This window comes from Gossypium arboreum, chromosome 12, assembly GCF_025698485.1.
Source record: "Gossypium arboreum isolate Shixiya-1 chromosome 12, ASM2569848v2, whole genome shotgun sequence".
In the NCBI taxonomy this organism is placed as follows: Eukaryota; Viridiplantae; Streptophyta; class Magnoliopsida; order Malvales; family Malvaceae; genus Gossypium; species Gossypium arboreum.
In genome coordinates, this window is record NC_069081.1 from 12,674,311 (window position 1) to 12,746,399 (window position 72,089).

Here is a 72,089-nt window from a genome sequence, read left to right on the forward strand (position 1 = left end):
GAATAATGAGTTACACGGCTAGACACATGGTTGTGCGATTCACATGACCTACCATACGGCCGTGTGGCGTCAATAACCATGTTTTCTAGCGTTCGAAATTCACAAAAAGTCAAGTTTTCGGTACGCACTTGCTAACGAGTCGATGTAGAAGCAACAGATTTTGATCCTGAATCCTAAAAGCGACAAATAGAAGTTCAAAACATAACCATTACGAACCAATTCGCAACAACTATCATCGACCAACTAAGTCAAAATCTCGACAAAAACCCCAAACATGAAAACAACCATTACCTTCGCACGATGCAACAATTCCCGAATCTAAAGCATTTTTGGAACGACTTCCTCATGACCTTCTCCTAATGTGCAGTAATTAAACATTTAGACGGAGAATCGAGAAATGTAATAAAAAATAAGTTTTTGACCAAAACATAAAACAACGAATATAAATAAAAATTGAACACCAAAACTTACGAAATTAACGGAAACGAACTTACCCAACAACAACAGCAAGATGAGAACGAGAATTTAAGCAAGGATAAAAAGGAAAAAGAGAAAGAGGAGCAAACAGTGTAAAGCAAAAGGAAAAGGAAAGAAAACGAAAGAGGGAGGAGAGAGAAAGAACGTTTAATTTCTATTTTAAAACTACCTTTCAAAATTCTAACAATTAGCAAAAAAAAAAAATCCTTTAACGCATGCACCGAGACTTGAACACAAGACTAAGTAGAATAGATAAGCTTAACTAGTAAACCAACAGGCTCATTTTTTATATAGATTCGCACAGAATTAAACTTAAGTCGACAATTCAAGGATAGAGGTTAATTTAGAACAAAATAGCAAAACTTTCTAAAGTCCTGAATCAAACCCCCAACCTTAAACATATAAACAGAGCACATAACCATATATACAAAAATTTAATTACTATCGAGTTCCACAATCAAACATTTAGATTTTTGGGGTGTTATACATTCAACTAAAGAAACCCCTACTTTTAATTTAGTTTATTCATATAAGCCATTATATGTATACAGAATTTATATGCATGAGAACGAGAGGCCATTTTCTCATAGGGAAACCATTTTTACAAAAAAAAAAAAAAGAATTTTGGTTAACCATTACAAAGCTAATGGAAGCACCAAATTTGATTGCTTTTAATTCAATAAAATACCTAAGCATGTTTAGGTCTTAGGATTGATTATGAAGAAACATACTATAGGCTATCAAAGTTTATTGTTTGGCCATTGCTTGCAGCTCTTTGCTAGTAAATAACTACCATATCTCTAGCTCTAATCCTTAGTTCCAACTAGGTATGGTCATTTTCATTTTAATGTTCTGCTACATATGGTTTAAAGAAAGAGTCATAACAAGAGTGATCAAAATGAATGAATTATGTAATGTGGGTGGCTAAATTGTAAACCTTTTATTTTGGGTGTCTAAAATGAAATTTTTTTATAGTTATGTCACAGTTTGTATAGTTACCCTATTTATTAAAACTATATTATTGTAAACTCAAAATGTGGTTGAAAAATAGAATTATTAATAAATATATCAATAAAAAATAATATAAATAACAAAGAATTTGGTTGAACGGTAAAAAACAAATGTTGGAAGTTGTAAATACTTGGGTTTAAGTCTTATAATGTGTTTATTTTTTCTATTTTCTATGTGAAAGATATAAAATGATAAAATATTCTCAAAATGATATAATTTACTTTATAAAATAAGAATACTTTTTTCATAACTCAAAAGAGTTAGTGCTTAATTAACCGACATCAACGTGTCATGCTTTATATAGAGTATAAATTGTTTTTTTTACATAATGCCTAATTTTACCTATAATCCCTTCTAAACTAATGCACAAATGTCATGTCTGCAGAACAATATAAAAAAAAAGAAAAAGAAAAGAGAAAGACAAACTAATAGTAACTACAACATTGTAATAATTCATAAAGAAATTAGGATGCATCAACTTGATCAAATCGGTGAAATTTGCACTCTAACCCCCACCATCATCAAATTAACTTGACGATGAATACCTATTAACCAAAAATCAACTACCAAAATCTCTAAGAGACCCACCGTATTAATAATGCACAAAAGGCCAAGTCTTAGTTAGTTTATCCTTCTCATCATCTCAAATCTATTACAATCACTATAATTTATCGTTATGAAACTCATTGAGAATTGTTACTAATAAATCTGATGGCATTTTTATATTATAAAATAACATATATATGCTAAAATATACTAGAAACTAAAAACTAAAAATAAAATTACATCAACTTTTAAAGAAAACAAAGTAGAAAAACAAAAATCATTAAACATAGATTTGAGATAAATGTAGATTAAAATTAAAAACAAAATAAAAATACTAAAAATAACTAACAATCAACCCAAAAGCTGACAATGATATCAAAGAAAAGATTTAGTTTTACAAATTCTTAAAAGACTCATAATTATTTTTTTATTATAGTAATTTTTATTTGACATTATTCTTAATCTATATAATTGCATCGATATCTTTAAGCTATGATATCAAGGTCTTGTTTTGACCAGAAATATATATAAAAACTCAGGAGAACTATATTAGTATAAATAGAGATATAGATCCTAATAAATTTGCAAATCGAAAACAAGTTTCCTCAAAAGATTTCCTTCATAAATTGCCGACCTACTCTCATCTCTCTACAGACAACCCCGCCGCAAGAGATACCTCTCACAAGCCCTCTGTCCCACCCTCCTAAGCGCTCTCTTGCATTCAAGTTTCCGACAGGAAAGCAAAGTAAGCTAATTTTTTTATTTTCTGTTTCCGACCTTACTGATTGTTAGTCTCTCTTTGTTACATTGTCAGTAAATTATAAAGCTTTATTTATATATGTATCTGTGTGCAATTCAGTTTATCATATCAGAACAGATGGGCAAACGTAGGACGGAGATGAAGCTGATAGAGAATGAGAAGGCTCGTAAGAGAGTTTTCGAAAAGAGAAGGACTAATTTGTTAAAGAAGGCCAAGGAGTTATCAATTCTTTGTGATATCAAGCTACTGCTCATCATCTATGAACATGGTAAAGTAAAAGCTGAGATTTGGCCCCATAATAATGTGGAAGCTGAACAAATCATCGAGTGGTTCAAGCAGCGGCGTATTGACAAAACAGCTTGTGATTCTTCCGCAAGTAAGAGGAGAAGATTTGGTGACAAATTTGATATATTGGATCACAAGAATATGGTCAATCACTACTCCGAGAATCAACTTCGAAACTTGATTTTCGAATTGGATGCAAAGATTGCTGCTGTTATGAACGTAATTCAATCAAAACTGGTTCTTAAGGGAGGAGCTGGATCACCAAAGAACAAGGGGAAGGGAAAGGAAGCTGTTATCTACCAAGAACCGATTAAAACCCCACAACACCAGAGTTTTCAGACATATTGGCCAAAGAAAAATTTTATTAGCTATCCTGAGTTTGAAAATAGTAGTAGTATTCCGTATGTTCCATTGCCGGTTCATTATGTTGATCCATCTTCGATACAATCACCTTACAAGGATGCTAATTCCTCGATGGGTTACTACGACCCTAACGTTCACCCTGTTCTTCCATGCATTTATTATCCAAAGATGCCTGGTTTTCCCCCTCAGATGAATGCTTCAGACTTGGGTTTCTTTCCTCCTTTCAATTGATTTTTTTTTCCTTCCCTTTTTTAGGATTTCTGGAAATACATTATAGTATTGATATTCTTGGATAAGTGCTGTTTTGTTTTCATTGGTTATGACTATTATAGGGTCTAGTTGCTTCTGTTTGAAAGTATTATATAGATGAAAAACATATTATGAAACTCAGTGACATTGGCTCTGACATTATTTTATTTTAAAGGAGTAAACTCTGTTATGTTGACAATATATCAAACACCTGGTCTGCATGCAACTCTCACAAAAAAGAAGAAGAAAAGAACACGAGAACACTTGTTGAAAACCAGTACAAATCCATTCAGTACTCAACACAATTGAAACATAGCAACATTGTTCGGCTTCCTAAGAAATCAAAAATTTTCTGTTGGAATCGGAACTATCTTTAGACAAGTTGGACTCCAAAGATTCTAAACTAAAACCATAACCAATACCCTGTCCAAATCCGAACCCAAACCCAATACCACAACCAGCTCCAACCCCAAACGCAAGCCTCAAATGGTTCCAAGGCCACCCACCATACCCAATTCCCCCAACCAAGCCGAAACCAACTCCAACGCCACAACCGATCCCAGCACCGCCGCCTGGGCCTAGTACGTTCTCCTCCACTTTCTGGCGGCTTTCACGGAGGAATTCTGACACTGGAAATTGCTTGTCTTTCTTTTTCCTCTTCATGTTTCCTTTCCATTTCCACAAGGAATTTGCGTCTTTGGATCTGGTTTTCATGTGATTGAGCCAAGGGAAGTTAGTGTATAGTGAAAAGGGGATTGGGTTGGGACGTGGGCGACTTGAAATTGAGAACTTTATCAATCGTGGTGTTGGATAATATGAAGGGAAATTATCCTATTTATTACAACTACAGCCTTTTAGGTTACGGACTACAAGTTAACAGAATGACATAAGTAATTATCAAATTTCGTAGTTTTTTTTTTTTTTCAATTTGAATTTCGTCTAAAATTTATTATTTTTTAATATAGCCAATTTGGGTGGCAAATGAGTGGGATTGGGTCCCGCTTTTTTTCTATTTGTTTTGTTTGAGCTTGAATTATTTTGAATTTAGATTTTTTCAAATTCAGGTTTTTCAAGGGTTGGATTTGATAGAAAAATAGAATTTGACATATTTCATTTATAATTTCAATGATATATATACACATTTGAAGCCCAAAACTAACTCTTATATAGCAGCAGTACATCAAAACAGAAAACAAGAGCAAAGAAATTTGAAATCTCCTAAATACCAGGCATGTAGAAGGTTGAAGACCAAGATCATTTAACAGAGAGCAAACCCGATTCATTTCAGCAGAAGTGTTAGCAATAGATCAATATTCAGCCTCTATGGAGGAATGATCAACGGTTCGTTGCTTTTTGGAGCTCTATGAGATGGGATTGCAACCTAAATAGATGATGCAAGCACTAGAGGATGAGAAGTCATTGAAGTTTCTAGCCTAATCAAGATTAGAGAATGCATGCAAGGAAGTAAGATAGTCACGATAGAGCTGGAGACCATGATGAGGAGTGCCACAAAGATATCTAAGTAATCATTTAACAAGGGCCTAGTGTTCAGTGGTTGGTTTGTGCATAAACTGAGACAACTTATAAATCACAAAGGCAATATCAAGGCGCGTAAGTAATAGATATTTAATTAAGTAAAAACGATTAAATTAAAAAAAAATATAAAATTTAATAAATCTTGAATTTTATTGATTTGATAGTCTAATTATTAAATGAAAGGGACTTAAGCAATAATTAGTCCATAAGGTTATTGATGCACGATTATAGGCTTTTAAATTGTTGAGTTATAAGGTTATAATTAAGGTACATTTGTAATTTAGTAAATTCACTAAAAATTAATAAAATAAAAAGAAATTAGCCATCATCTTTTCATGCTCTTCCACCGAAAATCAAAAGAGGAATTCACCATTTTTGGAGCTTCAAATTCGGCCAAACATAAAGCTTTGCATGTAAGTGATTTTGAGTCCGTTTCTTATAATTTTATGTTTTTGAGATCGTTACAACTAGGTCCAGCTGGCCTGTACCTTCGTTTTTGAATCTATTAAAAATTTTGAAAGTTGCCATTGATGAATTTTGGTTGTTTGTGATGATAACTATATGTTTGAAGCTTTGGTTATGATTTTTGATGGTTTTATAAAGTGATTTTAGTTAGTTTTTTATTTAAGGACTTAATTGTTAAAATGTTAAAGTTTTAGGGATTAAAGGTGAATATGAGGTATTTTATGGACTGTTTAGAAGTCTTAGCCATTCAGCTGTAATGTTGGCTTGAGTAAAATGGTTAATTTGATGATTTTCGGGTTAAGGGACTAAATTGTAAAAGTTGTAAAAGTTAGGGGTAATTATGTAATTTAAAAAAGGGTATAAAATGTAAAGTGAATTAGAAGGTGAAAAGTAATAATTGAGAAATTTTACATTCTAGATCAAGACTTTGTTGATATACTTGAAAAAGGAAAAATCATAGATTAGTCCCTAAACTTCTACAACTACTACAATTCAGTCCATGTAAGTTTGTACAGTTTATAACTTAACACTTATATGAAATGTTTGATGATATAATGTGATATAATAGATATATTTGATTATAAATAACACAAAGTTATTGAAATTCAATACTTGGATCGGATTGAACGTGAAATAGAGTACAATCAAGATATAACATGTTATGGGGGATTGGAGTAGAGGTTGTTGTGGAGTGATATATATATTTCCCGAGTAGGCAGAGGTTCAGCATTTGTTGCGAACTCTCATGTTATACTCTCTGTTTTGGCGTGTTTTCGGTTGGACTAGCTATTCGAAGCAATTGGCATGTTATCGGGTGGATTGGCTCTTATGAGCATTTGGCATGTTATCGGGTGGATTAGCTCTTATGATTGTCTGACGTGTTTTCGGTTGGAATATTGATGTACTCATATTTGTATGTAGTTCATCAGATTTATCTGTAATGTAACTTGTTTAGAAATTTTGATGGTTATGATATGTATTTAGGCTTTGAATTAAATTTTGAAATTCACTTAGTTGAGATTGTGGATGATAGGGAACACATATGGTTGTATTATTATTGAATGATTTGTTGTACTTACTTCGGTAAGATTTGTTTTTTTAGTACATTGAACTTACTAAGCTTCAATGACCTTACTTGTGTTAATTTTACTCTTGTAGATACTTTAAAGGTAGGACAGTCAGATCGACACCCAAGTCACACTATGCACTCATTTTCAGTAGTTTTTAGAACGTTCATTTCGGGTTTTATGGCAAGTAATAGGCTTGTGTGTCATTACTATTGTTTTGATATGTAAAATGTTAAAGTATGATCTTAAGCGCAAGTAGTTAACTTAATATGAAAAGTGAACTAAGGAAGATGTGTTAGTGCAAATATATGGTATGTGTTAATGGAATGTTGTGATTGAGGTGCCTTTGTTAGGCATATTGGTTGAGTGTTAGATGATGTGATTTATCATACTTTGAATGATAGTTCTTTTTGTTGTAAAATTGTATATACTTGTGGTATCAATGAGGATACATTAGTTAGACACTTAGGATGATTGATTTAGCATGTTTTTAGCTTGTTTATGTAAGAGCCCAAATTTGACCGGGCTGAAAGCAGAATATAAATAAATAAATATTTATTTAAAATGTCCATTAAAGTCTATTTACAAATAAACAGGCCTCAAAGCCTGATAAGCCCAAAGCTCGTTACACTTGTAACCCAATCAGCCTAAAACCATTTACCCGGTAACTACCCAACAGGCCTAAACTACCCAGCAGACCCACAAACACCCGTGACCCAATTAAACTAGCTAGCCCAAATTCAAAAAGCCCAATCGGCCCAGCTTGTTACACCAAGGCAGGAAACCCTAGGGTTTCGCTTTCTCCTCGCCGCAAAATGAAGCTTCCGTATAGTTTCAACGACGCGCTCGCTGTCTCTCATCAGCGCCGTGATTCGACCTCCGTGATCAGCGCGCAGCAAGGTCATTGCCGGATCCCTCGCTCGATTGCCTGCAAAAAAAGGAAACAAACAGCAGATACGCGAAAAAGCAGAGCAGAAAATGGCAAAAAAATCACAGCACATCAGTCAAAGATACAGAAGACACAAAATAGAAAGAAATCTTAGATTTCTTTCCCCGAATATGTAAGGGACCAAGGCTATAAAGCCTTTCTTTTCACTTGTAAAAAGGACTTACGTTCTGAAAATACAGAGAGAATCAATAAAACTAGAGATTCAGCAGAAAGATTTGTTCTCGCACATATATACACAGCAAGCATCTCAATCGATTAAGTATACAAATGTGAAATTTTTAATACATATACATACATGTAAACTGTAAATAATGAAAAAGTAAAACGTCGAACTTTTATTTGCGTTAAAAATCGAGGTTTGGACCTCCAACCACCGTACGGGGAGGAGTTGGTGACGGCGCGTGGGCGCGTAAGGCCGAGGACCAAGGCTCGGCTTGACGGAGGCCGGAGCTAAGCACTCTCTCTCTCTCTTCTCATTTCAGAGAGAATTTTAAGTTTTTTTTTTTAAAAAACCCGGTGTAAAATGATTTTCGGGCTAAAGCTTTGGTTTATATAGCCCCTATGAAACGTCGACGTTTTAGACCCCCAGGATCCGCGCGTTGACCCGATTACCCGGGGAGGATCCGCGCATTTTTAAGAATTGGGTTAATTACCCAACTGATCCTTCTGCCCTTTTTTGTATTTACAATCAAACTTTATTTTATTTATGATTTGGCCCAATATTTTATTTTAGTTTTAATTTAGTCCTGATGGCTATTAAATTATATTCTGGAAAGCGTTGCCGTTTTGGGATAGGGCAATTTGCCCAGTGAGCCCTTTTGATTTTGCGCGCGTTTTAAATAGGGCCTCAATTCAATTTTAGTTCTTTTAAATTCGCCCCGTAATTTGGCTGGACTTTAAATTTAGTCCTATATTTTTTTTTATTCTATATATATATATTTATATATTGTTATTTGTTTTATTTTAACTTTACTTTTATATTACACATTAAAATTATTTTATTACAAGTATTATTATATGTATTATTATTATTTGTTATTTTCCTCAAATTATTATTATTTTACATCAATTTTTATATTATTATTATATTTTCACATATATTATATATTTACTAATTATTTATACATGTCATTTTTACATATAAACTTTCATTGTTTTATGTTATATTTCTTATTTCCTATATATTTTATTATATAACATTTATTATGATTTATTTTTTATTCTATATTACTTTTTTATATATGTTATGTATCTCATATATTACCAATTATATTATTTATGTTTATATCATATATATTATTTAAAATTTGTAAATTATCATTATTAAAATATATTTTTAACACATATTATATACATATCTAACTATTAATTATTTGTTTATGTATTATTTCATTTTAAACTGATATTTTGAATCCTTTACATACTTTTAAACCAATATATTTTATATGCATAATTATTATTCTATTTTTGTTATTATATATTACATATTATATTAAATACTATTTTAGAATTATTAATATCACATTTTAATTATGTGTATATTTTGTTAACAATTATTAATTTTATTTTTATTAGATCATTATATATTTTTATATTGTATGTGTCATGGGTGTGTTAAATATTATTTTATAATTATTATTATATGTTATATTTTGTAAACATGTACATTGATATTATATTTTTATTTGCATGTCATATATTTTTAATTATTGCTTTCTTATATATCATGCATTATTTAATTATTACCTTGTATGTTTGTATATTTTGTTTATTCATTCTCAATACATGCTATATATATCTTTGTATGCATATTATTAATATTTGCTATTTTATATGTATGAATCTAATACGTTCTTTATATCATTGCCATCATTTTGTTTAAATGCACGTATTATTTACCTACTACAATAATATGTTACTATGTATGATTTATAATGCAATACAATTCCCCACGCATCATCTTTAAAAAGACAAGGCTCCAAATTTTCAAAAAATATAAAGGCAATGCTTGGTGTTTGGAAATTTCGAAAAAGTAGTGCCCTAACTTATTGGATTGCGACTTTTCTCGTTAAGTTTGAATAGTCAAGTACCCTTCTAAGTTTTTAAAGGTTTTCAAAACGTAAGCGACTGTCTTGGAGCTGCAAAGCGATATGTCCTAACTTACTGGATGTAGCATTTTTTCGTTTCAAGATAGGGATTTCTAAAAAGGCAAACTTAGTGTGAATACTTTGATACAAGTGAACCCAAATTTTCAAAAATCAAAATATTTTAAAGAGGATTACATCTTAAAATCTTTAAAATTTTCGACATTTAAAGACACTTGATAATCAATTAGGTACCAATTTTTAGGCGTTACGAGGGTGCTAATCCTTCCTCGTACGTAACTGACTCCCGAACTCGTTCTTTTGATTTCGTAGACCAGAACCGATGATTTTAAAACAAAATGTTTTAAAGGTGATCCAATCACACCTAAAAAGATTGGTGGCGACTCCCATTTTCGTTTTTTTAAAGTCGATTCCCATTTTCCAAAACTCGATTTAAAAATGGTCTCAACAGCTTGGCGACTCTATTGGGGACTAATAAGAGAGTCAAGCCGTGTAATTGATTATCTCTTGTCTTAATGTCGAAAATTAAAAATTTTAAAATTTAATCCTCTTTACATTACATGCGTTTGTATTATTGCATGTGTTGCTATATTTTGATACGCATAGCATTTGCATGACCGTTGTGGTCACACCCTTAAGTAGGAGTGAGAAACTACGCCTTCGTGAGGTTTTCGCCTCATTGTCGGATAGTGGATCACTTTCGAGATACATCTGTACCTATGGTTTCGTGAGATTTTCATCTCTGTGCAGCCATAGGGAAATGTATTCCCCCGTACTGAACTCGTTTCAAATAAGCCTATAATTGGTGAGAATCGAGGAATCTGCTAGTTCGGTTACCTCAAACTTTAGAACCGGCCTCATATAGAAAACCGTAAGAACCCAATTTAGTTAGATATTACACTTTAGGTATTACCTTATAAGTTACGTAAGAACCCAATTTAGTTAGATATTACACTTTAGGTATTACCTTATAAGTTACTATTAAGATTTATTGATATCATGTGGTACTGACTTTTCTTTTTCTTTTGTTTGCATGTCATTTTGCATTACAAAGGTATCGATTCACAGTCAGTTTCTAAGATAGAGAGTTTTATTATGGAGAACGGACTTCTTGATAGAGTGGAGGGCAACGCCAATGTCCATAGATGGTCTGAGCAAACTCAACTAGAAAAGGGAGATAGTGTAGCTGTTGGATACGTGTTGGAGCTGCCAGATTACACTCGCATCAGTGTCACGCAGAATAATCTCCAAGAGCTTAAGGAGATTTGAGATCTGTGGGAAAACGAGACCATACATTTATTCTACGGTAATTACGGAGACTTACCTTACTTGCTTGATGTTCAGGTAGACGAGCATTTGTTCCGAGCCCTTGCACAGTTTTGGAACCCAGCGTACAGTTGTTTCACTTTTGGGGAAGTAGACTTGGTACCTACCGTGGAGGAGTACACGGCTTTACTTCATTGACCTAAGTTTCAGAGTGATAGGATCTATTCTCGAGCTGCTTGTGTCCCTACCATTTGGAAGAAATTAATGACTATTACGGGGATGAGCGAGTAGTGGATCATGGCCAGAATCAAAGAAAAGGGTGAGTACAAATGCATTTCATGGGACGCTTTGAAAGGTCTGATTTTGTCACACCCTGATGAGACGAAGAAGGTAGATGTTTTTGCTTTAAGTTTGTATGGATTGATGATTTTCCCTAAGGCTTTGGGATATGTGGATGAGACAACCACAGATCTTTTTCATCGACTCGGTAAGAGAGTTACTTTCGTTCCTGTGATTCTAGCAGAGACATTCAGGTCTTTAGGTGCATGTAGGAGGGCTAGTGCAGGCAGGTTTGTTGGTTGTGCTCAGTTGCTTTTAGTTTGGTTCTACAGTCATTTCAGATTGATAGATAAGGTTGTCTGTCGGGTTTTCTTTGAGGATTACTCCCCCTTGAAGGACATAGTAGCTTCAACAAAGAGAGTTGAGGTTCCAGAGGAGAATTGGATGGCGCTGCTTCAGAATCTTCAGTCAAAGGATGTTGAGTGGAGGGCTCCGTGGATGATTCCAGGTGAGATTCTTTACCGATGCGGCAGTTTCGATTGGGTCCCTCTATTAGGAGTTTGGGGAGCTATTGGTTATGCCCCTTTGCTTGTGTTGAGGTAATTCGGTTTGAGGCAGTTTGTGCCAGCAACCCATGGGTTGGCTCAAAGTGAGTTCATGTATAGAGGAGCCGACTACAAGAAGAAAGTCAGTGAGATCTCTAGTGCTTGGAACAAGACTTGTCGGTTGAAGGGAGTAGCTATTAGCCCTGCTACGACTCCAGAATATATTAAATGGAGAAGCAGAAGGATTGACGATAACATCCCCAAGCCAAGTGGAGAAGAAGTTCGACTGATGGAGGAATATTTGCAAGTGATGCCCTCGGAGTTGGAAATTGTGAAACAAGAGTTCGAGAGAAAGAATTTGGAGCTCGAGAAGAGGATAGCGAAGCTCGAAGAGGAAAAGATGTATTTGAGCCTAGATGTTGATGTTCAAAAGATGGAGATCGAGAAAGAGAGAAAAGAAAAGAGGAAGATCGAGATGATTTGAAGGAGCATTACAAAAAGGTACAAATATCCTTGAAGAGAGAAAGAGTAAGAAGGGCTTCAGACCAGCTGCAGAAAGAGATCCAAGAAGAAAAAGTTAGAGCCCAGTATTGGGAAAGGAAGTTTCAGGAGATGCAGTCGCAGAATTTGGCATTAGAGGAAGAAAATAAGGGGTTGAAGTCCAAGGTAGCTGAGCTTGGAAGATCTCTTCGTTGGCGTCAAAACCATGATTCTACGGTCGAGTTACGGGAACTAAAAAATAAGGTGGAAGATTTGGAAGTGGCGTTACATGATGGTGAACTTCGGATCGAGCAGCTCGAGGCATAAGAGGATTATCTAAAGGAAGAGCTTCATCAGTCTAGAGGGCAGGTCAAAGAGAGGGATTACGTCATTGTTGAAGCCATAGCCCAGATTCGAGAGGTTGCTGAATATGTAAGAGACTTAGCAATACGAGCTGATGTATTGAGTCTGATGTATGAATCGTCGTCAGGCATAGGACGAGAGTTAGCCCTTTTGTTAGATAGAGTTAAAACTTTGGGCATTAGGGCAAAAGTGTATTTGTAATCCTCTTATATGTAAAGACATTCTTTTTCTAAATAAAGCTTTCTAAACGAAGTTGAACCAGAATCGATATTCTTATTGCATTCATGCATTTGCATCTCATAGCATTACATCATATCATATGCATTCAAGGTTACATCATATCATACTAAAACTAAGAATATAGACCAAAGGTTTGAACAGTTGCAAAATGATATGCAAGACCAGTTGCAAGAGCAGTTGGCCAAAATGCAGAATGAGATGATGGAGCAAATGTTAGAAGCTCAGAGGAACATGATGACCGAAATGGCTCAGCTACTGAGGGCCACTGATAAGGGTAAGGCTCCTATGGCCATCGCTGAAGAGGAAAATGGGGGTCCTCCTCCAGGTTTTACTCTGCCTCATGTGCCATTGCAAACTGAGGCACCTCCTAGAAGGCCATCTGTCACTGTGAGGCCTCAACATGGGCCAATTGATACTGGTATCCATATGAATTTCCCAGCTGGTTCAGGATTTAATTTGGGTGACAATCCTACTAATCCTCTCGTTCCTGACCTAGATATGGTGGAAAGGGAGGATTTGAAAGTCGAAGCTGCAAGGCAATTAGATGAACGCTGCAGATGGCTAGAAGAAAAGTTCAAGACTTTAGTAGGCACTGGCAATCATCATGGGATTGATGCCAAAGATTTAAGTCTAGTCCCAAACCTAGTGTTGCCTCACAAATTCAAAATGCCGGAATTTGAAAAGTACAATGGTACTACTTGCCCAGAGGCCCATATCACAATGTTCTGTAGAAGGATGACGGGGTATGTAAACAATGATCAGCTGTTGATCCATTGTTTTCAAGATAGTTTAGTGGGAGCAGCAGCCAGGTGGTACAATCAGTTGAGCCGGGCTAGAATAAATTCGTGGAGGGATCTTGCACAAGCCTTCATGCAACAGTACAACCATGTGACTGATATGACGCCGGACAGGATCACACTTCAAAACATGGAGAAAAAGCCTAATGAAAGTTTTAGGCAATATGCACAATGATGGAGGAAGGTGGCAATGCAAGTACAACTACCACTATTAGAAAAGGAAACCACCATGTTATTTATCAACACTTTGAAAGTGCCGTTCATCACTCACATGATTGGAAGCACCACGAAAAGTTTCGCGGATATAGTTATGGCAGGGGAGATGATTGAAAACGCCATAAGGGGCGGTAAAATTGAGGGGGAAGTAGCCAAAAGATCGGCCCCAAGAAGAAAAGACAATGAGGTAAATAACACAAGCAGTTTCAATTCGAAGGCAGTCATGGTAAGTCAGCCCAAATTAGCCACAGTTGGGCAACAGGGCTCTCAAAAGCAGGAATCTAGTATTAGGCATGAGAGGATGCAATTTACACCTATACCTGTGATGTATCAGGAGCTTTATCAAAAATTATATGATGCGCATGCTATAGCCCCTTTCCACTTGAAACCATTACAGCCTCCATATCCAAAATGGTACGATGCAAATGCCAGATGTGAGTATCATGCTGGAATATCGGGGCACTCAATTGAGAATTGTACGGGATTCAAGAAAGCCGTAGAGAGGTTGATAAAAAATAGGGTTTTGAAATTTGAGAGTGCCTAAAATATTGAGAACCCTTTGCTAAACCATGACAATCAAGGAGTGAATGCCATTGTTGAAGCTGGTGGAAAAAGGGGGAAGGAAAATGTTTCTGAGGTGAGGATGCCTTTAAGGGTAATCTGGAAAGAGATGGCGAAGAGGGGGATGATAACCTCTAAGAAAGAAAGCGAAGGAACGGGGAACTACTGTGAGTTCCATGGGAAAGAGGGCCATGAGACCCAAGATTGTGAAAAATTCAAAGCCTTGGTGCAAAGCTTTATTGATAATAAAGAGCTAAAAATTTTTGAAGGTAGCTCTTATGAAAGAGAAATAAGTGCGTTAGAAAATGTACAACAAGGAACCAACCGGCCAAGAATTATTATTTCCTTGCCGGGGAATAATGAAGTGTGGGCGCAAAACAGGCCCAAAGTGGTCATTCATAAACTCACGCATTTCCCCTACAAAGATGACAAGAGGGTGCCATGGAGTTACGACTGCAGTGTAACAGTACCTAAAGAGGAGAGTATAGCCAGTGCATCTAAGGATGTGCAAAATGAAGGTTCCTATAAAAGAAGTGGGAAACGTTATGATGAGGGGGGCATTAGAGTGGAACCCATCAAAGCAAAAGATGAGAAGGAGAAAAAGAGCGAAGTACCCATCAACGAGCAGGTAAGGGAGGAGGAGGCTAAGGAATTTCTAAAGTTCCTTAAGCATAGTGAATACAGTGTGGTCGAGCAGTTGCATAAGCAACCAGCGCGCATATCAGTTTTAGCCTTGCTTCTGAGTTCTGAGGTGCATCGGGAGGTATTGTTGAAGGTACTTAACGAGACATATGTCACACACGACATATCTGTCAATAAGTTAGATCGGTTGGTAAATAATATCAGTGCTGACAATTTCATCTACTTCAATGACGATGAAATTCCACCTGGGGGCATAGGATGAACTAAGGCCTTACACATCACTACTCGATACAAGGGATACACGCTTCCAAGTGTACTTGTTGATAATGGGTCTACTTTGAATGTTCTTCCATTATCCACATTGAACCGACTACCCATTGACAGCTCACATATGAAAACATGCCACAATGTGCTAAGAGCTTTCGATGGAACCGAAAGGAAGGTGATGGGGCGAATTGACATCCCCTTGGAAATTGGGCCAAATATATATGAAATTGATTTTTTAGTAATGGATATCAAACCTTCCTATAATTGCTTATTGGGGAGACCATGGATACACTCAGCAGGAGCGGTACCTTCCTCATTGCATCAAAAAGTGAAATTAGTGACAGATGGACGGTTGGTAACCATCAATGCGGAGGAGGACATTATAGCAACAGTCACTAGCAAGGCCCCTTATGTTGAGACAAATGAAGAGGCTATCGAGTGTTCTTTCCGCTCTTTAGAAATCATTAGCGCAACTTTTATTCTGGAAGGAAGTGAGGTGCTAGCACCTAAGATGTCTAGAGCCACGAGGATGGTTCTGCAAATGATGATGGGGAAGGGAGCACTGCCAGGAAAAGGACTGGGGAGACAATTGCAAGGTGGGGTTCAGATCCCAAATCTGATTGAAAAGAAAGATTGCTTTGGCTTGGGCTTCAAGCCAGACCACAAGCACAAGAGGCAGGAAATTGAGAAGCACCAAGCAAGAAGAAAGGCGCGTTTGAATGGAAGAGAAGTGGAGTGGAAGCCGATGGCATTCCCACCTATATCTAAATCCTTTAAGTCAGGAGGATTGCTGATAGAAGAAAGTTGTCAGGTTAATGCTGTACATAATAAGGGATCGGAGCAAAGAAACCTCGAGGGCATTCGCCCTTACGAACCGGGGAGCTCTCTAAATAATTGGACTACGGAGGACCTTCCTGTAGTCTTTAGAAATTTTTCAGAGTAATTCTCAAAACATGTCTATTACTTTAGGGCTAGGAGTAGTAAGATTACATTTGTGAAAATAGGCCTATGTTCATCCATAATTATTTAAATAAAACATAACTTTTATCAATTTGAACGAGTATTGTTTCATTTTTATCGACCAAAATTCCTTTAAATTTTGGCAATTCCTATTCTTTTATTCATAGTACATAAACAATCATTCTTAGATTCATTCATTCTTTGTATATTCTTTCATACCCTTACAGGTCCCTAGATATCAATGATATGAGCACTGATACTACAGCTCCTGATTTCTCTTACGAGCAAGACATGTGTTTAGAGGAACCTCAGGATTTTGAAGATGTTCAAGATTATGACGTATCTCTCGATCTGTTAAGGATGGTAAAGCAGGAGGAGAAACAAATCATGCCACATGAGAAGGAGGCAATAGAGAATATAGCCCTAGAGGAAGGGAATGAGTTGAAAATTGGAACCCTAATTAGCAAAGACACAAGGCATGGTCTGATTGAGTTGCTTCGAGAGTTCAAGGATATCTTCGCCTGGTCATATCAGGATATGCCTGGATTGAGTACTGACATTGTAGTACATCGTTTTCCGATAAGACAGGATTGTAAACCAGTCCAACAGAAGTTGCAAAGAATGAGGCCAGACATTGTCCTGAAAATAAAAGATGAAGTCAAGAAGCAGTTCGATGCAGGGTTCTTACAAGAGGTAAAGTACTCTGAATGGGTGGCTAACATTGTGCCTGTTCCTAAGAAAGATGGAAAGGTACGAATGTTTGTTGATTATAGAGATCTGAACAAAGCAAGCCCAAAAGACAATTTTCCTTTGTCGCACTTTGACACTTTGGTTGACAACACAGCGGGATATTCGTTGTTCTCCTTTATGGATGGTTTCTCAGGATACAATCAGATAAAGATGCATCCTGAGGACATGGATAAAACTACTTTCATAACCCTGTGGGGGACCTTTTGCTACAAAGTGATGCCATTTGGGCTGAAAAATGCAAGGGCAACATACCAACGAGCTATGGTAAACTTATTCCATGACATGATGCATAAGGATATTGAGGTGTACGTTGACGATATGATTGCCAAATCGCGTACAGAAAAAGAGCACATTGAGGTCCTGAGAAGATTGTTCTTGAGATTGAGGAAATTTCAGTTGAAGCTCAATCCAGCAAAGTGTACCTTTAGAGCCAGGTCAGTGAAAAGGGAATTAAAGTCGACTCAGACAAAGTCAGAGCCATACGAGAGTTACCTTCACCACGTACTCAGAAGGAAGTTCGAGCATTCTTAGGAATGTTGAATTACATCGCTCGTTTCATTTCACAACTGACCGAGAAATGCGATCCAATTTTTCGCCTCCTCAGAAAACACAATCAAGGGGTTTGGGATAAAGAATGCTAGAAGGCTTTTGAAAAGGTCAAGCAGTATTTGTTGAATGCTCCAGTATTATCTCCACCAAGCCCAGATAAACCGTTAATACTGTACTTGTCAGTGTTCAGCAATTCTATGGGACGTGTGCTTGGACAGCATGACGAGTCAGGGAAAAGGGAGAAGCCAATTTATTATCTCAGTAAGAAATTCACTGACTGTGAAATAAGATATTCGCTAATTGAAAAGTTGTGCTGTGCGCTGATTTGGACAACATGAAGGTTAAGACAGTACATGCTATACCATACCACTTGGCTCATCTCAAAACTTGATCCATTAAAATACAAGATGGAATCAACGGCTCTAAATAGGAGAATTGCGAGATGGCAAATTTTGTTTTCAGAGTTCGATATAGTCTATGTGAGTCAGAAGGCTATCAAAGGAAGTGCGGTGGTAGACTTTTTGGCCCGTAGAGCTTTGGAGGGTTACGAGCCATTGAATTTTGATTTTCCAAATGAGGAGCTAATGTGTATAGCAGCAACTGAAGATTCTCCATGGAAGCTAAATTTTGATGGGGCTTCTAATGCAGTCAGAAATGGAATTGGGGCAGTCTTGGTATCTCCGAATGGCGATCATTATCCGTTCATGTGCAAGTTGGACTTTGACTATACAAACAATATGGCTGAATACGAAACATGCATCATGGGGCTCCAAGTAGCCATAGAAAGAGGCATAAAAACCCTAGAAGTATATGGAGATTCTGCATTGGTAATCTATCAGTTAAGAGGTGAATGGGAGACAAGGGACCCTAAATTGATCAATTATCGAATGATAGTTTTGGGGTTACTAGGAGAGTTCGATGACATCACCTTCAATTATCTCCCACGAGATGAGAATCAGATGGCAGATGCTTTAGCAACCTTGGCTTCAATGATTAAGGCAAACAAAGAGGAGGAGATGAGACCAATTCAAATGAGTGTCTATGAAGCTCCAGCCCATTGTTGCAACATTTAGAAGGAAGAAAAAGATGATAACCTTTGGTGTCAGGATATATTACGATATGTGAGAGATCGTAAATATCCTGAACAGACCAATGAAAATGATAAACGAACTTTGAGAAGGTTGGCCTGTGACTATGTCTTGGACGGGGATATCCTATACAAGAAAAGCAAAGACCAAGTACTTCTGAGATGTGTCAATGCTGTGAAAGCTAAGCTTATTTTAGAAGAAGTTCATGAAGGTGTATGTGGGACACATGCAAATGGGTTCACAATGGCAAGGCAAATCATGAGGTTTGGCTATTATTGGGCCACTATGGAAAGAGACTGTATCAACTATACCAAGAAGTGCCATAAGTGTCAGATTTATGGGGACAAAATTCATGTTCCACCTTCACCCTTGCATGTTATGACTTCTCTATGGCCCTTCTCCATGTGGGGCATGGATGTTATTGGACTTATATCACCGAAAGCTTCGAATGGACATCGGTTTATCTTCATGGTAATTGACTACTTTACAAAGTGGGTAAAGGCCGCCTCTTATGCGAATGTTACCAAATCAGTTGTGAGTCGATTTTTGAAGAAGGAAATCATTTGTCGGTATGGAATGCCTGAGAAGATCATATCTGACAATGCATTGAACTTGAACAACAAAACGATAGCGGAGGTTTGCGACCAATTCAAGATCAAGCATCACAATTCTTCTCCCTATCGTCCAAAAATGAATGGGGCTGTGGAGGCCGCTAACAAGAACATTAAGAAAATAGTGGGGAAGATGACTGAGACTTATAGAGACTGGCATGAGAAATTACCGTTTGCACTCCTCGCCTATCGGACATCTGTCAGAACTTCTACTGGGGCAACTCCATTCTCGCTAGTTTATGGGATGGAAGCAGTGTTACCTATTGAAGTAGAAATACCTTCTCTTCGAATTTTGATGGAGGAAAAGTTAGATGAAGTTGAATGGGTTCAGTCCCGATATAATCAGTTGAACTTGATTGAAGAAAAAAGGCTAAGAGCTATTCATCATGGTCAGATGTATCAGAAGCGAATAATGCGGGCTTATGACAAGAAAGTTCAACCAAGGGAGTTTCATGAGGGAGACCTTGTGATGAAAAATATTCTTCCTATTCAAAAGGACTTTAGGGGAAAATGGATGCCGAATTGGGAAGGGCCGTATGTCGTGAAGAAAGCTTTCTCCGGCAGTGCATTGATCTTAACAGAAATGGATGGGAAAAGTTTACCCAATCCAGTGAATTCAGACTCAGTTAAAAGATACTTTGTCTAAGAAGGGAGTGTCCAAGGTGAAAACCGGCAAAGAGCGCCTTGAGATGTTTCAAAAAAAAAAAAAAATGAAGAGGCCAAGGTGAAAACCCACAAAGGGCGCCTTGTGACCAAAGGGGTTTTGAGTTGAAAACCCGAAAGGGCAGCTCAAATATTGAAAGACATACGATAATCTTGCTATTCAACGAAGAGCGAAAAATGTCGTATACTGGGGCATCAACAGAATACTTTGAATCTTCTAAACACATGCCTTCATGAAGTTGATGTATAAGCACTCAAGCAGTGATATCTAGGGCATCTAACTTCTCTTTCGTTTGCTATCTTTAGATTCTATTTCTTCTTAAATATAGGCTTTCATGGCTAATTTCCCTTTGTATCTTTTTGATAATTCATTAAAATTCAATTACTCATAAAAGATTCATTCATTTTCCATTATTCTTTAAATATGTTGCATTGAAATAATAATAGATGAACTAAATACGTTCACAAATGAAGTTTTGCGCATTACTCTGGAATTTCTAGATAATACAAGAAACTAAAATAAGACAATTGTTCGAGAGATCCACGTAAATAGGGGATAAATAAACTCGAGAAATTCCTTTCTTCTAGTCCAAAAGGAAAATGAACAAAACCAATGATTCAATTCTTACAGACATCCTCAGTAGATTGTAGTATTGGAGGAAGGTCTACGGGCTGAGCAAAAATGAAATTTTGAATGGTGACGCTTAGGATAGGGGTCGTATTCATAGCATTTTGCATCATAACACATTTAATTAGGAACATTCGACTCACTTCGAGCATAGCATCCTAATTATCAGGCATAATCATTCTACAGGTTATCAAAGACGGTGTGCTTTAGTCTCCTAAACAGCAGGGTAATAGGCCGCAGTATAGCAGATCTAGCTTTCAGATGTTTATACTGAAGCAGATCCAAGATGATTTGGTATTCTTGTGTTTACAAGAAACAAATCGAGGACATAGCAGATTTGACTCTCAGATGTTCTCAAATATAATAGATCTAGCTTTCAGATGTTTATACTGAAGCAGATCCAAGATAATTTGGTATTCTTGTGTTTATAAGAAACAAATCGAGGACATAGCAGATTTGGCTCTCAGATGTTCTCAAATATAGCAGATCTCACCTTCAGATGTTTATGCTGAAGCAGATCCAAGATGGTTTAGTATCCTTGTACTTACAAGGAACAAATCGAAGATATAGCTGATTTGGCTTTCACGTGTTTACGTTGAAGCAAATCTAAGATGATTTGTCGTCTCTGTATTGTCAGAGAACAAATCGAAGTCTGGCATCTTCATTTTGATGGAAGGCAGACACACAGCAGATCTCACCTTCAGATGTTCTCAAACAAACTCAAGATGGTTTGGCATCCTTGTGCTTACAAGGAACAAATCGAAGAAATAGCTGATTTGGCTTTCACGTGTTTATGATAAAGCAAATCTAAGATGATTTGTCATCTCTGTATTGTCAGAGAACAAATCGAAGTCAGGCATCTCCACTTCAACGGGGAGCAGATACATAGCAAGTCATACCTTCAGATAATTTCACTAAAGCTAGATTCAAGATGATTTGGCATCTCTACAAATCAAAGAAGCAGACTCGGTATCTCTGTGTTCGGCAGAAAATAGATCAAAGATATCAACATAGCATTCTTGAGGTCGTAGGGAGAAGATAGGTTGAAGACCATTCAAGGAAGTGATCACAAAGATTGGGCCAGACCGGACAAATTTGGTCCTTTATGGTCTTTGCTCAATTCCTATTACATAGTAATGAGCAAAGAGGGGCAGCTGTAAGAGCCCAAATTTGACCGGGCTGAAAGCAGAATATAAATAAATAAATATTTATTTAAAATGTCCATTAAAGTCTATTTACAAATAAACAGGCCTCAAAGCCTGATAAGCCAAAAGCCCGTTACACTTGTAACCCAATCAGCCTAAAACCATTTACCCGGTAACTACCCAACAGGCCTAAACTACCCAGCAGACCCACAAACACCCGTGACCCAATTAAACTAGCTAGCCCAAATTCAAAAAGCACAATTGGCCCAGCTTGTTACACCAAGGCAGGAAACCCTAGGGTTTCTGCCTCTCTCCTCGCGCCGCAAATAGAAGCTTCCAGAAGCAATTTCAACGGACGCGTCTGCTCGTCTCTCATCAGCGCCGTGATTTGACCTCCGTGATCAGCGAGCAACAAGGTCATTGTCGAATCCCTCGCTCGATTTCCTGCAAGAAAAGGAAACAAACAGCAGATACGCAAAAAAGCAGAGCAGAAAATGGAAAGAAAATCACAGCACATCAGTCAAAGATACAGAAGACACAAAATAGAAAGAAATCTTAGATTTCTTTCCCCGAATATGTAAGGGACCAAGGCTATAAAACCTTTCTTTTCACTTGTAAAAAGGACTTACGTTCTGAAAATACAGAGAGAATCAATAAAACTAGAGATTCAGCAGAAAGATTTGTTCTCGCACATATATACACAGCAAGCATCTCAATCAATTAAGTATACAAAGGTGAAATTTTTAATACATATACATACATGTAAACTGTAAATAATGAAAAAGTAAAAGGTCGAACCTTTATTTGCGTTAAAAATCGAGGTTTGGACCTCCAACCACCGTATGGGGAGGAGTTGGTGACGGCGCGTGGGCGCGTAAGGCCGAGGACCAAGGCTCGGCTCGACGGAGGCCGGAGCTAAGCACTCTTTCTCTCTCTTCTCATTTCAGAGAGAATTTTAAGTTTTTTTTTGAAAAAACCCGGTGTAAAATGATTTTCGGGCTAAAGCTTTGGTTTATATAGCCTTTGTGAAACGTTGACGTTTTAGACCCCTAGGATCCGCGCGTTGACCCGATTACCTAGGGAGGATCCGCGCATTTTTGAGAATTGGGTTAATTACCCAATTGATCCTTCTGCCCCTTTTTGTATTTACAATCAAACTTTATTTTATTTATGATTTGGCCCTATATTTTATTTTAGTTTTAATTTAGTCCCGATGGCTATTAAATTATATTCTGGAAAACGTCGCCATTTTGGGGATAGGGCAATTTGCCCAATGAGCCCTTTTGATTTTGCGCGCGTTTTAAATAGGGCCTTAATTTAGTTTTAGTTCTTTTAAATTCGCCCCATAATTTGGCTGGACTTTAAATTTAGTCCTATATTTATTATTATTATTCTATATATATATTTATTTGTTTTATTTTAACCTTACTTTTATATTACATTTGAAAATTATTTTATTACAAGTATTATTATATGTATTATTATTATTTGTTATTTTCCTCAAATTATTATTATTTTACATCAATTTTTATATTATTATTATATTTTCACATATATTATATATTTACTAATTATTTATACATGTCATTTTTACATATAAACTTTCATTGTTTTATGTTATATTTCTTATTTCCTATATATTTTATTATATAACATTTATTATGATTTATTTTTTATTCTATATTACTTTTTTTTATATATGTTATGTATCTCATATATTACCAATTATATTATTTATGTTTATATCATATATATTATTTAAAATTTGTAAATTATCATTATTAAAATATATTTTTAACACATATTATATACATATCTAACTATTAATTATTTGTTTATGTATTATTTCATTTTAAAACGATATTTTTGAATCCTTTACATACTTTTAAACCAATATGTTTTATATGCATAATTATTATTCTATTTTTGTTATTATATATTACATATTATATTAAATACTATTTTAGAATTATTAATATCACATTTTAATTATGTGTATATTTTGTTAACAATCATTAATTTTATTTTTATTAGATCTTATATATTTTTATATTGTATGTGTCATGGGTGTGTTAAATATTATTTTTATAATTATTATTATATGTTATATTTTGTAAACATGTACTTGATATTATATTTTATTTGCATGTCATATATTATTTAATTATTGCTTTCTTATATATCATGCATTATTTAATTATTACCTTGTATGTTTGTATATTTTGTTTATTCATTCTCAATACATGCTATATATATCTTTGTATGCATATTATTAATATTTGCTATTTTATATGTATGAATCTAATACACGTTCTTTATATCATTGCCATCATTTTGTTTAAATGCACGCATTATTTACCTACTACAATAATATGTTACTATGTATGATTTATAATGCAATACAATTCCCCACGCATCATCTTTAAAAAGACAAGGCTCCAAAATTTTGAAAAAATATAAAGGCAATGCTTGGTGTTTGGAAATTTCGAAAAAGTAGTGCCCTAACTTATTGGGTTGCGACTTTTCTCGTTAAGTTTGAATAGTCAAGTACCCTTCTAAGTTTTTAAAGGTTTTCAAAATGTAAGCGACTGTCTTGAAACAGCAAAGCGATATGTCCTAACTTACTGGATGTAGCATTTTGTCGTTTTGAGATAGGGATTTCTAAAAAAGCTAACTTAGTGTGAATACTTTGATACAAGTGAACCCAAATTTTCAAAATTCAAAATATTTTAAAGAGGATTACATCTTAAAATGTTTAAAATTTCCGACATTTAAAGACACTTGATAATCAATTAGGTATCAATTTTTGGGCGTTACGAGGGTGCTAATCCTTCCTCGTACGTAAACGAATCCCAAACTTGTTTTTTTGATTTCGTAGACAAAAACCGATGATTTTAAAACAAAATGTTTTAATGGTGATCCAATCACACCTAAAAAGATTGGTGGCGACTCCCATTTTCGTTTTTTTAAAGTCGATTCCCATTTTCCAAAACTCGATTTAAAAATGGTCTCGAGAGTTTAATGTTGCTTTGAATAGGTCTTTTGGACGCTAAATGGATTACTTAGAGTGCAAGTAAGCTTGAAATGGTAAACTTGTTGTTTAAGGTTCATTTTAGGTCTACACGGCTTGAGACACGGGCATGTGACTCAGCCATGTGTCTGGCGACATTATCGTGTGTCATCTGATGATTTCTTTAAGGTGTAAGTCAGTGAGTTACATAGCCTAACACATTGTGTGACACACAGACGTGTGGGGTAACTCAGCGAGTTACATGGCCTAGCACACGGACGTATGACCTTATTCAAAGAGTTACACGGGTGAAGACACGGGTTGACACACGGTCGTGTGTCCTTAGTTCGATTGCTACATGGCTTGAAACACGGGCGTGTGTTGCATCCGTGACCTGGCCACACAGTCGTGTGACCCTTATTATGCAAATTTTGCATCTTTTTCCTAAACTTTCCAAACTATTTCAAATTGGTCCCAAATTGTTTCTACGTTATTTTTAGGGCCTCAAGGGCTCAAGTTGAGGGCAACATACATGTGTATGAATGGTTTATTATGTGTTTATAATATTGAATGGTATAATGTTTAAATGTTCTGATTGTTTAGTAACACTCTGTAACCCTAATCTGATAACAAAGATGAGCTAGGGGTGTTACAGAACTGGTTTAACATCTAACATCTGTGCATGAGTAAGAATGTTCAACAAGTAACGTCGTTGAGAAAGCAAAAAACCATGCTTGTTGGGAAGAACTTCAACACCAAGTAAGAAAGCATGTCTAAGTCCTTAAGTGAAAATAAACTTGCTAAGAAATGAACAAACTGATTTACCACTGCGTCATTATCCCTAGTGATAATTAAATTGTCAACATAAAAAAGTAGATACAATGAATGGCCATCAGATTTGAAGACGAATAGAGATGTACCAACATGTGAATTTTTGAAGCCTGAGTAAAGTAGGAAATTGCCGAGTTTTTGACACCAAGCTCGAGGTGCTTGTTTTAGGCCATAGATATCTTTTCGAAGCTTATATACATATGTTGGAAAATCTCGATCAATGAACCCTGACAGTTGACTCATATACATATTCTTACTGAGATGGCCTTGTAAAATGATGTTGTTGACATCAAGCTAACGAAGGGACCAACCACGACTTACTGCATGACTAAGAATAAGACGGATGGTGGCTGGTTTGATTTTCGAACTAAAGGTGTAATGATAATAAACTCCTAAACATTGATGAAACCCTTTTGCAACTAATCGTGCCTTGTACATGTTAATGGAACTATCAGATTTATGTTTAATTCAAAAAATCCACTTACAACCCACTACATTTTGACTAGAATTAGATAGCACTAGCTCCCAAGTTCCATTTCGAACAAGAGCATCATATTCTGCCAACATCACTCCATGCCATTTTGGTTTTTTTCAAAGCTTGAGTTGTTGTTGTAGGTTCAAGGTCAAGCGATTTGGATTATTGGGTATGAAGGTTTAATTTTTGAATAGGTTTATGAATGTTGGCTTTTGCTCTGGTTTGCATTGGATGGTTTGGTCATGGTGTGTTTTGGGTAGGTTGAGAGACGGGTGGTAAGGGGTTTGTAGTGGAAGTTAGTGGGATGAATTGGATTTGACTCATTTATGAAGTGGTGGGAAGTGGTTGTTTGGTTTGTCACGAGAGATTGTGTTGGAGCTTTGCATTGGGGCTGTTGGGTACCGACTTCGAATGGAGATATGCATGATGGTGGGATGTCGTCTTGTATTAATGGTAGAATCCAAGTGGAAACGGTGGTGGAATCTAGATGAGGAGTTTGAGTAAGTAATGTTGTAAATGGTAAGACAATCTCAATAAACTTCACATGTCTAAAAACATAGATTTTGGTTGTGGATGGATTATAACAAAAATAAGCACTTTGAGTGAGAGAGTACTTAAGAAAAATGCATGGTTTGAAACGTGGTTCAAGTTTGTGTGTTGTATATGGGTAAAGCCAAGTATATTACAGACAACCAAAGACTTTGAGTTTGGAATAATTAAAAGAATCATAAAATATTCTTTCATAAGGAGAAAAATATTGCAGTGTCAGGGTTGGCATGCAATTGATCAAATATATTGCATTGGCAAAAGAATTAGGCTAAAAAGTTAATAGAATAGATACATGGGAAAGTAAAGCGAGACATGATTCCACAATATGGAGATGACACCGCTCGGAGAAGCCATTGTACTCGGGAGTATGGGTTGGAGTAGTAAAATGAGATATACCATTCGCAGATTAGCAATAGTAGTATATTCATCACCATTTTCTGAATACACTGTTTTGATTTTTTTTATCAAAATGGTTTTCTACGAGTGCTTTAAATTTGATGAAAATGTTTTTCAGTTCTGATTTTTGTTTGAGGGGTTAAAACCAAATATACTTATGGTAATATGATCAATAAAAATAACATAATATCTAAAACTGTCATAGGAAATAACTGGTAAGGTCCAAACATTAGAAAAAAACTATTTGAAGTGGTCAATTGGAAACTAAAGTAGACGTAGATAATGAAAGCTTACGACTCTTTTTCCAATGACATACATTACATGAAAAAGGTGAGACCAAGGAAGATAAATATAAGTTGAACCTAGAGACAACATGTTGTAAGATAGGAAATGCAGGGTGTCGCAATGGATGATGCCACTTTGTCAAAGTGGTTTTGACACTGGAAAAAGCAAAGGGTGAAGAAGATGAGGAAGAGGTTGGCCACTCATATACACCATCCTTAGTTTGACCTATCAAAAGTGTTGCCCCTGTGCGAAGTTCATTCATAAGAAAAGAATAAGGCAAGGATTCAATGGAAACATTGTTTGAGATGCAAAATTGGGAAATTGAAATCAAGTTTTTTTTCATATGTGGACTACAAAGAACATTATTTAAGGTAAATTGAGCATTGAGAGTTTGGATAGATGTGGAACCAATATGAATGATTAGAAGTGTAGTGCCATCTCCAATCATAATGTCGTCAGAGGCCTTGGTATGGTGCATGAAATGGTAGATTGTTGAAATTAAAAGTGACATGGTTAGAAGTACCACTGCCCAAAAGCCATGTTGATGTAACAGAAATATTGGTAGAAAAATGAGCTATTGGTTGCCATGGAGAGATTATTGTTTGAGCATTGGAGTTGTTAGATGACTCAACTTGAACCAGATAAAAGGACGGGCAACTCTTGGCTATATGTCCCTGAATTTGACAAATTTGGCAATGTCAAGATAAGGTCGCAGAGAATAACACTCAGTCCATGGGGTTTTAGGCCTGAGTAATGCAACAGAGCAAGTAGAAGAATTGGGTGATGGGTGCCAACCTATATTGTTAATGCTAGTTGTTGTAGGTGATCTCCAGTTGTTGATGTGTCCTGAAGTAGTGCCAGAGTTTGAAAAATTACGGTGTAACACCCTTATACCCGACCTGGTTACTGGACCAAGTAATAGTAAAATGACCAACTTAGTATGTAACACCCCTAACCCGTATCTGTTGCCGAAATAGAGTTACGAGACATTACCAACCAATACACATCATTCTCATACATTTAAGCATTCATAATCATAGTCCATTCAAATCATTTACAATGTCCCTAATATAGGTCTATGAGGCCTTAAAACATGCTTTGAAGAGGTTCGGGACTAAACCGATAACATTTGCAAACTTTGAGAAACATAGAAAATTTTCAAGTTTTTAAGGGTCACACGCCCGTGTGAACAAGCCATGTGCCTCACACGATTATCAGACACGTCTGTGTCACAGGCCGTCTGAAAATAGGGCATACATACTGACTTGTACCACACGACCGAGGACATGCCCGTGTGCCAGGCCGTGTGAAATCTAAGGGGGTTACTGACTTGGGTCACACGGCCGACCACACGCCCATGTACTAGCCCGTATGACACACACAGTGAAACGACACGCCCGTGTGTCTAGGGCGTGTCAAAACTGTAGGATATACCGATTTTAATTCGTAAGGTACCCCAGGGGACACACGGCCGTGTAACATAGCAGTGTGTCGCACACGGCTGAGACACACACCCGTGTCTCTGCCCGTGTGGACAAAAATAGGCCATTTGATAAGCCAATTTGCCACCCTAACCACTAGTACACTTAGCAACCAAATTGGTACTAATTCAACACATAAATAGGTAGCCAAAACATGGCAATTCATACATATATCATGTCATCTATATTCAACCATATCAACTACTTAATTCCATATTCAAAACATACCAAATCAATATGCCAAAATCATCAATCTCACATGACTATTAAATGCATTTACTCATCAAAATATCACCTATTTCATGACACAAATTGCACTATATCTCTATCTCAAAATCAAACCACAATATGCTAATCTTTCAAGCACTAATACATCATTTACTAAACAACCAAAAGCAACTATTTGGCTATATCAATAACTATGGCAAACATAAAAAATAAGCCAACATATAAGGCATTATATACATCATATACATATCACTTATCAAACACAATTCAAGCGAACTTAAATGGCTATACACATCATCATTTACAAGCCAAATCACATGGCTAACATCATAGCTCAAAACATAACAAAATGACACTAGCTTATACATGCCATATACCATATGTACAAAGCTCCAAAAGTACCAACGAGTTAGTCGATAGTGTGATGTTGTTTCCTGATGATCCCTGATGTCTGAGATAGCTTTGAAAATCTATAAAACATGGAAAGAACACATCAAATAAGCTTTAAAAGCTTAGTGAGCCATATACAAATAAAGCTATCATATGAATCACAACATTTCTATCAATAGACCAAGTACAAGTAAACACATATAGTTACACAAACCTTTCTCAATGAGTACATATGCATTTTCTCATGTAAACTTATCAATTACTTCACTTTCCAATACTTGTATGAATCTCGTACGTGCCTGAGTCATTTAACTCATTAATACATACTTTCTCAACTTGTCTTTGCCCATTGGACCATTCAAAATTATTAAGGATACTCAAAAATCACATAAGCTCGTACAATGCCATATCTCAGATATGGTCTTACATGTTATCACACATCGATGCCACTATCCCAGACAGGGTCTTACACGAAATCGATTAACGATGCCAATGTCCCAAACATGGTCTTACACATAATCTCAAAACAATGCCAATGTCCCAAACATGGTCTTACATGTAATCACATCACGATAACCTAATGTCATGACATTCATATCCTATACTATTCCTAAGGTTCGTTCAGGACTTTTGGATGTTGTAATTTTATTTATTCTTGCTCGTATTTGCTCTTTCAACATTCATAGGATTTCAATGACAAGTAATTACATATAATTCAATAGAAAGACATTTATTTGAATATGAACTTACCTCGTAGTCGGAAGTAACAGACGGGGTCAACTATTCGATAACTTTCGTTTTCCCCGGATCTAAATCCAATTTCTTTCGTTCTTGATCTATATACATTCAAAACTAACCCTTTTATTCATCAACTCATTCAATTTCATCCACAAACACATATTTGGGAATTTTTTCACTTTAGCCCCTAAAGTTACACATTTATTCAATTTAGTCCCTATTTCATAAATACACAAAATTCACCAAATTTGACAAAACCCATGCTTGGCCGAATTCTGTATAGGTCCCTAGTAGCCCATATTTTTTATTTATTTCATAATTTAACCCCTCAATTTACACTTTTCTCAATTTAATCCTTTATTAACATTTTTGTCAAAAATCACTTTATAAAACATGTATATCAAACACCAAGCTTGCATAATTCGTCATCAAACATCATAAAACTCATGGATTCATCAAAAATTTCAGAAATTAAGGACATTGGCATAGAAATTAGCTCACGATGATTCATAAACCAGACAGGGTCTTTTTCTCAAATTGAGCTATTAAACGATAAAACTAGCTCACGAATTTTTCACACACATATATTCACATGTTGTAAACACTAAAAATAATATTAAAATAATTTTACGACCTCAGACTTGTGGTTCCAAAACCACTATTCTGATTTAGCTAAAACCGGACTGTTACATAGTATTTCACTGATAAAAACTTAATTATTACAAGTTACTTAGCTCAAATTACATTATTGATATTAATTATGAAACTGATAAATATATCTTAGGCCATCATTACATTTACAACTACATTTTGCAGTCAAAAACAAAATTTTAAGAAATACAAGGCACTCGACCATGTCTCCAGGACGTGTAAGTCTCTAAAACGTATGGTTTATTTAAACACTACCTCCAATAGTCATACGACCGTGCATATGGCCTGTGTGAGCCACACGGTCGGGTTGATAACCCGTGTAACAAACTGGAATCATGTGGTTCTAAGGACAACTTTTCCCAAAAGACACATAGTCATGCCACCAGCCCGTGTATGCTACATGACTTTGTGGTTAGGCCGTGTAACTTTCTGAACTTGTGTCCCTTATAGTTTGAAAATTTTGAAAACTTTTAAAAATTCTTGCAACTTAGTCCCTACATGGAAACTCAATTTCATTCCATTTAAAACTCCAATTTCAGTATAAAAGACACTCAAACACTTCTATATTACCATACAACATTAACATACTAAAATTTCATTTAAATCCTTCAAAAATTACAAATTTTGAAACATGGCCTATCATACTTAAATCCTTAACTAAAAAAAAAAAAACTATGTACATGCCATTTCTACATCAAAACAAAATACCTATTTTCTTGAGCTTGAGGATGTGATGAGATGAGCAACTAACGACCCCAATCAAACTCATCCAATCTAACTGTACCTACGCGTTGAAAATAAACGCGTTAAGCCGATGAAAGCTTATTAAGCACTATAAGAATAAATGAACATAAGATATGTATAATATGTTACAAATCTGCATCGTACTTCCATACCTGAATATCATTATAACTAGACATTTATTTCTAAAAAAAAATACTTACCTTGAATAATTTTTATACTTACCTTGATACTTTAAATACTTGTATTACTTGCATTTCATACATTTCCCCACAGTAGACCATTTAGAACAATTTAAGATATACAGATCAAGTATAAAGGTGCAGCTATATGCACAAGTAAATGGAGAGCACCAAGGTGCTATACAGAGAATACAAACATGATAAACAGAGAGCACAAACATGCTAGAAAATAGAAAGAGCGCTGAGGATCCTTAATGGCATGCGACTAATATCCTAATAGTTCTAATTCTATCTACTTGGGCACAAAAGTTGAGTTTCATACATTTATATACTTTAGATAAGTATTTAGGAAAAGATTTCACATTTTTTTTCCATCTTTCACAATTTAGTCCCCATTTCATAAATCACAAGTATAACACCTTTTTCACACATATTTCTTTCACAACATCATTACTCAATATTCAAACAAATATACAATTTCATATTCTTCACCTATATTTCTCTTTACAAATCTCATAATTTCATAATTTAATCATTTATTTAATATCTATTTATATATACAATTTACATTTCTATCCTAGATAATTTTCATATTACAACGTAAGCATTTAAAAAATAAATTAAAATCTTGTAGTACTTACAACAAAAGTTGAAATGAAGTTTTTTTTTTCTTCTCACTTTTTTGACTTCTCTTTTCCTTTTCCTTCAACTGGCTCTTCAACCTTCTTCTCTTTTTCTTAAATACATAACAAAGTACATAATATTATCAAGTTAAAACAACAACTAAATAACTTTTCCCATGCTATTTAATGAAATTAATCTTTTCTTACCTTAAATACTTGATATTACAACTAAACCCTACCTTTCTCTCTTCTTCAACTCCTCTATGGAAGCTCTCCTCACAAAACTAAGGTATCTATTAGCTTTATCTAGTGTCTTTACTTAAGAAACATAAAAAAATGGAAGATTTTGAGCTTGATTTTGCTCAACAATGTTGGAAGGACATGTTTGGGATAAAAGCAAATGTTTAGAAAAGAAGGGATAAAAGTGACGGTTTGGAGAGAAAGATGGATGTTTTTCTCCATCTTTCTACATATTTCCTTTAAAATAATTAAACTTGTCAAATTGCTAATGAGACCCTTAGCTACCCATCTTTATATATTGACCCATTATCATTATGTCTAAAAATATCTATTTGGCGAACTACCATTGTATCATTCTTCATCTTTCATAATTCCTAGCATGACTCGTACTTAACTTTTGGTAAACTTTTTCCTAATCCTCCCTTCCTTTATACCACCACTATGTATCTCCAAACTTTTTATTTTTCCTACTTTGGCCACAACAATTTCTATACCCTTCCAATTAAGTCAGTACTTCTATTTAAAATTTTCCTACCTATGGAGTATTTTCTAATTTCCTATCAAGATTAAATACTTCCTAATTTAATACTTAAAATTTCTATTTATTCTATTTCAAGAATTTCTAACTAAATTATAACTCGATACTTCACTGTACCAAACTCTGAGGCATATTGTGAATGTTACAGTGGCCCTTGTTGTTGGTTTGATTTGTTGGATAAGCAGAACCAGAAAAATATAAGGGATCACTTTTGGTACCCTAGAGAGAGGTTTCAAAATTTATAGGTTTTTCATGTAATTCTTCAAAAGAGATTAGATTGTCTCTGGCTTAAATTGCATGAACCAACTCTCTGTCGGCTTTACCAAATTGTCTAGGACCTTGCCAATGAGGTATTCATCATTGACTAACACATCGAGAATGGCAAGTTCATCTGATTTGGCCTTAATGGTTTGAAGGAATTTTGTAATGCTGAGAGAGCCCTTAGTAAGTGTCACATCCCAAAAATTGGGTTTGTTGAAATTGGGTTAATGAATCGATAGTGGTCACACCTAAATTTTTTAAGATGACCTTTGCATATTTGATAATATGTATCAAGTCTAGTGATTAAGTAGTGGTGGAGTTGTTCTTGAAGACCTGAGCTCGAATTCCTTCCCTCACATTATTTTCTATTTGGTGCAATTTTGCTTCAAACCATAATAAATGTCACACCATGTTTTTAAATAAATGTTAACGAGCAAGTGAGTTGGCCTAGTGGTTAGGAGCATAATTAGATTCCATTAGGTCCTACGATCAATTCCCTACATCCTCATTTTATTTACTAAAATTTTTGGCTCATAAAACCTTAGTCAAAGTTTCCATTACTGTCCACTCCTAGTTACCTTACAAGGGAAGATTCTTTCCTTTTTTCACTCCACATGTTCCCCATGATCCACTTTTCATGCCATTGTCTCCCAAAGCTTCTATTTTCTCCCATTTACCAAGCCTGAACCATCCATCCCACCTAAGATAACCGCCATTCACATTTTTCTTTCATTTTGTTTTCTCCTCCTCCCCCTTGGCCGTTCCTTCTCCTTGCTCCTCCCGTTCTCCCTTTTTTGTTCTATTTTAGACTCTAAACCTCCTCCTTTTCACCGCTAATTTCAATTCTTTTCACCACCACTTTATATCATTCTTCATCACCAAACCACTACTTCACCATCGCTGTATCACCACCGCACCACCACCGTCATTAGTCACCATTTTTCACAAATTTTTATCTTCTCTTCACTTCTTTAGTGATAATTGATCTACTAATCTTCTCTTAAGTTCATAGATTATTTCTATTTCTAACCTATTCTTTTTATTTTGGATGTTGAACTCCTCATTAGATAAATCTCCTTTGTCGAATGATTATTCTAGCGATTGTTGATCTCTCCAACTTAATCTTAGTAACGTAAGTATCTATGGGGAAAACCCATATCAATTTATCCATTATTTATAACCGTGAATAGGGGCTAATTTTTATGTGATTATTTTTGACAAGTTGATTTGATTATTCAGATTCTCTACACCCATAAGAAATCAATCAGATTTCTTCACAAAAAGGAAATAAGAGTAAGTTTTCTACTCAAACTCTTATGAGTTAGAGATTGAATTCATGGTCAAGACTAATAATTTTATTTTTTTAATAAATCATCTTTTAAATCAGATCAAGTGGAAGATTTGTCTTTTTGTCCCATCACTGAAGATTGGAGTTTAGATCTAGTGGAAAGGCTAATCATCAGGTGTGGATTGAACTTATTAGAAAATTTACATATGGACTTATTGCCAAATATTAGATATATATTTATTTAAGATTGAAAACTTGATAGGAGTCCCATAATGTGAAATATGAAGAATACCTTATGTATTCATAAAGAAATGATAAATCCATAATAAAGGGGAGAATACAAGTAAATAGTTTGAACTGATTATTTTGTTAATGTATGTTATAATTGATATGACTTGATGATTGTTGTAAAATTGTGTATACTAACTCTTATGTTATGTGATTTTATGGCAATATTGGTTATGCATGAAATATATAAATAATAGCATTGTTGTGATAATTGAGACATGGTTTGCATGTTAAGCATGTCAACTGTATTAATTATAAATTCGACGCATGTTAAGCATGTCGATTATACTGATTATAAATTCGATTCGCATGTTAAGCATGCCACTGAAAATATTGTTCATATGCCATATCACATGCATGGGGTTGGGATGATTATGAGGGGAATAAGACTTTGGTAGTTTTACTAAAATATTGAATGACTTGGCCACAATGTTATTGAGCAGCTTGGCCACAATGCTATTGAGTGGCTTGACCATAATGATGCAACTTGACTGCGATATTGAGTGGCTTGGCCACAAACGTTTTTGAGTGACTTGACCACAACGATGTAGCTTGACTGCGATATTAAGTGGCTTGGCCATAACGTGATGCATTATTGGATGGACGTGTTCTGGGGAACTCTTTATAGTGTGTAATGGAGATGGGTACGAATGTTTTTGAAAAACTTGCATTGATTTCTAAAAAAGTTCTGTATTGACATTCTCATGCACCTTAATATATGTGAGATGATGTTGAATATAAGTGTTGCTATATTCATGAAATGTATGGCTTAAATTTTTTTCTCTTTTATGTTGAATTCACACTAGGCTTTAAAAGTTCATCCCTTTAAAGTTTTCCCACTTTTTAGATAACCTACGAGGCTAGGACTTGGATACAGCTATTAGAGGAGTTTCTCGGATGTTTTCATACATAAGTATTTTAAATTAAGTTTAATACTTATTTTAGGATTATAATAAGTTTGTTTATGGACTGTGGCATGGGACATTACTTTGGGGATTTTTATTCTGTTTCGCATGACTTGATTGCATGATATTAAGTTTTAAAAATGCATAAATTAGTGTTTGATAAGATTATGCATGAAACTTAGTTTTTATTAAAACTTGGAAAAAACACTCTTTTTCGCCGCACAACAAAAAGAAGTTTTAAACAAAGATATGACTTAGTTTTTGAGGTTTTAAATTGTCTATTGATCTTTTATTGAATTTACATAAAATATTGATTTTTAACAAAATATGGTTTTAGCAAATTTTTTCATTGTGATTTTTATAAAAATCTGTCAATATTACATTTTTTCCACTGCGATTCTGAGAAATGAGTCTTTAATAAAATTAGACTTAGTTTTCAAAATTACTAATGTTTACAAATGAGATTTCTAATGACATTTGTTTTTCTGGAGTTAACGTGTTTTCCCAAATGAAGTCGAATAGCCAAGTTCTCTAGTTTTGCATAAAAAGTCAAATAGTTTTGAAATATGATTGGAATTATAATATTTTTGAATAGTGATCAAACTTTTACAAATAAAATATCGAAATCATCGATTTCTAAATTTTCATGTTTTTGCGAAAGCAAGTTAAATATTCGATTTCACTAGTTACTTATATGGTTTAAAAAAGTATGTTTGAAAACTACGAAAGTTTTTCTAGGCCAATCTAGTGGCCAAGGTAGCTTTTGAATTCAACCATAACAATTGGGCCTGGATTGGGAGGTTACAGTAAGATTCTTGAAGTGAGTTTTCATTTGCTTGATTCCTCCTGGGGATGACTTTGCATAAGTGGTGGCTAAGGTTGTCCATGCTTCTCATGCAGTTTTGGCTCATGATATGAATGAAATTATTGTAGGAGATAAGGAACCAATGATCGTATTCAAAATTAATTGATCTTGTCGAATCCATATTGTATAGGCGTGATTCGACATAGTAACTTGGTTTTGGGTGATTGTAGCAGGTGGGCAAGGTTTTGATCCATCAATATATCCCAAAAGATCATATCTGACAAAGAAGGTTTGAAACTGTAGTTTCCATGAAACATAATTGGTAGATGTAAGTTTAAATGGAGTTTGGGTTGTAACATTGATAGTAATCAAGGTGTTGTGAGGTTCATTTGTATTGTGGATAGTGGGTGTAGAGTTGTTAGTGTTCATGATGGGAAAAGAAAGTTAATGCATTGATACCATGACAGAAGAATGGAATTCTTCACCTTTCATTTCTCATTTCAACGATATATATACACATTTGAAGCCTGAAACTAACTCTTATATATCAGGAGTACATCAAGATAGAAAACAAGAGCAAAGAAATTTGAAATCTCCTATATATCAGGAGTACACCAAAATAGAAAACAAAAGTAAAGAAATTTGAAATACAAACAGATATGACGGGATTCCATAGGAACCGGTCTTGTGGTGGAAGTCTTTTGTTAGGATTTTCTCAAGCTTGAACATTTTTAGATTCAAATTTTTTTTGAACTCAAATTTTTTTTAATTCAAGCTTGGATCAAGTCGTAAGCTCTAATAAATTCAAATAATTTTGAATTTTTAAGTTATTAATATTTTAATTTTGAATTTAATAATTCATTTTGCTTTTATAGATCACAACAAAATTCAGATTTGTTTTTAAAAACATAAATTATAGATATTTAATAGAGTTCTTTATATAAAATAATTAAATTGCTAATTGTATGTAAAATGTATTATATGATACGTATATTACCTAAAAAATATCTTTTATTTTATTATTATACTATATTGACAATTAAATAATTTTTATCCTTTTATTAAATTTATAAACATAATACTCATACTCCAAAATATTTTTTTCAAACTCCAAATATATTATACTAAACCCAAGCCCAAATAATATTCACACACTTGAAAGTTAGCCTTCCTATTATATTATATAATCCTATATCATATAATATATTTTATATTAGTTTATATATATGGATTAATGATTAAACATTATAATATTATGTAATACTATATCTTTTATTATAATCAATAATATAACAATAGTTATATATATATATATGTATATGTATATGTATTTAAAGTTTTAGTAATAGTTACATATTATATTACTATATCATGTAATACTATTTCATCTACTATAGTTAGCGATTAAAACGAACTTTACCGACCAAATTAAGCCAATTCAAGCAAATCGATTGGTAAGTTCGATTTTGATTTTGGAACAATTAATAGTTGAAAAAAATGATTTTTTGTTGAAAAAATTCAGTTTAGAAAATGATTTTTTGTTGCATAACGGAAAATTACTTTTTTCCTAAAATTGAGTCTTTGTATTATTTATAGCAATGATAAACCATAATTTATACATATTTTTATCCCATGCTTAGCACATTTATGGATGGTTTCTCCTTAGATTTGGTGAATTTGATGCTCTTAATTCTTTAATTTCATGTTTTATACTTAGGTGAGCATAGGAGAGTAAAAAGAGCGAGAAACTGGCCGAAAACGGAGAAAATAGACCCACATGGGAAATCAACACGGTCTGGAATTCCTTACACGGGCGTGTCACACGACCGTGTCCCTTTGGTAGGATCGAAGCACGACTTACACGGGTAGACTATACGCCCATGCCTATTCAACAGCCTCGACCACGGGCTGGAGTATTCGCACACGAGCATGTCCCTGCCGAGCCCAAGTATAACCCCATTTGGAAAAAGGCCAATTTTGAGGGCTCTTAGGCATTCTAAAGACTATTTAAACACCCGATGAGGCACTTAGGAAGGGGGACGTAGAGTAGGAGGCAAGGAATTACTCAAGGGAAGCCGATTAGTCCATCTCAGAAGCCGGATTCATCATCAAGATTGAATATCTCCCTTCAATTTCCATTTAGAGGTTTTGGGTTTTCTTTATGTTTTGTATTCATTATTCTTCTGTGATGTTTTCTTCTATAATTATGAACTAAACCCCCTAAATACCTAAGGGGAATGAAACCTAAGATGGATCTTGTTATTATCATCTGAATTGTATGATAAATATTTGGCTTATTCTTAATTATGTGTTCTTAATTCTTGTTTTAATATTCCAAGATATTGATTCAAGTTAATGCTCTTATTTAGAGGAGGAATAGACCCTGTCTAAGAGTAAATTTGTCATAATTAAGCGGAGTTAATTGGACGCCTAGAGATAGGGTGATAAGATTTTGCCGGAGGGTGAAACCTAATAAGGGGATCCATAGATCGAGTTAATGTAACACTAGGTGTTAATTAGAAAGAGATTTCAATTAATCAACCTAGGGTTAGACGTTTTTAACTTAGGGATTTCTATGGATCAAGTCAAATGAATAAATCGTCTAATTCAGAGTCAAATAATAAGTGAAGTCTAGGTGGTTTTTTCCTTGGGTATTGTCTTAATCAATCGAACTTTCCCAAAAGCTTTTCCCCAATTTCTCTCTGTGCACTTTTAGTTTAGTTAATTAATTTAGATAAAAAAATCCCTTAATTTTTAGGCTACATAATAAAAAAAAAGTAATTACTAGTACTCTTGGTTCCTTTGGGTTTCGACAATCCGGTCTTGCTAAAGCTATAGTACTGTTTGATAGGTACACTTGCCTTCATCGTGATAATAGTTAGTTTCAAGAACGCTTAATTATAAATTTTTAAAACCTGTCACGAATATCACGTATCAAGTTTTTGGCGCCGTTTCCAGGGAACTAGGATATTAGGAACACTCAATTCTTATTACTTTATTTATTCTACTTTATTTGCAATTAAAATTTTTATTTTCTTTTCTAATTTTTCTTTTATTCATTCTTGGCAGGTTTTTATAGTGTATGACTAGAAGAAACCCGTCGGGACCATTATTGTTTGATAGTAAGATTGATTGCACAATTAGCAAAAACCGAAGAGAAATAAGGCGAAGCTTACGATACATAGAAGAAGAGCAAGAGGACGATACTTCAACCATAACCAGGAAAATTCATTACCTCCTGCGATTGCTGCTAATCAGAATCCTGCTTCACGTACTATGTATGATTATGCTAAACCTTCTTTAACAGGAACTGAATCGAGCATAGTTAGGCTTGCTATTGCTGCCAATAACTTTGAACTAAAACCTAACACCATTCAAATGATCCAACAGTTTGTTCAGTTTGATGGTTTGCAGGACGAGGATCCCAATGCTCACTTGGAAAATTTCTTAAAGTTTTGTGACACTTTTAAAATCAATGGCGTTTCTGATGATGCCATTCGCCTTCGGTTGTTTCCCTTTTTGTTAAGGAATAAGGCTAAACAACGGTTGAACTCATTACCACGAGGGTCAATCACTACTTAGGAACAAATGACCTAAAAGTTTTTTATTAAAATATTTTTCGCCGGCTAAAACAACAAATTACGTAATGATATCTCCTCTTTTGTGCAGATGGATTTAGAAACACTCTACGATGCATGGGAGAGATACAAGGATCTGTTGAGAAGGTTCCCTCACCATGGTTTACCACTCTGGCTATAAGTTCGAACATTTCACAATGGCCTGAATCCTTTGACTCGACAGATGATTGACGCAGCCGCTGGTGAGACTATCAATAATAAAACACCAGATGATGTTTATGAATTTATAGAAGAGATGTCACTGAATAATTATCAGTGGCAAGTCATGAGAACAAAGCCAACAAAAGCAGCTGTCATTTATAACATTGATTCGGTCACCATGCTCTCTAATCAGGTAGAACTCTTGAATAAGAAAATTGATGGTTTTCTTAGTTCTTCACAGGTTCACCAGTAATGCAGTGCGAAGCTAGTAGAGGTGGATCAAGCAGTTCAGATTACCCACCCTATGGCCACAACATGGAGAACGAGAAGTTAAATTACATGGGTAATAGTCATCGATCTCAAAATAATCCTTATAGTAATACTTACAATGCAGGTTGGAGGAACCACCCAAATCTCTCATGGGAAGGCCGAGGAAATCAGCGACCACCACTACCTCCAGGCTTCCAACAACCAACCTACCAACAACAGAAAAATCCGAACCTTGAGGAGATGCTAACAAAATTCATCTTAGTGTCAGAAACTCATTTTTAGAATACCGAGACAACATTTAAAAATCGATAAGCGTCGATCCAATGGCTCAAAACTCAGATAGGTCATCTCGCTAAATTAATATTTGAACAACCACAAGGTAGTTTACCGAGTAACATTGAATCTAACCCAAGGGAGCAAATCAATGCAATTACCATTCAAGATGAGGAAGAGTTAGTTGCACCTGAACTAGAACAGAGGCAAAAAACTGTGGTAAGTAATGTAAGGGTAATGTGGACCACAATGACCAGAAACCGGTAAGTAAAGAGCACAAACCTCGTGTGCTATACCCAAACGTGACAAGGAAAGACCACACAGAAGAACAATTCGGTAAATTCTTTAAATTATTAAAGAAGTTACATATTAACTTACTGTTTATTGAAGCTCTTTCGCAAATGCCAAACGCAGTCAAATTCTTAAAGGAGATTTTAACAAATAAGCGGAAGTTGGATGAGGCGTCGCATGTGAAACTAAATGCAGTTTGCTTAGCCATACTACAGAATAAGCTGGCCAACAAATTAAAAGATCCAAGGAGTTTTACGATTCCCTGTTTAATTGGTAACCTAGATGTTAATAATGCTTTGGCTGATTTAGGGGCTAGTATCAATGTCATGTCTTACAAAATGTTTAAACAACTAGGTCTTAGGAAACCTAAACAAACTAAGATGAGTATTCAATTAGCTGATAAAACAATAATATTTCCTAAGGGGATTATTGAAGATGTACTCATTAAAATTGACAAATTTATATTCCAAGTTGATTTCATTGTTCTAGAAATAGAAGAGGATAGTAACGTTCCTTTAATTTTAGGGAGGCCTTTTTTAGCAACCGCTAGAACAATAAATGATATTGGCACAGGTGAACTCACTCTTTGTGTGGGAGACGAAACAATGACCCTTCAAGCTCATAATTCGAGTAACACATCAAAAATTGAAGGTGGTTGTATAAATCATTCTACTAAAACTGACCATGTGGTTCAACCTAGTTTGCAGGAAATAAATTTGAAGAACCTACACGAGCCATGTTCAAGCAACAACAAAGGACCTATCTATGAAGAACGAAGGCTACAAATCGAGGAACTAGATTAATGGCGGACACAGAAACTGAGAACACCTGATAAAGCAAAACCGAGCCAGGATGAGCTTAATACATCACCAAATCAACTTAAGGTTGGAGACAAAGTACTACTAGATGCAGCAGATCCTTGCATTACCACTTCTGAACCTAATGAAGAAATTCCTCTCACGGTACTCAGTATTTTCCCATATGGTATAGTCGAGGTAATTCACCCCAAATTCAGAACTTTTAAGGTAAACAATACTCGTCTTAAACCTTATATTAATAAAGTTGATGGCAGGGATGAGGAGTGTAAACTCCTCGAGCCACCATGATCAGACACCAGAGAGGTAAGTCAAGCTTAGACTATAAATAAGCGCTTCTCGGGAGGCAACCCGAGCACTAACAGTAATGATTTATTTAAATTCTAGTTTTTCACATCTAACTACTAACTGAGTATTGAAACATAGGGTTTTCCCATCCACACGGCTAGGAACACAGGTGTGCCTTAGGCTGTGCTCACACCATAAGAGGAGACATGACCGTGCGATACGGCCGTGTGAAAACAGGGCAAAAATTTTTCCCCAACACGGGATGCGATAAGTTGGCACGGCCGTGCAACATGGCTGTGGGCGAAACTACCAAAATAACACGGGCGTGAGACATGCCCATACCTTGAAACCGTGGTTGAAACTAAGAAATTAACATGGGTGTGTGACACGCCCGTGCCATTCACTCGTGGTCGACACTGTCAAACTAACACGGACGTAGGCTATCATACACAGGTGTGGGAGAAGTGAACTAAGTAAGACACGACCGTGCAACATTACCGTGTACACCCACACGCCCAAGGAACACGGGCGTGGGGAGAATGTCAGACGGGCCTAAATTTAAAAATCGCGAAACACACGGGAAAAAATTAGGGCACATTGACATGCCCCACAGTCGTGTGCCCTAAAATCTATATAAACCCCTCACTATTCATCATCTCCCTCCCTAAAAATCCCTAACCCTAGCCACTGCAACTCCACACGCCCTACCTGCTACCCTTGTGTGCCGCCTACAACACTGTTTCCGACGACCTAAGCTTCTTTCTTTTGTGTTTGTTTACTCTTTTCTCTCTATTTGCTTTAAATATTTTGCCTATTTCATGATTTCGTTGATCTATTTAACTATCTTAAGTGAATATTCATAGTAGAATAATAATACTCATGCTTGTCATTAAAGAATATTGCCATTTTTCATACTATATTCATCCATATTTCTCGTTTTCATGGATTTCATGCTTATCCACATGCATTCATAGATTAGTTATTCCCGTCATATTATTCTCATAGTCCTATTTTAATAACTTGATATATTTACTTTAGTTGTTTTAGTTTTGTTCTCTTCATTTAATACGCGAGTCTCATGAAATATTCCTATTTAGTTTTGTGTTTTCATGCTATTTTTGGGGCGTATTGGTTGAACTTCGACTTTTCAATGCACGTATACAATGTCATCCTCACGTGGTAAGAAAACTGCTGTCCCCGCCTCGAAGAAAAGGAAAGGAGCAGCATCATCCTCGAGTCCTACCGCGGAGATTAGGCACCCTTTCCTCGAGTTCCCCTTGGGACTCCAAGAGGAGCTATTTCAGATATTACGGGCCTGACCCTTAGGTGTGGTCCGCTGCATTAACTGGGCCGCACTTGAACAAATTCAGATGGCTGACGCGATCCGAGCCCTCCTGACGACTGAACCATAAGGGCTCTTCTTTGAGATTATCCAGCCGACATACCTTGAGCTCATAATGAAACTATGCTCAACCTTCCATCTCCAAGTCATCATGACAAACTTCGACGATCCTGGAACGGTCTAGTTCCGCCTTGGTGGTCTAGTGCGCCAGTTGAGCGTACCCGAGTTCGGGATTGCAGTAGGGCTGTACAGGGAGGAGTTCATGAACAACAATGAACTCGACACCCTCTACCGCCATATCTACTACTCTCCCTCAAAGTGTTGGAAGGACCTCGTCGTTGCCTTGGCCTCCTATGATCCTAGCCGCTCTAAGGCATTGGCCCTCGTCCGATCCCTGCGGTACCTACACGCTATCTTGTCTCACACTTTGACGGGATGATGAGAGAGCACCAGCGTCGTCAACACTCACAACGCCTATTTCTTATGGAGCATGGAAAACGGGTACGTCTTCGACCTTGCCTACTTCATCGCCTTCGCCATCCGCCATCAGATAGAATGACATAGAAGAGGGGTCATCTCTATCGGGCCCTATGTGACTCGATTGGCACGACACTTCGGGCTCCTCCACACAGCGGCACAATCATCCTCCCTCACACTCATCTGCCAGATGTCCCTATTGGGCATCTCGAGCATGCTAAACATGAGGATGATCAAGAAACGACATAGCACCTACCATTCTCAGTACCGCCTCGTCCAGTCCACCGAGGAAGAGGACCCAGAGGACATTACTGATGATGTCTCTCCATGTCATGAGGACTCACTGTCTCAGCCACCACCCATCCATCGTCCAGTTCATGCAGCAGCTTCATACTCTGACATCTATGAGTGCCTTACTCGATTTGAGCAATAGTGTTTTCAGCGTTTTGATCACATTGATGCTACACTTCATCAAATTTGTCAGCACCTTCACATTTCATCGCCACCACCACCTCGCGAACCATCCTGCGATGACGATATTTAAAAACTTTTTATTTATTATTTTTATTTTCACTTTTATCTTTATTTATCTTATTTAAGTACTTTTTATTTCATTTTCCTTTATTATTATTTTAATTTTAGTTTTTATAATTTTTATTGAATAATTTATAATTTCGGCCATTTCATTACGATTAATTATGCTTCCTTATATTTCCTAAAAAGTTCCTGATTCTATCACAGTTATAAAGAGCTCCAAAGCTCATCATCGCATAGGAACTAAAAACTCCAATGGCAAAGGTTCTCTACGACTGCCATGTCCTGCTCGACCACGACCATAGCTACCACCAGATATAATATTCTTTTGGCACAGGACTTATGGACTAATAAGCCTCTACCACCACCGGAGTATCCTCCTCCACTCTCATCATTGCCTTGGCCTATTATTCTCCATAACTCTAAATCAAGGAGTTCATTCATCATTCAGGAAGTTTCACTTCTCTCCCTATCTTATGATTATTTATCTATATTTTTCAATATATCTATCTTTATACATTGAGGGCAATGTACATCTTAAGTGTGGGGGGGTCTTTCATATCATCATTAGAAATCCCTGAATTTTGTCTTATTCTCACTTGAATCACTCATATCACTATTAGAATGAATTTTAATTAATTTATGATTTTTATTGATATGTCTTGAATTAAAACATAGGCATTTATGCATTGATTGTTTAAACTTTAAGACATTAGGGAATCAAGCATGATAAGTTGATTTTTGAAGAATTATAAACTTTTAGGTCGTTTCCCTAAGTTTAGGCATTATCGTGAGTTGAAATTCACAAATTTAAACATAAAAAAGCCATAATTTTTGTGAGGTCTTGAGCCTTTAGAGCATATTTTATTTCTTTCATGCTCACTTTTATTATGAGTGCGTCAGTATTGATTTGTTATTCTAGAACTTGCTTGAATATTCATGTTAAGACTACACCATTTGATTTGATATGTTAAGATGGTAAAGACACTTAGGTTTAACCTACTCACTCCATAAAAGCCTACCTTCATAATTAACCCTTAGTGAACCCCTTTGAGCCTAACAAGCCATCAATTGATTTAGCCTCAATATTAACCTATGACCCATTGAAATCCCTTAATTTGATCCCTATTTTTGTCGAGATTTGATTTGAATTAATTGCTTAACTATGTTTTATTCTTCGTTGCAACAATTAAGTTCTATGTTATTTGATTCAAGTAAAAAAAAATACTTACATACATATTAATAGTAATTCGTCATTTTTGAGCTTTAGTGTTAATTCCATATTCTGAGAAGAGGCTCACTTGTATTCAACTGATAATTAGTTATTTTTCTAGTTAGGTGATTTCTTCAATTCAATCTCGATTCTAACCTTTTCTTTCAGCTTGTGACCACACCCCCTAACCAAAGCCATGTTACAACCCTCTAAAGACCTTTTTAATTGATGTATCATCTCAATATATAGTGGTGGAGATTTGATTTTCATGTAAGCCTATGGTAATAACTTTTCATATTGACTAATGGGTGCTTTATTTGATGTCCTTAAACACCTCGAGTGATTTGAGTGAATCTTTAGTGAGGATGTTAAACTCTGTGATATTTTGATCAAATGTCATTACTTAGATGATAGGGGACACTTATGTTTTCATGATAAAATGCTCAACTTGGAATGTCTGAAACTTTGATGTACTTTTAGTTGAATTTTCAATGTATGATTACTTATGGATTGTGTTGAGATATTATTGATAGGGATTATAAATTAAGAAGAATTTATTTTGATTGTGAGTTGAGGATTTTGCTTGAGGACAAACAAACGCTTAAGTGTGGGGGTATTTGATAAACCATAATTTATACATATTTTTATCCCATGCTTAGCACATTATGGATGGTTTTTCCTTAGATTTGGTGAATTTGATGCTCCTAATTCTTTAATTTCACGTTTTATACTTAGGTGAGCATAGAAGAGTAAAAAGAGTGAGAAACGGGCCAAAACGGAGAAAATGTACCTACATGAGAAATCAACATGGCCTGAAATTCCTAACACAGGCGTATCACACGGCTTACACGGGTAGACTACACGCTCGTTCCTATTCAACAGCCTTGACCACGAGCTAGAGTAATTGCACACGGGCGTGTCCCTACCGAGCCCAAGTATAACCCTATTCGAAAAAAGGCCAATTTTGAGGGCTCTTATGCATTCTAAAGCCTATTTAAACACCCGATGAGGCACTTAGGAAGGGGGACACAGAGTAGGAGGCAATGAATTACTCAAGGGAAGCCGATTGGTCCATCTCAGAAGCCAAATTCATCATCAAGACTGAAGATCTCATTTCAATTTCCATTCAGGGGTTTTAGGTTTTCTTTATGTTTTGTATTCATTATTCTTCTGTGATGTTTTCTTCTATAATTATGAACTAAACCCCCTAAATACCTAAATGGAATGAAACCTAAGACGGATCTTGTTATTATTATCTGAATTGTATGATAAATATTTGACTTGTTCTTAATTATGTGTTCTTAATTCTTGTTTTAATATTCTAGAATATTGATTCAAGTTAATGCTTTTATTCAGAGGAGGAATGGACCTTGTCTAAGAGTAAATTTATCATAATTAAGCGGAGTTGATTGCACACCTAGAGATAGGGTGATAAGATTTTGCCAGATTAGGGTGAAACCTAATAAGGGGATCCATAGATCGAGTTAATGCAACACTAGGTGTTAATTAGAAAGAGATTTCAATTAATCAACCTAGGGTTAGACATTATTAGTCTCGAGAGAGATAATAATATAACTTAGGGATTTCTACACATCAAGTCAAATGAATAAATCGTCTGATTCAGAGTCAAATAATAAGTGAAGTCTAGGTGGATTTTTCCTTGGGTATTGTCTTAATCAATCGAATTTTCTCAAAAGCTTTTCCTTAATTTCTCTCTATGCACTCTTAGTTTAGTTAATTAATTTAGATAAAAAAATCCCTTAATTTTTAGGCTAGATAATAAAAAGAAAGTAATTACTAGTACTCTTGGTTCCTTTTGGTTTGACAATTCGGTCTTGCTAAAGCTATACTACTGTTCGATAAGTACACTTGCCTTCATCGTGAGAATAGTTAGTTTCAAGAACGCTTAATTATAAATTTTTAAAACCTGTCGTGAATATCACGTATCAAGCAATAAACACTTTGCTAAATTAGTACATATCTTTTGGGGTTAAGCAAGCTTGTCGTTTCTTATCTTTCTATCAATATGATCTTCTCTTCTATTCTTGAATCCTCGATTTCCTTAGAAAATGGGCTCTAAATTCATGAACTGATAACACAATGAAAAATTATATGTATTCTAATAGGAAAATCAAATTCTTTCTATAGGCTAGAAACTTGATAGAAGTTCTCTTTGAAAAATATGTTTTAAAAGAATATTTTACTAAATTTTGACAAAGTAACTCATTCAAGAATGTATGCTTTGACCTTGCCAATAGTCTCCATTTATAGAGAGAAACACAATATTCTTAGTCAAACAAAAGGTTGCTAAATTGAGTGAATTTTTCGCAGATAAGCTTTGTCACGTCCAAAAATATTGGGGGTTAATTGAAATAATTAACCAATAAATGGATTAGGCTTGATGGTTAAGTAGATAATGCCCTCTCTAGAGGTCTTAGGTTTGAGCTACCTTTCTCCTATACTCTTTATTTTATTTTCAGCAACTTAGGATAAAAACCACTGTGAAATATATATTGTTGGGATTTAAAACCAAACAAGAAATAGGCCTTAGGCCTAATGGTTAAAACATTAGTATCCTTCTCTTTGATCCAAGTACGAGCCATACTCTTCCCCTTCCATTTTTTTATTTTAGCCCAAAACTTTAAGATATTTACCCTTGTCACCCTAGGGTTTCAAACCCTAGACTATTTAACCATTCTTTTCTAATTAGACTAGGGTTTTGCTATCTTTTCAATCCCATTTAGAATTTTATTTCCATCTTTTCTATTTCTCCTCTATTTTTTTCTTTCTTTTTCTTTGCATCATATTTTTCACCATTTTGTTGAAAATTAATTTTTCTCTCTTGAGTCAAAATTGTTCTTCGTTCAATCGTTTTCCTACCATATTAGTATTCATTTTCAATAACATTCATTTTCTTGCCAAGGATCGGTAAGTACATCTCGTTCTTATGATTCGATTTAGTAACTCTACCATTCAAATCCCTGAACTTTAATCTTTAATTCGTTCAAGCGATTCATTTGAAATCTTGATAAATTCTTCACAAATCTCGTCAAATCTTGAAATCAACCATTAATTCATGTGTAAATGTCATTTCAAGGACCTACTTTAGGTGAATTGGACCAAAACCGAGCGTGAGGGACATCGCTCAGACCCCCGGTGAGTTCTATCCTAAATGAGTCGATGGTGATCATGTATAGGAATAGGGCCATGCGGGTGGACCATACGACCATGTGCCCTACAAACCCTAGGCTAGTGGTTTGATAATGGGCTGCATTTCGATATCAAAGTTGAGGTTGCTCGACACCAGGAATGGGTGTTTGAGACCCTAGTGGAGAAAGCCAAAATTGTAAAGGAGATCAAACAGGTGGAACGTGAAAAATGGGAGAAAATTAAGGTCTTGATTAAGAGAGATTCTGGTTCTATTGGTTCAAACTCTCGTCTCGTAAAATAAGTTAGGGAAGGTAGACAGCAGCAAAGGGTTGTTGTAACCAATTCTAGAGGTAAAATTCCCAGCTGTACGTATTGTGGAAAATATCATTTGATCTAGTGCTAGAAAAATTTAAGTGTTTGCCTGAGGTGTAGGTTGATTAAACACAAGATCAAAGATTGTCCTTATCAAGCCGAATCAACAGAAGCTTCGGCACGGAATCAAGCCCCAAACCAAAGATTGGGTCAGTTACCTTCAAGGGGCCGAGGTCAAAATAGGGTCATAAATAATGTAGCAATTTAAGCCAACTGACTTGAGGCTAGATGCTCTGCCTTTGCTTATGTCGTTAGAGGTCGTAAGGATAATGATGCGTTTGATGTCATCACAGGTATTTTTACCATTAATTCTGTCTCATATTTTTCCCTAATAGACATAGGATTTACCCATTCATATGTTGTTTATAATATGCCTGATAAACTAGGTGTTGGGAAGAGAGAACCACTATTGAAGTTACCATAGTTAGCCCTTTAGGACAATCAGTTATTGTAAATAAGATCTATAGGAGATGTCTTTTGGAGGTTCAGAGTGTAGTGTTTTTTGCGGACTTTATGTAATTACCTTTTGGGGAGTTTTATTTAATTCTGGGTATGGATTGGTTAGTGGAACACCAAGTTTTCCTAGATTGTGTGTCTAAGAGAGTACCTTAAAAACGGTTCAGGGTAGTGAGATTGTTATGGTTGGGAAGCGATGAAACTATTTATCCAATGTAATCTTCACTATAGTTGCCGAGAAGTTAGTTCGAAAGGGATGTAAGGCTTATTTTGCCTATGTGTTATATGTAAATGTAAATAGCTCTATCATAGATAGTATCCGAATAGTTAGGGAATTCCCAAATGTGTTTCCTAATGAGCTACCAGGGTTACCTCCAGATCTTGAGGTAGAATTCAGAATTGAATTGTTGTCAGGAACTGCCTCGGTGTCCATTGTTCCCTATCACATGGCAGCTAAAGAGCTTCAGGAATTAAAAATACAACTTTAAGAGCTTTTGGATTGTGGGTTTATTAGACCTAGTGTTTCTCTATGGGGAGTTTCTATCCTGTTTGTCAAAAATAATGATGGATCCTTAAGGCTGTGTATTGATTATCAACAATGGAATAAACTAGCCATTAAGAATAAACATCCTTTGCATAGGATCGATGACTTTTTCAATCAATTTTAAGGTGCAACAGTGTTTTCTATGGTAAATTTAAGATCAGGGTATCATCAACTAAAGGTAAAAGACCCAGATGTGCCCAAAACTGTATTTAGGACTCGGTATGGTCACTATGAATTTCTAATAATGCCTTCCGGATTAACCAATGCTCCTACCGTGTTCATGAATTTAATGAACCAAATGTTCCATCCTTTCCTTGATTAGTTCATCGTTGTGTTCATCGACAACATCTTAGTTTATTCAAAAACTGAAACCAAACATGAAGAAAATTTTGCAAATCCTCCGCGAAAAGAAACTGTATGTCAAACTGAGTAAATGCGAAATCTAGCTTAAGGAAGTTATGTTTCTAGGACATTTGGTATTCTAGAGAGTATCTATGTGGATCCGAAAAATATAAAGGCCATCCTAGAATGGAAACAACCTAAAAATGTTTTTGAAATCTGAAGTTTCCTTAGTTTAGTCAGGTACTATAGTAGATCTGTTAAAGGGTTCTCTCTAAACGCCACTCCACTAGCTAAGTTCTTGAGAAAGAATGTAATGTTTAAATGGAAAAAAATCAACAAACTATCTTTGAAAAGCTAAAGGCTATGTTAACTCAAGCTTTCCTATTGATTCAGCCTAAATCAAGAAAAGAGCATGTGGCATACAACGATGCATCCTAAACTGGACTTAGATGTATGTTGATGTAAGGAGGAGAAGTAGTTGTCTATACATCAAGGCAGTTGAAGCAATATGAGTGAAACTATCAGACTCGTGACTTGGAAGTGGTAGCAATGATGTTTGTTTTGAAAATCTTAAGACACTACTTGTATGGTGAGAAGTTCTATATCCATATTGATCAAAGAGTCTCAAGTATCTTCTCACTGAACAAAAGTCGAACCTGAGGCAACGGAGGTGGATAGAACTGTTAAAGGACTATGTTTGTGTAATTGAACACCACCCTGGAAAGGCCAATGTAGTGGTGGATGCTCTAACTAGAAAACAGATGACCGACCTAACAACAATGTTTTTCATGTTCTAGTGTATGATGAAGGTTTACTAGCTAAACTAAAAGTGAAACCCACCTTGGCTAGTGAGATTAAGGCTAAAGAACTTAGATGTGTCATTGTTGCTAAGGATTAAGTAAGTAGAGGACGAAAAAATTGAAGATTTTGGGTTCAACAATTATGGTATTTGGTGCTTCCATGGGAGGTATTATGTGTCAAACGATAACGTTCTAAAATAGACCATACTTTGGAAAGCACATGCTAGCCCATATGTCATGCATCCCAGAGAAAATAAGATGTATCGAGATTTAAATGAACTATATTGGTAGCTTGGACTAAAACGTGAGGTGACTGGATTTGTAGCTAAGTGTAACGTGAGGTGACTAGATTTGTAGCTAAGTGTCTAACGTGTCAACAAGTGAAAGCTGAACACTAGTTCCCTTTCGATCTATTATAATCAATTAAAATACCGCAGTGGAAGTGAGAGCGAATAACGATGGACTTTGTTAGTAGGTTACCCTTAACACTTATTAAGAAATATTCAATATGGGTAATAGTAGACCGACTAACTAAGTCAGCTATTCTTAACTATCCGTATGAATTGTTCTTTATAAAACCTGGATAAGTTATATATTTTAGAGATTGTAAGGTTGCATAAGGTACCCGTACCAATTATTTTAGATCGAGATCCCTATTTCACATCTCGATTTTGGAAGAAGCTATATGAGCACTGGATACTTGCTTGGATTTTAGCACTACTTTCCATCTGCAAATGATAGACAGTTCGAGCAGTTCATTCAAATATTGGAATATATGTTAAGGGGTTACACTATCGAATTTCATGGTAATCAAGAGGAACATTTGCCTTTAGCAGAATTTTCCTATAATAATAGCTTCCAATCAAACATTCAAATGGAACCTTATGAAGTCTTGCATGGTCGCAAGTGTCAAACACCACTATGTTTGATCGAATTTGGTGAAAGGAAAATTTTGGCTCCAGAAGTGGTATAAGAGTCTGAGGGGAAAATTAAATTAATCCAAGATAGACTAAAAGCGGCTTTAGATTGGCAGAAGTCATATGTAAACTTAAAAATAAAATACATTGAATATAATGTTGAAGATCAAGTTTTCCTGAAAGTGTCCTCATGGTGGAAACTGTTGAGGTTCAGACAAAGGACAAGTTAAGTCTTAGATTCATCGAACCATACAAAGTTCTTAAGAGATTCGGCCCAGTTGCATACCAATTAGAATTACCTCCTGAATTGGACTGCATCCATGATGTATTCCACGTCTCTATATTGAGAAAATACTGATCTGACCCTTCCCATATTGTTCCAATTGAGAAAATCAAGTTAAGATCAGATTTGTCCTTTGAGGAGGAACTCGTACAAATTCTAGATCATGAAGAAAAATTTCAGAGAAGGAAATGAATCCCACTTGTTAAGCTTTTGTGGTAGAACCATGGCATGGTGGAGGCGATATGGGAACTAAAAGATACTTTTCATTAACAGTATCCTCATCTGTTCGAACTAAGTAAATCTCGAGAAAACAATTTCTTTATGAAGGGGAGAGTTGTAATGCCTCAAACTATGGGGGTAAAATAATTAACCAAGAAATGAATTAGGCCTTATGGTTAAGTAGATTGTGACCTCTTTAGAGGTCTTAGGTTAGAGCTACCCTTCTTCCATTTCCCTTCTTTTTTATTTAAACAACCTAGGATAAAAATCACACTGAAATATATATTCCTGGGATTAAAATTGAGACAAGAGATAGGCTTTAGGCATAATGGTTAAAATGTTAGTATCTTTCCCATTTATCCAAGTTTAGCCACACTCTTCCCTATTCTTTTTTTTTATTTTGGCCCAAAACTTTGGGATATTTACCCTTGTCGCCCTAGGGTTTCAAACCTTAGACTATTTAACCATTGTTTTCTAATTAAACTAGGATTTTGCTCTCTTTTCAACCCCATTTAGAATTTTGTTTCCATCTGTTCTATTTCTCCTCTTTCTTTTCTTTCTTCGCCTTTGTATCATATTTTTCACCGTTTTGCTAAAAATTATTTTTGCTTTCTCAAATGAAAATCATTTCTCGTTCAATTGTTTTCCTACCATATTAGTATTCTTCATCAATAACATTCCTTTTCTTGTCAAGAGTCGATAAGTACATTTCATTCCTATAATTTGATTTAGTAACTCCATCGTCCGAATCCCTAAATGTTAATCTTTAATTCGATCAATCGATCCATTTGAAATCTTGATAAATTCTTGACAAATCTTGATCCATTGGACTAGAATTGAACGTAGGGTACATTGATCAGACCCTCAACAAAAGGTGTGTGTTCTATCCCAAGTGAATTAATGTTGATCATGTATATGAATAGGGTCACATGGTCTCCCACATAGGCGTGTGGACCACACGACCCTCCACACGGCCATGTTCCCTGCAAATCCTAGGCTAGTACATGAACCACGCGACCACAACTCTTCCACATGGCATGCCACACAACCGTACCTCTTTTGTAGGTTAATTTTTGCATTTTTCAAATGGCAAAAATATATTACATAACCTAGCCACACGTCCGTATAAGTGTGTCCCTATTTACAATCTTGCCTAGAATTTTATGAACTGTTCAGTTTAGCCCATATAAATCCTCAAATTACTTTTAGAGATTTTATTCACTTGATTGAGTCCCTAATATTATGAATATGCTAGAATCTATGAATTGATAACTGAATTACTATTGTTATAATGTTTGATATGTGAACGATACATGTTTATTGTCATTGTATTTCTAATGAACTGTTATTGTTATTCACACCACTGTTTTACCAAATACATGTTAAGCTTGCCTACTATTACTGTAGAACTGAATACATGATAAGCATTAAACATATCTACCATTTTTACATGATAGTGTTTCAAGCATGTCATATTGCACTACATAGGGTGGGGCGATTATACAGAGGAAGTACTAGCAGTTTAATAATCTGCAACAGTGGTGGTTCATACACAAGTTAATGACACCTTTTATTTGTAAATATATTGTACACATACAACAAGTGGCAGTTTATCTCTATATTACTGGTTGTTTATCCACAAATTACTGACATCTTTTATTTACAAATACGTTGTGCATCCATGACAAGTGGCAGCTTGTCCACAAACAAATTTTTTTAAATACTGGTGGTACATCAACAGGTTTTTGAAACTAAATCGTAATCTTTTGAAACACACTAAGTTTTCTTTAAAAATTAAAACAAATGTTTTAAACAACTACATTTAAAACTCTGATAGTTCTACTAAGCCATTTAGGTGGCCAATGTAATCTTTTGAATTTCAGTCTAACGTCTAGGTTGGGTTAGGGAGGTTACAAGCTTAATTGATTTCTTCACTTAAATTTAGGGGCTTATATATCCCTTTAGCCTACATTTATCAATTTTGATTCTATGAAATTCTATGAAATATGTTTAGATAAAGTTCAAATAAATTTTAGTTTTATTTATTTAAAATCGTTCAAAAAATATAATAATTTAATGTAAAAGTAAATTGTTCATGTGTTAATTAAGTAAGTTGTCCACATCAGTTTTGAGTGCTAAACCTTGTAATATAATAAAGGTAAACTACTTAGTTGGTTAACCAAATTTTAAGACTCTTTCATTTTGTTCATCCAAATTGAAATCTTTGCAATTTTAGTACTTAACTTGTAACACCCCAGTTCTGGCGGGTACAAGGTTTGGCATATAGTCTTAATGTAGTATAATTGGTGAAGCAGTATTCGCCCAAGTACATCTTTTGGCATATAGAGTAGGCGTATACAGTTATGTGTTTAAGTTAACAAAGGTTCTATGTTAGATTTCTATGTTAGTTAGAATAAGATAGTAGCCAAGTAAAGCAATATAAAGGGTATGAGTTCACATCAGAAGTATAGTACGCCTTTTTACTATAATACTATACAAGTTAAGTGCAAGGTAAGTTGATTAGAAACCAACTGAATGTGAACCAGGATAATTAATAGATAAGAGGATACTTAATTAGGTTTCTTAAAAGTTGTAGACCTTGGATAAAACAATTCAGTAATGATGTGAAATTTGTCAAGTCCCAATAAAGACTTGGATTACATTAATGGATAATCAAGTTAAAGAATGAGGGAGTTTTCTTCTTTCTTCTTCAAGAAGCACTACTATCAAAATCTTAAGAAAAACCTAAAGTATTACCTTCTCTCTAAGTTAAAGTTACAGATAAGAATCTTTGTTAATGACTACTCTATGTTAAAGTTATAAAAGATTAAGTCGGAATAAGTTTGTGAATAGTTGATCGCGTGATTTTGTGATAGGTTTTAAATATTTATAATTACCCGTTCTTGAACTAACTATTATCGCGATGTAGGCAAGTGTACCTATCGAACAGTAGTATAGTTTTAGCAAGACCGGATTGTTGAATCCAAAGGAACTAAAAGTACTAGTAATGAATGCCTTTTTATTATCTAGCCTAAGAATAAAGAGGTTTTTGTTTTAATTAACTAATTATCTAAATTAAGAATGCATAGAGAAAAGAATTGGGGAATTGCTTTTGGGAAGAATCGATTGACTTAAGACAATACCTAAGGAAAAATCCACCTAGACTTTACTTGTTATTCTGGCTCCGAATCGGACAATTTATTCATTCAACTTGTTCCGTAGAGATCCCTAAGTTATGTTATTATCCCTATTCAAGACTAATAACGTCTAATCCCTAAATTGAATAACCAGACTTTTCTCTAATTAACACTCTAGGGTTGCATTAACTCGATCTATGGATCCCCTTATTAGGTTTCAACCTAATTCGGTAAAATCTTGCCACCCTATGTTTAGGCGCGCAATCAACTCCGCTTAAACATGACAAAAGTACTCTTAGACAGGGTCTATTCCTCCTCTGAATAAGAGCATGTCTTGAATCAGTATCCTAGGATATCAAAACAAGAATTAAGAACACATAATTAAGAATAAGTTAAATATTTATCATACGATTCAGAAAATAATAACAAGATTCGTCTTAGGTTTCATTCCCTTTAGGTATTTAGGGATTTTAGTTCATAACTAAATAAGAAAACATCTCAGAAGAATAAAGAATACAAAACATAAAGAAAACCTAAAACTCCTGAAGGGAAATTGAGGAGAGATCTTCAGTCTTGATGACGAATCCGGCTTCCGAGATGGATCAATTGGCTTCCTTGGAGTAATTCCTTACTCCCCCTTCTCCGTCTCCCTTTTCTTCCTCCTTTAGGTATTTATAGGCTTTGGAATGCCTAAAAGCCCTCAAAATTAGCCTTTTCTGAATTGGACTCAACTTGGGCTCGACAGGGACACGCCCGTGTGACACGCCCGTGTGACACGCCCGTGTACGCTTACTTCAGGCCATGTTTGAGCCTGCCAAATTGACACGGCTGTGTGGTCTGCCCGTGTGAATCGTGCTTTGATTCTGCCAAATTGACACGACCATGTGAGCCACCCATGTGAGGAAGTTCAGGCCGTGTTGAGTTCGTACTTTAGCCCATTTTCTCTGTTTTTGGCCCGTTTCTCGTTCCTTTCGCTCTCCTATACTATCCTAAGTATACAACATGAAATTAAAGCATTAGGAGCACCAAATTCACCAATTCTAATGAGAAATCATCCATAAAATGCATTAAACATGGGGTAAAAATATGTATAATTTACGGTTTATCAATAGCAAGATAAAGAAGTAAGGCTTCATATAAGGGTTATTTAGATTTGTGATGATGGTAAAGGTTACGAATGAGTTTTAATGGTGTTCTTTTGTTTTACAAGCAATGGTTTTTTTAGTTCTTTGTTGGGTCTGAAGTTCAAGCTACTAATTGTGGGTGTCAAGTGAGTCTCCATACTAACTCATGCATGTATATTGTTCATACAAGATATTTCCATGGTAATTCACCGGATTATGAAATAGAAACAAAAAAAAGTATAGTTTGAATATTTTCTGGGGTTTGCATGTATAGTTTGTATGAATTTAACAAGTTATAGTATGATATGTATGTGACTATATAAGAGGTTATTTAAGGATATTTGTGGTTGTGTGTTTGTTTGTTGAGGATGATATATACATTTGGTAAAGATATGATGAGTTCAAGTAATGTGATGGGATGTATGATCATGTATATATGTCTCAGACGTATGCTATGTAATACATTCTGTTAAGAGTTTGTATTTGTTTTCGCTGTATTTTCTAAAGGGGCCCGTTGAGACTTCAAGCACAAAATCTAAAAGGAAAAGTCTATGGTCATGGCACTCTTTTTAAGGGACTAAATGATGGTTGTTACCCAATGCGGATTTCTGCATGTTCTAGGATGATGATGGGCAAACTTCACAAAAATATGAGTTTAGGAAAATACATATTACAAACATGTCAAGAAATAAAATGCCCTCGTGGCGAATCCTGAGAAACGCCTTTGTAGTGAATGATGAAGAGATAGTCTCTGTGGCGAACCCTGCAATAATCTAAGAGATAAGCCCTTGTGACGCACTTTGAAAGAATGACTTACATGGCGAATTATGAAAATAGTGTCATTGTGACATATCATAGTAAGACTCTCAATGGTGTATACCTTAAAGGAATGATTCTTTTGGCAGACTCTATATTAAATTGTTTTGGCGCGTTCAATATGGTTCGCAAGTGTGATAAGAATGATCAATAAGGAATGGTGTCTTTATAGGCTACGGTAAAGAAATAAACAAGACCATGATTTAATTGTGAATAATAAATTAAATAGATATAGAGAGGTGATGGGTTAACTTTATAGATATAGAGAGGTGATGGGTTAACTTAAGAAAAGTGCTTTCTGAGTAAGGATTCCAAATTTGATATTTGAAGGAGGTATCTGCTATTTGTGTACATGACCATTCACGAATTGTGATAAAAAAATGGCTTAGAGTTATGCATGCAAGAGTAACGGTGTTTTGGTTGTAAGGACCTCTGGAAAAGTAATGGATAAAAATTTATGAAAGGTCATATTGAAGAATGTAAGTGATGTATTGGAGATGTTGATGAGTAAGTAATAATTTCAGAGTAAGGTATGTTAATCTATAATGAATGGAGAACAGGATTTGAGAAAAGCATTCGCCAGAGACAAGTTGAAGGACAAGAACATTGAGATCGTCATAACGATTCATCAGTAACAATGAGCAGCTATTGCATAGGTAAAGGACATTTCTCTCAATAAGTTCTTATGAGCTTACATGAATTGTATGCTTTTGTTTTAGGTTGAATGTGAGTACGCCAAGAGGAACGATGTCAGGATTACGCTAAAGGAAAGGGCGTATTGGGTTATTATTCATACATAGCAAGTTTGGCGGCGCATTCAAGTATGAATCGTCACTGAGAAATCCATACTTTGGGATGTCTGTAATAGATTAAGACTTCAAATTAAATATTGTTGTATTTTAGTTATCATGTATTGTAGTTGCATTCACTTCTTGTACATGCTCATGTATTCAAGTTAGAAATTTTGTAATTAAATAAGTTATAATTGATTGTAATTTGTATATGTAGACTAAGTCTGTAATGACCTGAAATTTACAGGTATCAGAAATCGTATTTCCGGCTTACTATTTTAGAAAATTAGGTTCGTAAATATTTATTAGAAAAATTTATGAAGCTAGTTGAGTGATTAATTAGATTTTAGTTAAGTGAATTAGCTTGAATTAAGGTTAATTTAGTGTAAGGACTAGATTGAATATAATATAAAAATTTAATTATAGACTAAAGAAAATTAAAGGGACTAAATTAGCAAATAGCCAATAAAAGGGAATAGTGCCAAATGTATGGAAAATATTATTCCATGTGTATGTATAATATGCATATATTTATACTTAATACTTAAGTGTATAATATAATAATATATTAATATAATAATATAATATAATAAAATTTAAAAGAAATAAAAGAAATAAAAAATAAAGAAACAAAAGAAAGAGAACAGAAAAGGTGGAACAGAATAGGAAAGAAAAAGAAAGAAGAAAAGAAAAAGGGAAAATTAGGGTTTTGAAGCTTGAAGCTTAATTTGGTAAGTCAATTTTGTCATTTTTCTTGCAATTTTGATATTTTTGGAGTCTTGGAGACAAATATTACTTGATGTAAGTGGAAATTTTGAAAGTTAAATGATTTTTAGACATGGGTTATGTTGAATAAATTGTTGAAATAGGGATTTAATTGAATGAATTTTAAGTTAGAATTGATTAAGGGATTAAATTGTAAAGGAAGTTATAAGTTTTATGATTGAGGGACTAAATTGAAAGAAATTGATATTAGGGTTTTACTATGAACATTGATGGATAAGGTGAATGTGATAGGAAAATTGAATAGATTTGAAGTGTAAATTGAGTAGTAAAAATCAATGAATTAGTTTGGATTAAATTGAAATTGAGGTTTGAATTGAATAGAAAATTCAATTAGTTATTGTAAATTGTTAATGTATTAATAGTATAAATTATTTAATTTTCGTAGCTAACGTAGTATTTGAGACATTGACGAAAAAAGGAAAAGAGAAGGTTGACGAAGAGTAATTCGAAAACTACGGTTTGTATTTCTATAAACCAAACTTAATAGTTATTTACTGTATTATTTATTATTTAAATTACATGAAAAATGAAAATGAGGTAAGTATTGTTAACTTATTGTACTGATTTGAAACGTGAAATTTTAAATTAAAAAGGAACTGAAAAACCCTATTAACAATGTCGGGCTAGTCGGATATAATTGACATGCTATAGGATGGGAAGTGTTCAGGGATATTCGACCTTGAGTCGATAAGGCATCTCGTGTGTCGTACTGTTACTGTTACTATTTCGTATTAAATTCTGACGAGGTACTCTGTATTGTACTATTACTATTACTGTTATTTTTCAGCTTCGGCCGATGAAGCACTATGTGCTATACTAGTGTGTGGGTTGGATCCGTGTATCCGTCCAGGTTTGAGTTATGTTAATAGGGGTAAACTATTGTACTGAAGATTGAATGACACCGACTAAACTGAAAATCTTATTGGTTTTGATTCTAATGATATATGTTTTATAAAATAAAGACAATTGATTGAATATTTATGATATGTTTATTTATTAAAATCTATGGTTTAAATATAGATTTAAATTTAAGTATTGGTTTATAGAAATACCACTGAGTGTATATTCAGCGTACAGTTTATTTCTGTGCACAGGTTAAATACGAAAGCGACTAACAACTCAGCATCCAAGACAAGCCTGAACTCAAATACTTGGTTATGTATCTTATTTTGAGAAATGGCATGTACCTATGTTATCTTTTGGAAATCATTTTGAATGTGATAGTGTAAGAATGATAATGGTTAACCCATGAATGTAAAGTTTATGTTTACAATATGGTCATTTATATAGTCTAATTGAAGTGATTTAATTAGTACCAAAGTACATTGTCTAGAAGTTTTAGGTTAAACACTTACTAATACACTCGAGTTCGATCGTAACATTTTGATGATTATAATGTGAAAGAGATGTATTTAATCATGTTTTGGATTGGTTGAAAGATTGGTTTTAAATTTTGCTTGTTACTGAAGTTTGCAGGGTTGGTAAACTTAGACTATAAGGCTTATTTTGAGTCCACACGGTCTGTCACACGGGCATGTGATAAGACCGTGTGAGACATATGGTTTGCACACGGGCATGTTGTTAGGCCGTGTGTCCCCTACACCTAAATTTTGTAAAATAGAATGCTCAGGTTTACCATATGGGCAGAGACACGGGGGTGTGTCTCAACCGTGTGGGGTACACAACCACAATACACGAGCATGTGCCTGGCTGTGTGAAAACTACACTAGATTCAAATTGAAAATAATTCTACACGGGCTAAGCACACGGGCGTGTGTCTTGGCAGTGTGAAACTAGTTTGTTCATGAGCAACAAATAGAGAAGTATACGGGTAGAGGACACGAGCGTGTCTTAGTCGTGGGAGTCACACAGGGTGACAACACGGGCGTGTCTCTAAACCACATGGGTGTGTGATACTATTCATTAAAAATGTCTTGGAAAATCTTACGAAAAAGTTTATAAGCTTTTGATTGGGTTCCGGTTTGTTCTTAACATATTCCATGAGCCTATAATGTACCAAAAAGGGGTTAATAAGATATATTACTAAACTATACAATGTTTAATTTTATTTGATTCATGTTATAAATTGTAGTGACTTGTAATACTCCGTAATCCCATTTTGATGTCGAAAAAGGGTTAGGGGTGTTACAAAGCCTGTGCTTGTATTCGTTGTAATCCCCAAGATCTGGATCCGAAAAATTGGATTAGGTTGAGGGTGTTACATAACTTTTGGGACGTTTTCATTTTAGTAACCCAATCATTAAATATTTAATGGCGGTTGACTATACAAACCATATCATGTTTACACTTTCATTTGGGTCACCCAACTTCTAAATCTCTTTCATTTTGGTCATCCAACTTCTAAGTCGCTTTCATTTTAGTCACCCAAAAAACTATCCAAAAGACTATCCTTTTTTTATGTATTGATTGGGGTAGAAAACTTTAATGATTAAAGTGAAAAAGAGGTAGAAACTAAAATAATGCTTTAAAAAATTGTCGAATTGTACTTGTTTACCCCATTGCTAGAAGCTCCAAATTTTTGTTCATTTAATATTGAAAATTTAAATTTCAAAACATCAAAATTAGGACTTAGTGTGAGGGGAGATGAAAGAGATATAATAGAGGACATCATGAGACTTGAAGAGCAACAATAAAGGAGGCCCAAAACCATAAAATTAAAAGCAAATCCTGGTGAGTGGTTCTATTGAGATTAACTATTTGTGAATGTATTTTAGCTGGAATAAATGAAAATTGTTTCGTGGAATGTTAGGGGACTGGGTTCGGATATAAAGATAACAATGGTAAACAGATTGGTTAGACTTCATAGGGTGGATGTTTGTTTTTACTGGTATCAAAATTAAAAGAAGTGTTAAAGGAAATTATAAGTAGAATGTGGGGCGATGATAATTTTGATTTTAGATTTACAGCTGCTGTGGGCCGGCCAAGTGGGTTGATAACCATCTGGGACAAAGCAAGTTTTATGTTGTAAAAAGATATGTGCTCTAATCGGTAGATTGTGGTTGAGGGTTATGGTGTTAGGAAGAGTGGGAAAGGGTGTTGATTAATGTTTTATGGGCCTAATAAGTTGAGGGACCAGAGAATTTTTTGGGAGGAAATAATTGAGATAAGAGAAAAGATTACAAATCACTAGATTGTGAGTGGTGACTGTCGAAACCATTTTCAAATCGAGTTTTGGAAAATGGGAATCGATTTTAAAAAACGAAAACGGGAGTCGCCACCAATCTTTTTAGGTGTGATTGGATCACCTTTAAAACATTTTGTTTTAAAAGCATTAGTTTTGGTCCACGAAATAAAAGAATGGGTTCGAGAGTCGGTTACGTACGAGGAAGGATTAGCACCCTCATAATGCCCAAAAATTGGTACCTAATTGATTATCAAATGTCTTTAATGTCGGAAATTTAAAAAATTTTAAGATGTAATCCTCTTTAAAATACTTTGATTTTGAAAATTTGGGTTCACTCGTATCAAAACATTGACACTAAGTTAACCTTTTGGAAATCCCTATCTCGAAACGACAAATCGCCACATCCAATAAGTTAGGACACAACGCTTTGAAATTCCAAGACAGTTGCTCGTATTTTGAAAATCTTAAAAACTTAGAAGGGTACTTGACTATTCGAACTCAACGAGAAAAGTTGCAACCCAATAAGTTAGGGCACTACTTTTCTCAAGCTTTCAAATACTAAGTATTGCCTTTTTATTTTTATAAAACTTTTAAATATTGTTTTAAATGACCTTTTAGAGTGACAATTCTATATTACTGAAACATATATATTCAAATAGCTTATATTACAAAGTATTATAACACTTTATATAAATGCAATCACTATAAAGAGGGTAAAATAGAATAATAAAAATAATCATGCTAAGCAAATAGGAATATACCCAAAAGAAAGCATAATAAATGCACTAATTATATACAATATATCATAAATAAAACATTAAATAATATAAAAACATGGTAAATATTAATGTGTAAAATATGTATGAGTAAAAATAGATGACATACATAGCGAATGGATAAATAGAATTTACATAAAATATAAAATATACAATCCAATAATTTAATGTACGCATGAATGGATTAATAAATGAAATGATGCATATAATACAATATATCAATGTATATAAAAATATGTATTTGAAAGTAAATTATAAAATTCTAAGATATTACATAACATATGAAATACATAACATAACAATAATACATTAATTCTAAAGTAAAAACAAATATTGTATAATAATAAAAAACATAAGTTTTAAAAATATATGTATAATATAAACAATTGATAAATAGAATGAGCATATAAAAAATGTGATATTTAATAATAAATTTAAAATATAATAAAAATATATTTATAAGAATAATAATTATATAAAAAATATAAAATATATTGGTTTAGAAAAATAATGTATAAAATATCAAATGTGTAAAAGAATTTATATTTATAATGAAATGATTATATAATATATATACATGCATAGAAAATATATATTTGAAAATAAACTATATAAAAGGTTAAATATTATGATATATAAAATACATGATCAAATGTATAAAAGATAGAAAATATATACATATTTGAAAAATGGAGAAATTAAAATAAAAAAGGGTTGAAAAACTAAGATAGACGAAGAATAAAATAAGAACAAACCACAGAGAGTAAGAACGCAAGAGGGAGAGAAATTTGAGTGAATGCTCTCAAGAATTCTTATTGCTTCAAAAACTCAAGTGATTTACAATGAAGGGAGAGGCCTCTATTTATAGTTGAGCCTCCCCAAATCCAACGGTACAGATCAATTACATCAATGGTTAAGATTAAAGGATATCTACAAATTAAATCTCCAAGATTACAAAATCATATCTTCTAAGATTGTATATCATATCTAAGATTGCAATCATATCTAAGATTGTATCATATTTAAGATTGCAATCATATCTAAGATTGTATCATATCTAAGATTGCATATCATTGAAGATTATATTTCCATATGAGTCAAGCTTGTAGATGGACCTTAAATATTTTCAAGTAATGGGCCATTCCGATCGGGCCAAATTATATTTGTAATTCTGGACTGAACTTGGACTTCGTTTTTTTTTTGGGTTTATTATTTTAAATACTGAAATGGGCCAGGCAAAATTGAGTGTCTACAGTGACTTTAACGCAATTAGATACAAGAGTGAGAGAAGTAATTGTGTAGGATTATTAAGAGGTTCGAGGGATTTTGGAAATTCATAGAGTATTACAAGTTGGTGGATTTGCCATTGCTCACGGTTGGGGAGGTAGACAATGTAATGATTTAGATAAAATCTGGAAGTTAAAGGTGCCTCCTAGAGTGAGAAGTTTTCTATAGATGATTTATATTGATTGTCTTCCTACGAAGGTGTTCCTTATTAGAAGAGGCATTAAGTTGAATCGTTTGGGGGACGGTTGCCCTTGGTGTTATAGAGATCAGGAGAATGCGATGCATCTATTCTTTCTTTGTAATTACATTGCAAGTTTTTTTGGTGGAAAATTCTGGATTGGTGAGAGGTGAAATGGAGACCATTTAAAGGTTTCTCTGATTTTTTCACATTTTGTAAGAATGTCTCCTATACAGGTGTGATCACAAGTTTATGGATGATCTCGGTGTTAGTAGCTTGCTGGTCTGTGTGGATAGCAAGAAATGAGCTCGTTTTCGATAGAAAGTGGCTGAAATGTCCAACTTGGTTTTTCTTTCAAAGACTCGGGCATTAATGTGGTTTAGATCGGTGTATGAGGAATGGAAAGTGGATGAAAGAATCTGGTGGGTCTGTCCATATAAAAGTTGGTGTAACATTAAAAATTCAGGTTTGAGAGGTAAGTTTTGGTGTTCGTTGTGTTATGGCGGGATTAAATTTAACATTGTGGTGTGACAATAGAGGATGAAGCAGGGTGTGGAGGGGTGCTAAGAAATTCGGATGGCGTGGCAAGAGCTTTATTTTCTGGTCCGATCTCAGCAAAAGTCTCAATTGAAGTGGAGGGGAGGGCGGTTAGCATTGCTTTGGATATTTTTTTTAGAGATGGGATAGAAGGGTAAATGTTCTTTAGTCATAGAGGTTGGTTCAATGGAGGTGATCAACTGGTTGGTGATTAAAAGTTTAAGACCATGGTTGTTGTCTTCTCTTTTTAAGGAAGTTGATTCTAGGTTGTCTTTAATTGGTTTTGTATCCTTTTTGATAGCAGACAAGAATGAGAATAAGATGGTAGTGGCATTGGCGAGTGCGGGTCTGAAAAGGCAGGGTATGTTTAAGTCATGGTGGTGACCTTGTTGTGCTTATTGTGTGGTGTTAGTAGGATTTTTTTTGTTGGCAGTGTTGAGGTTTTTTGGGTATATAGAGCAGGTTATTTTTAGTTTTGAGGTATGTTTATCAGACGGGATTAAGGGGGGTTTATGGTGGAGTGATTGTTATTTTCTATCAGTGTTCGGGTTTTGCTCATTGGTTGGAACTGCTTGTACCTACTGTTTTGTTTTTGCCATGTATCAGTTATATGGCCGTTGTACTTTGATTAAGCGAAAAAAATCAATTAAATAAGTTATTGAAAAAAATATCCCTTGATAGTGTTAGGTGGTTTGTTAATATAATATTAAATTAATTAATTTAATCTCCTTCTAAATTTTAAAATTTTATTTTATGTTTCCAAATTAAAATAAACTCCAATAACTCGTAATAGTTATCTATGAAACCCAAATTTCTTTTGATTATATAATATTGAATTTTCCATGCTAAGCTAAAAGTAAAGAAAATTCTTGCAATTAATTAATTTATTTTCCATGCCAAACAAAACTTAAAAATATTTTCATCACTTCTTTACCCAAATGAGGAACAAATATTTTCATCACTTCTTTACCCAAATGAGGAACAAACATTAAATTAATTGCAAAGTTTTTCTTTGTGTTTAGCTTAGCGAAGATCCAAGATTATATAATTAAAAGAAAATTAAGTTTATGAGACAATTATTAAATATGAGTTTTTGAGTTGATTTCCTTAAGAATAATCTGAAACATAAAATAAAATTTTAAAATTTAAAAGGAAATTAAATTAACTAATTTAATTTTTACAAGAATAAATTGGTTGATACTATCAAAGGATAGAAAATTCCAACAAGTTATTTAATTGATTTTAATATCTTAAAATTTCAATATAAAAGAAAATAGAAATTTAAAATTTTTGGCAATGGGATAAACAAGTATAATTTGATTTTTAATATATTATTTTAGTTTTTATCGTTTTTCACTTTAATCGCTTTTTTTACCTCGATCAATACTTAAAAAAAAGACATTTTTTGGGTGACCAAAATGAAAGTGTAAATATGATGTAACGTGCACAAGCCAACTGCTGTTAGAGGTTTAACGGTTGAATAACTAAAATGAAAGCGCTTTAAAAATTGAGTGACAAAATTGTAAGGATTTTATTATGAATGATAAAAATAAAAACGCTTTAAAAGCTGAGTCACCAACTAACTAGATAGTTTATCTTATAACATTATCTATATATATAATAAAAATACATTTGTAGGAGTTTATAGTATATATTTTATTAAAAAATCGAAAAAGAGAAATATATACTTCTTTGACAACTACTAATAAAATTGAAGCAATATGTGAGAAATACATTGATATCGATACATCTTCTTTTCGAAATTTTACAAAATAAATCAAATGGGCATACTACGATCAATGTATTATAGTATATACTTGTTTAAGGTCGGGTTACAAGTTTGAATCTGGTTATTTATTTAAGTTCAAAACGAGCTTTCACCAAAAAAAATAAAAAAATTAAGAATGTACTTTGTTTGGGTTCCGATAATATAAGGTTGGAGTTCGACCTGATGTGCTTTTTAATATTGTAACATGTTATATTATATTATATTATTTATATCATAATAAAAATTAAATCATTATTAATATATAATATTATTATGTTTTAGGTTTAAAATTTTAATAAAAATATATTTATTAAATATCAAATTAAAATGGCATAAATTATTTTAAAGGAAAATTTAAAAATATGGACGAAATTAAAATAGATTTAGATTAAACTACTAAAAATATGGATAAATTTAGATAAAATTTAAAACTCATATTTCAAATCGAACTGAATTATATTAATATCACATAATAATTCTACACCAACCCAATCATAAAAACCTATAGGGAAAGGATTGTATGAAACAAAGATGAAGCATCATCCTGTATCCCTTACCAAATATTCTAAAAGGATTGTATGAGATAGAGACGCCACATCATCCTATATCTCTTACCAATTATTTAATGTTATTTCAGCATCTTTTTTCATATTATTCAAACATTATTTTGGTAATTTTTTTAGCCTAAACCTTGCACCCTAGACCATGTACCTAGAAACCCTAGACCCTAGATCCCAAACCCTGGAACCTGAACATTAAACCCTAGACTTTGGACCTTGGACCTTAAAACCTAGACCTTGGACCCTAAACGTTGTACCTTGAAACCTAGACTTTGGACCTTGAACCCTGAATCCTAGACCCTGGATCCTAGACCTTGGACCATGAACTTAAGGTTTAAGGTCAAGGGTCTAGGGTTTAGTGTCTAAGATTTAGGGTTAGGAGTCTAGGATTTAGGGTTTATAATCAAGGGTCCAAGATTCAAGGTCTAAGATTCAAAGTCTGAGGTTCAAGTTCAAAGTTCAAAATTTAGGATTCAAGTTAAAAAATATTAAAATAACATTAAATAATTAGTAAAAGATACAAAATGATGTAGTTCTTTATTTCATACCATCCTTTCCGAATATGTATATTATACCATATCTTCTCAATCTCCTTTCATAATTTAACAGAAATTTTCATTATCCTCTCCTTTCGTTTACCGTTCCAAACTCATTTTTACTAAAACAACGCACCCTATTTCATTTCCTTTAAAACGTCCATTTTTTTTAGATTGACTTTTTTTAAAAAAAAAATTGGCAAATTCAATCCAAATATAAAGTTAGAATGGACTAGTGGTAGTGGTAGTGGTTGTTGATTATGGAATAAGATATTAGGCAACATATATATATGTTGATTGACGAGGGGGGCCATGGTTAGTTAAAGCTGTGAAATAGAAGCAACAAAACAATGATAATTATTAACCTTACTTAAAAAATGGCATTGAAAAAAGCATCTCTCTTAATCTTAGCTAACTCAATGATAGTAAGCAAAAATAAGGAAACAAAATCCCCTCTTAACCAATCTGTTCTCCAACTCACTTTCTTTCAGACTACGCCAAAACATTCTCCCCAACCATACACTTTCTCTTCCCATATAAAAATCTCTATATTTTATCCCCTTTTTCTCACCCTTTTCTTTCTTCTACGCCAACTGTTCCACATCCCCTTTGGCTTCTTTTTTTTTTCCTATTTATTCAAGATTCCTTATTGGGATTTCAAGGGATTTTTCAATCCTTCCTCCTTCTAAATTGGAAAATTCCTAGGTACAAAATTTGGGATTAGAAACCAGACCTTATAATATAAAAATGATTTCATCTTTGTTTCTATACATGGTCTAATTTATTTTCTACTTTGATGCTTGGTCTTGATTTTACCTAGTGCAGCACGATATTCATCATGGAGAAAATAACATCTTTATCTTCTGATCAAGACACCATTTTCCCCGCCACAGCCACCTCATGTGCCACCATCTACGACCAAAACTATGTATCACCATCGCCATTTCAAACCAACCACCAACAGTGCCATCAAGATATAGCAGCCGACTTCTCTTCAATGTACAACTTCATATTCCCACCTCATTCCCTTCCCCTCTCGCCTTCCTCTTGCTCTTCCTCTTCATCCAATGACCCCCACCTTAATCTCAACCTCACATCCGACGCCACAGCCACCAAACACCGCCTCAACCAGGCTCGTGTTGTCCTCGAGTACGACCAACTTTGCGACCACTATAACATTTGCTTTGCTCGTCTCCAAGCTCTCAATAGAGACATTGAGACGCTACGTAGAGAAAATAGCGATCTTCTCGTGGCCAACAATGAGTTGATGAAGCTCTTGAATCTCTCGTCCATGGCTGTCATGAATAACCGAAACCTGCAACGCAAAGAACTGCCGAAGAGCGTTTCGGTGAGGTCAAGTAATTATCTTAAGCTCAACCACCAACAAGGTCCGAGAAACCAGCAGCAAGTCGTTAATCCGTTGGTGAGTTAATTGTTTTTTTTTTTTTTTCATTTCCTGCCAGCGAGAGAAATGATCAAGTTGACAATTTTATATATATACACAATACATTAAAAAACATGGATACTATTTTCGAAATAAAATATGAATAACTTTTTTACATATAAAAAGAAAATGATTTTGATTTTATATTTTAAAAAGTAATTATATCTGATTTTTTCAATTACATTGATGTATCTTAGTTTTTTTTCAATAATTTAAATATATACAAGAAATTCTATCACATATGTATTCGTGTACAAATTATATTTAAAACAAAAGAGTGTATTTAAAATAAACTATTAATAATAACACATACATAATATGTATGAAATTAAAATAAAAATTAATTTAAACTGTGAGTAAAAAAATTAAATAAGTAAATACATCAAATTAAGAATTTTAAATGCACTCTATTTTTCATCATAGTATTGTCAATTTTTCTTAAGTTAATATCAAGTTGATTTATGATATTATCTTAATTAATGACATTATTAATATGTACGAACAATATAAGTGAAAATTTGTGTAATACCATCGAAATTGATAAAAATATCAAAATAAACCTTTGATTGAAATGGTAAAGATAACATTTTATAAATATTGGTAGCATGAGTTCAAATTTCAATATATGCAAATTTTATTCGGTTTTATTGAAAATATAAAAATCCACCATTGTTAGAATATAACTTATTTCAAAACATGTAAGGATAGTTTAGTAATTTTTAATCTGTATTGTTGTTCAGTTGACTAATCGCACCAACTCAACTAGGGATTAAATAATAGTATAAATTATATAAATTTAGATTAAACTTTAAAAAATTTATTGAATTTGATATGAGTAGTAAGTTAATCAATAAAATTAAAAAAAACTCAAATTCTAGAACAAAAATATATAACTATAAAGAGATATATATTTATATAAATTTTATTATTTTCAAAATTAAAATTAACCCTTTGCAAAAAAAATCATATTTTTCTAGCTTCCTATTTTTTAAGGGTAAATTATGGTAGAGGTCACTCAACTTTGGTTTCTTTCGTTTTTATCACCCAACTATGAATAATTACAAAATGGTCACTTAACTATTAATAAAAATTTTTTGGTCACTCAACTATTTAATTTTATCTTTTTTTGGTCACCATCGAATTAGCGTAAAAATGAAAACACTTAAATATCTAAGATATTTGGTTGACCAAAAAGACAACATTAAATAATTGAGTGACCATTTTGTAACTTTTCATAATTGAGTGACTAAAAAATCAAAATTGAATGACTACTAATATAGTTTACCTTTTTTCAATAAATAGAAATAACTTTTTCCATGTATTTCTAATTTTTAGTTTTACTCACATAGAAGGCTTGCCATATTTTTAATATAAATAATTATCTTATTCATAGTTAAATTTTTAGATTAGCATAGTGATAGTATAATTAATATGGTTTTCACTCACATTTTGTGTTGGGTTAATTATTTATTTTTTGACTAAATCCTAAAGTAAAATTTAAATGTTAAAATTTGGAATTTAATTTTTATACTTTTATTTTCAAGAATTTAGTCCCTATTTTTAAATTTAAAATTTAGGTATCCATGTAACAAAAGAAATTGTAATGGACCTAAATTTAATATAAAATTTTAATGGTGCTAACAATTCTTAAAAATTCACCACATCATTTTAATCGAATAGAATATTTAGATTAACTAATGATGTTATAAAAGTTGAGGCATCAACTTATATCAAAGTTAAAGTATATAAATTAAATCTTAAATTTAAACGAAATATAAGGATAAAATTAAAATTTAATCATTCCTATAATATAAAAGATAGAGAGATTAGTGTATATATATATATATATATATATATATATATATATATATAAACAATGGACAAGTGTCCATTATTATGGCCTTCCTTTTATATATAGTTGTATAGATTAATTGTACTAGTTTTTTTTTAAAATGAATGTTGCAAATTAAATTAAATATTCATAAAAAGTATTTTTTTATATATTTAATTTTAGTTAGAGGTGTTCAAGGGTCGATCGGATCAGGTTTGGAACAGGTCGAGTTAGATTTAA

General features: G+C 34.3%; 3 protein-coding genes, 1 long non-coding RNA gene and 1 other non-coding gene across 6 annotated transcripts in view; 3 read left to right on the forward strand and 2 right to left on the reverse strand.

The window, feature by feature from the left end:
• The first annotated feature begins 2,537 nt into the window (after positions 1–2,537).
• Positions 2,538–4,272, forward strand: LOC108477415 (MADS-box protein FLOWERING LOCUS C-like). The gene is made up of 2 exons (XM_017779955.2): positions 2,538–2,779; positions 2,894–4,272. The coding sequence occupies exon 2, from the start codon at positions 2,912–2,914 to the stop codon at positions 3,671–3,673; it is 762 nt and encodes a 253-aa protein (XP_017635444.1). The 5' UTR covers positions 2,538–2,779; positions 2,894–2,911; the 3' UTR covers positions 3,674–4,272.
• On the reverse strand, positions 4,025–4,405 carry LOC108477889 (protein TRIGALACTOSYLDIACYLGLYCEROL 5, chloroplastic). The gene has a single exon (XM_017780362.1). The coding sequence runs from the start codon at positions 4,403–4,405 to the stop codon at positions 4,025–4,027; it is 381 nt and encodes a 126-aa protein (XP_017635851.1).
• Positions 4,406–34,735: 30,330 nt separating this feature from the next.
• On the forward strand, positions 34,736–35,776 carry LOC108479052 (uncharacterized). Its single transcript, XR_001870396.2, has 3 exons — positions 34,736–34,775; positions 34,870–34,945; positions 35,502–35,776. It is a non-coding gene; the product is annotated as an uncharacterized LOC108479052 (long non-coding RNA).
• A 4,628-nt stretch (positions 35,777–40,404) lies between these two features.
• LOC128286161 (small nucleolar RNA R71) lies at positions 40,405–40,511 on the reverse strand. The gene has a single exon (XR_008276706.1). It is a non-coding gene; the product is annotated as a small nucleolar RNA R71 (small nucleolar RNA).
• Positions 40,512–69,060: 28,549 nt separating this feature from the next.
• LOC108478996 (zinc finger CCCH domain-containing protein 14) overlaps positions 69,061–72,089 on the forward strand; it is a 6,251-nt gene continuing 3,222 nt past the window's right edge. The window contains exons 1-2 of one of the 2 annotated variants that reach the window (XM_053023483.1): positions 69,061–69,279; positions 69,400–69,997. In XM_053023483.1, the coding sequence (XP_052879443.1) occupies positions 69,413–69,997 (585 nt within the window). In that variant the 5' untranslated portion in view covers positions 69,061–69,279; positions 69,400–69,412. Of the gene's footprint in view, positions 69,998–72,089 lie in introns of both variants that reach the window. The other variant, XM_017781442.2, reaches the window with a different exon arrangement.

Coding starts and splice junctions, on each gene's coding strand:
- LOC108477415 (XM_017779955.2), top strand. CDS start 2,912: ATGGGCAAACGTAGGACGGAGATGAAGCTGATAGAGAATGAGAAGGCT.
- LOC108477889 (XM_017780362.1), bottom strand. CDS start 4,405: ATGAAAACCAGATCCAAAGACGCAAATTCCTTGTGGAAATGGAAAGGA.